The sequence below is a fragment of the Pygocentrus nattereri genome, chromosome 19 (genome assembly GCF_015220715.1).
Source record: "Pygocentrus nattereri isolate fPygNat1 chromosome 19, fPygNat1.pri, whole genome shotgun sequence".
Taxonomy (NCBI): Eukaryota; Metazoa; Chordata; class Actinopteri; order Characiformes; family Serrasalmidae; genus Pygocentrus; species Pygocentrus nattereri.
The window spans coordinates 25,843,119-25,915,207 of record NC_051229.1 but is presented as its reverse complement, the minus strand read 5'-3'; the positions used below and the strand labels follow the sequence as shown (position 1 = coordinate 25,915,207).

At 39.9% G+C, this 72,089-nt stretch overlaps 1 protein-coding gene across 3 annotated transcripts; it reads right to left on the bottom strand.

The window, feature by feature from the left end:
* Positions 1–12,753: 12,753 nt before the first annotated feature.
* LOC108441794 (galanin receptor type 1) lies at positions 12,754–38,651 on the bottom strand. 3 transcript variants are annotated; one of them, XM_017721506.2, is made up of 4 exons: positions 37,751–38,651; positions 36,639–36,704; positions 25,963–26,200; positions 24,372–25,872 (listed from the first exon to the last, which is right to left on the bottom strand). In XM_017721506.2, exons 1-4 carry the CDS (start codon positions 38,390–38,392, stop codon positions 25,847–25,849), a joined length of 972 nt encoding a protein of 323 aa, XP_017576995.1. In that variant the 5' UTR covers positions 38,393–38,651; the 3' UTR covers positions 24,372–25,846. The 3 variants fall into 3 exon arrangements, with proteins under 3 accessions (XP_037387094.1, XP_017576995.1, XP_017576994.1); XM_037531197.1 differs by lacking the exons at positions 24,372–25,872; positions 25,963–26,200 and adding an exon at positions 12,754–12,989; XM_017721505.2 differs by having other exon boundaries at positions 24,372–26,200.
* Between the last annotated feature and the right edge of the window lie 33,438 nt (positions 38,652–72,089).

The following is a 72,089-nucleotide window of genomic DNA, read 5'->3' as shown; positions in this document are numbered from 1 at the left end:
GATCATCTGCCTCCATCTTGCCCTATCCATTGCCTCCTCTACTTTCACACCAACCATCTCCATGTCCACCTTCACGACATCCATAAACCTTCTCTGAGGTCTACCTCTTCTCCTTCTGCCCGGCAGCTCCATCTCCAACATTCTTTGCCCAATATATCCACTATTCCTCCTCAACACATGTCAAAACCATCTCAACCTGGCCTCTCTGGCTTTATCTCCAAACTGCTCCACCTTCACTGTCCCTCTGATCTGCTCATTTCTAATCTTGTCCAGCCTTGTCACTCCCAACAAAAATCTCAGCATCTTCATCTCCACCACCTCCAGCTCATCCTCCTGTCTTTTAGACAGAGCCACAGTCTCCAAACCATACATCATAGCAGGCCTCTACTGACCTTCAATCCTCTCCTCTCCAGTGCAAACCTCCACCTCTCCAGATTCTCTTCCACCTGCTCTCTACTCTCACCACAGATTACAATGTCATCTGCAAACATCATGGTCCATGGAGCCTCCTGCCTGACCTCATCTGTCAACCTGTCCATCACCATTGCAAACAAGAAGGGGCTCAAAGCTGATCCCTGATGTAACCCTACCTTCACCTTAAACCATTATTTCACCTTGAGACCATTAGCTCTGTCTATTATATTGTCCCTATTTCACACTCACTCTTACTTTGTCTCACTCTCTCTTTCCTCCCTCTTTCACTCTTTGTTCTTTTACGCTCTCTATTGCTTGCTATTTCATACATTTCCTCTCTCTCTCTCTCTCTCTCTCTCTCTCTCTCTCTCTCTCTCTCTCTCTCTCTCTCTCTCTCGCACTCACTGTCTTTCTCATTTAATCTTTTCATCTTCTCTTTCACTCCCTTATTTCACTCCCTCTCTTGCTACCTTTCGTCTTCTCACTCTTCACTCCTCACTCTTTATATATCTGTATGTATATATATATATATATATATATATATATATATATATATATCTCACAAAAGTGGGTACACTCCTCACATTTCTGCAAATATTTTATTATACCTTTCCATGTCATAGATATAACAAAGTAGTCAGTGTGCAGCTTGTATAGCAGTACAGATTTACTGTCCTCTGAAAAGAATTCAACACACAGCCACTAATGACCAAATAGCTGGCAACACAAGTGAGTCCACCTCACAGTGAACATGTCCAAACTGTGCTCAGAGGGTCAATATTTTGTGTGACCACCATTATAATCTAGCACTGCCTGAACCCTCTTGGGCATGGAATTCACCAGAGCTGCACAGGTTGCTACTGGAATCCTCTTCCACTCTTCCATGATGACATCACGGAGCTGGTGGATGTTAGAAACATTGAGCTCCTCCTCCATCCACGTCCTTGGAGACATACTTGGCCAGTGCCATCACCTTTACCTTCAGCAAGGCATTTGTCAGCTTGGAGGTGTGTTTGGGGTCGTTATTGGGTTGGAAAACTGTCATGTGCTGCAGTTTCCGAAGGGAGGGGATCAGGCTTCAGAATGTCACAGTACATGGTGGAATTCATGTTTCCCTCAATGAACCACAGCTCCGCAGTGCCGCCAGTACCCATGCAGCTCCAGACCCTGATTCTACCACCACCATGCTTGACTGTAGGCAAGAGACAGTTGTCTTGGTACTCCTCACCCAGGTGCCACCACACATTCTGGACCATCTGAGCCAAAAAAGTTTATCATGGTCTCGTCAGACCACAGGTGTTCTTCTGTGTCTGCTTCAGAAGAAGCTTCCTTCTGGGATGACGGCCATGCAGACAGAATTTAGGCATTGTGCGGCATATGGTCTGAGCACTGACAGGCTGACCTCCCACTTCTTCAACCTCTGCAGCAAAGCTAGCAGCACTCACGCATCTATTTTTTTAAGCCAACCTCTGGAGATGACGCTGAACACATGGATTCAACTTCTTTGGTTGACCCTGGCGAGGCCTGTTTGGAGTGGAGCCTGTCCTGGAAAACCATTGTATGACCTTGGCCTCCATGCTATAGCTCAGTTTCAGGGTGTTAGTAGTCTTCCTATAGCCTAGGCCATCTTTGTGGAGAACAACAATTCTATTTCTCACATCCTCTGAGAGTTCTTTGCCATGAGGTGGCATGTTGAATATCCAGTGGCCAGTATGAGTGAATTGTACCCAAAACACCAAATTTAACAGCCCTGCTCCCCATTCATACCTGGAACCCAGTAACTCAAACGAGTCACATGACACCAGGGAGGGACAATGACACAACTGGGCACTATTTGGACATGTTTACTGTGAGGTGGATTCACTTGTGCTGCCAGCTATTTAGACATTAGTGGCTGTGTGTTGAGTTATTTTCAGAGGACAGTAAATCTGCTCTGCTATACAGGCTGCACACTGACAGGTGTACTCACTTTTATGAGGTATTATACACAATAGCAAGATTACTACATTAATGAAAGCACAACATATACCCAACAAGCAATGCAACTCCTTTAAAGCATCTGACTGCTACACTCTATTAGACACACTTACCTTCTTGGCCCACCTTGTAGATGTAAAGTTAGAGACTAATGTGTTGCTTCATGGTTTTTGTGGGTCATCCTCTTGTCCTTTATCAGCAGTCACAAGATGTCACTTGCAGGTGCCTGTTGGCTGGACTGTGCTGGAGGGGATTATGATCAGCTCTGTTCATTGTGTTTTTGCTTTTTCTTTCTGGCACCATTTCACTCTTTTTCTCACACTTGCTCTCTCTCTCTCTCTCTCTCTCTCTCTCTCTCTCACTCTCTCACTCCCTCTCTCCCTCTCTCTCTCCCCCTCTCTTGCACTCTGTCTATCTCTTTCTCCTCATCTCTCTTTCTCTCCTTATCCCTCTTTCTCTACTTCACTCTCTCTTCCTATCTTTCTCTCTCTTTCGCCCTGACATCTCAGCAGCCTGTCTAGCTTGCATTAAATATCCTACTGAGACATATAATGATCCTCCTGGAAGTGCAGGCTAAAAAAAGAAAATGCCATGAAAGAAAGAATTCAAAAGAACACTAACATTTAAAGCCCTCACTTTTCTGCAACTGCTTCATTCTCTGTAGTGTGTAATTTGCCAGAATTTACCCGAATTTGTCCAGAACCCCTAATTAACAATGGAATATAATTCTTCTAACAACTCTGAGCAACTGAACACCATAGCATGGAGACCCTGGCAAACTATATTCATATCAAAGCAATACATAGTAGCCAGCTTTATTGCTGCAGTATATCTGATACATGTTTCAAAATACAAAACGCTCCAATCAAATGTCTGCATAATCACTCCATGACATGGCTGCAAATACAGGACTGTATACGAAAGCCACAGCTGTATGTAGCTGTTAATTCCAAGTCACATTAGTATTTGCTAGAAAAATTCAGATTCATTTCAAAGGAATTTGCTGTAATGATATATTTTGTGTCCCAAATTTCTGGGGCAAATTAATTTGCCATTAAGTTTAACTTTAATGTTTGGTCTTAATTATCCACAGTATCATTGACTGTGTAATTGCTGTGAATTAGAATGCTAGTTTTGGTGTACTAAGGATTACATTTTGCAAGATGCTCAGGGTCCCATGATGCAATGGGCCTCATTCTTCAATATATTTCTAAGTTTTTTTCTTAAATGTCTTCTTGAGAATGGTCCCAAGAAAAAGTCTACTTCAGATTCATGATGTGTTGTCTCTGTCTGAATCTTCTGGCCAATTGTTTACGATTAGACATTCCACTCTAGAGAGTTTATATTGACTCCTAGCCATTGTAACCTGCAGTAATATTCTTCCTGATCTCCCTGTTCTTGTTGCGTCTTGGAATGTGAAAGGACTATGGAAAGAAATAACTCCATCTGAAGGCAGAATGGATTAACACATTTGCAACAAGTAAAAGTCAATGTAGCTTTCATACAGGTAGCTATTCAGTGACACCTGCTCTTATAAAAAGGAAATGGGTTGGGCAAGAATTTCACTCCAAATTCAATACAAATTATGGAATCACAGCAATCCTTATTCATAGAGGTATATCTTTTCACCCAGAGAAGTTTATCTCACGTCCTAAAGGGTGGTGTCTTGTCGTCGTGCAGCTTTTCTCTACGTCAGTGATCATGGTTAATCTAAATGCCCTTAACTGGACAAACATAATCTTAAACTGATGGGGAGTTGTGGAGTCATTTAGATAAATCTGCTAATAAGCCTCAAAACCCAGAGAAATCTGCTATATTTGTCAATGATTTCACACTTTAAAATGGTCTCTCACATATTTGGAGATTCAAAAAGCTATAAGAAACAATATGTCACATACTGTTTTTGTCAACAGTATGTCACACCTGTTCCCACCTATTTTTTCTAGACAACAGACTTTTACAAAGTGATTGAATCTCACAAAATGTCCAGGCAGATGAGGATTTATGGCACAGCAGAAGGAGTGGATCTGCAGTTCGTTCTGCGATGGTCAAACTGGTCTGGACAACAAGCAAGCAGAAACACTTGATCAAGGTACACCTTGTGATAGCCTGCACTGGCCTCAACAGAAAGGTGTCATGCAGGGACATGCAAGTGGCTCCCCGGTGGTTGAGCTGGAATGAAGGGCATGCAAGCAGCAGCACTCAATCAAGGTATACGTACTTTGTAACTGCATCAAAGTGGACAGGATGGGCAGTTGTTCATCTCAGCAAAGAAAGTCACAGACATGTAGTGTTGATTTAGTGAAAGATGTGACTCCAGCATGCCTAGCTGTTACAGCCTAACTCAAATGGAAGAGCCAGAAAGTAATACAGACAGGAAGTCTCCCGGAGATGTCAGCTGAGTGATCATGTGAGAGTGGCAGTACAACAGTACCAACATCTCATTTATCTGTGTTGTAGTACAGGAACAGCAGTTGATGAGGCCTCTAACTTTCTGACTAGGTTCTAATGAGGCTCCTGAGAGATTCTGGTGTAATGTGTGTAGCCTTTAAATGTATAGTAGAGTTTTTTGTATAATCCTTTCTGAAAAGAGAAAGAGAGAAATTTCACTCTTGAAACAATTTGAATTTCCATTTTAGATCAAGTCAAGTCAAGTCAAGTCAGGCTTTATTGTTATTTCAGCTATACACAAGTACATAGTGAACCGAAACAACATTCCTGCAAGGCCATGGTGCAACACTGGAACACAAGTATGAGGCAATACAATAAACACACTTCAGTAAAGCAATAATGGGGTCCCTGAGTTACTTTGAGGTGTTTTAAATATTGAGCAAAACGTACCATGTGACCCCATATACAGTTTTATTTAACAGTATGTAGGTGTTCCAAATAACTAATGTCAATAAAAGACAGAAATACAAACCTTACAAATGATTTCCTAAAAAGAACTGTAAAAAGCTCAAATTCTATGAGGCACTGAAGCCACAAAGCCATGAGTTTTGCTCAAATTCAAGTTTCTATTTTGTTTTCAAGTTGCCAGTGTTTGACCGTGTTTATTTTCACAAATACTATTTTGATAAACATATTTTATAACATATATAAGTTACTCAAGAACAATCATACCTTCAAAGACTGTAACTCAGATGAAGGGAAAACAGTTGATAGAGTTCTCTTGTTAGTGCTCTGTCATGAATTGATCGCTGCAGACCCTCAATTATTATTTATTACCTCAATATCTTTGTCAGTTCCATATTAAGGGTGCTGTACCTCACATAGCCATAATTTGCACTAATATCTGGCTCTCAATGGAAATGAGAGGAAATGAACATTGATTTGTGCTTTTGATGGAGCATTTCCACAGCCAACAACAAAATACCTAATCTTTCTAATTGTTGAGCAAACTTATAGCTACTGCAACCAAAATAAAGCTGGCTGCAGGCATGTTCTGCTGACACGATTTAGTTTGAAATCAATCAGAAACTGGAAAGGTTTGTCCCAGTTCCAGCACCCCTAACTATAAATCGAGGAAAAAGAGAATGAATGAAGAAAATAAATTAATCACAATGGGAACACACTTAAAAGTTTGTTTTTTTAATACCCTATGTGCGTAAAAATTATGTTTAAATAAATCTTGAAAGTGCATATATTTACATATGAACTGTGTGGTGCATCTATAAAAACCTGCCAAACCACATCTAATATTAAATTGTATGTCCTCATCAGAAGAATAACATTTTGATGAAAAAAGAATGATTTTAATGCACTTTTTCAGGAGTTCAAAAAATTCAAGAGGTGGAGAAAGCCTCACTCTCATGCTCCAACACTTTCCCAGCGTACTGATCTGTATCACCTGTTCTTCTCCAATTGGTTTAGTTTAAAGCTTGTTTATAGTTTCATTGCTAGGTATTGCTTCTTTCCACAAAGCTACTAAGTGTTATTTCTCACTGTTTATTCCTGAACTGACCTGTTTTGCCCTGTTTGTTGACCTGCCTTGCCCTGTTTGTTGACCTGCCTTTTGCTTGATCCCTTTTGGACTGTTTGCCTGGTGATGTTTTTTGCATTTTGCCCTCTCTGGATTTGACCATTGCTTGGGACCTGACTACGATTGTGAACTCTGTTTCTAATAGTAAACCCTCTTTTTACCCATGAGCGTCTGCATCATTCTGTCGCCTTGCAGACGAACAATTTACTACATACACTGCAGATTTATACTGGATTTTTAGCACCACTAATGTTTTGTTCGACCCTTTGAACCATTTATAGAACGTCCCTACCCTGAAACCCTGCTTGCACATGTGTGTAGCTGTGGCTGACTTCTCAATTGCAAACTTCAAATACAGCTTTTAAATGGATCTCTTGATAAATCCAGCTATTTTCACCTACCACAATACACTCTCAGAAAAAAAGGTATGACACTGTCACTGGGGCAGTTCCCCTCTTGTCACTGGGGCAGCTCCCTTCTTGTCACTGGAGTGGTACCCTCAGGGGTACATCCCAGTACCTTTAATCTGACAACATAACTGAACCATAATCCACTGAAATGGAAATCCACTGAAAAGCTGTACGGACTCCACCCCATCTCATCTCCAGGCTTTTTACTTTAATGTTCTGATTTAAAACATTCGTTCATAAAAAGGAAAACTAGGAAAACTTATTTAAGGTACACAGTTGGTCCTTAAAACAAAAAAGGGTCTGATTTTGTTAGCAAATAAAGTTTCTTTAATTGCCCAGATGTGGCATGCACCCTATTTGTAAGCCTGCAATTGAGCTGAGGGACATAAAAGTTTATCACCTGGTCTGGTTTTATGTACTGCAGCTTCACTAACTTTTCAATGGAATACTAGTCAGATGTCTGTTCCTAGCAGCTCTCTTTTGTGGAGAAATTCCAGATTGCCAATTATGTGGGAGTAAATGAATACATTTCAAAGCCATGTCCATATTTTTGGAAAAAAAAAATTTCTTCAAATCATGCTAAATGAGGCTGTGTGTAAAATATTTAGCTACCTGATTAGATTTATCTAACATTTGAAGAGTTTCTATTGATTCAGATTGCTGTGTAGTCCAGGACTAGCCTTAATTTCCACCAGAGAAACTGATCCTTGGTCTTCAGACAACAGTAAGTGGGGAGTTTGGAGGTGCTGGAGCCCAGCTGTCATCAGGCGGAAGGCAGGATAGCAAGGGAATAGAAAAAAAATCAATCCATGTAACAAATCATGTAACCATGTAACAATGTTTTCATCAGTGAAAGGAATTAGTAAATTAGCATTCTTGTACCTAAAAATGAGACATTGTTTTAAAAGCATTCATCCAACCAGTGCAACCTCCAGCCATTTCACATTCTACACATCACCCTTAGGCAGTTTGATCCATGAAACTTTCTCTAGAGTTTTATTTACCACATTACTGGTCAGTGGTGAGAGGAGAAGACTTCAGAGTTCCATCTGCTGAGGCACATCAAAAGATTTGGTAGCCAAGTCACGGACATCTCTAATGGAGTGCTTGGATTGGGTTTCTTGGAGTAAATTGAAACTATATGCCCACCTTCAACGAGTTCCACTATCAGTTCCCATTCACACAGTGAATCCCAACATCACAGTGTCAAGAAAAACCTTACCAACTCCATCGCTGATCATCTGCTCTGACAGTGATGGCATTATCTTATCTTATGACTGTGTGTGTGTATGTGTGTGTGTGTGTGTGTCTGAGTGCGTGATGGTAGGAATGCAGGTTTTATTTTATTTTATTTTATCTTGTTGATTCAATATTTATTTTATCGTATTCCCTATATGTGAATGTTTGTCTGATACTGTGCACCATGAGCTCCTGTAACCAAAACCAAATTCCTTGTATCCGTAGCAGACCTGGCCAATAAAGCTTGATTCAGATTCTGATTCTGATTCTGAGATCTACCACTACTCCATCACTTTTAATTTCTAAAGTGAAGCAGAATTACTCCTTGTAGACTGTTTAAATTTTATTGTCATTTGGAATGTTATGTGAGCAGAGTCTCTCTCTCACACACACACACACACACACACACACACACACATAAAAACACACACATTTTCTAAGCCGCTTCTCCCTCAGGGTGGCGGGGGGTGCTGGAGCATAACCCAGCAGTCATCGGGTGGAAGGTAGGATACACCCTGGACAGGTTGCCAAAGGGTTGAGGGTTAACAAAACTGTTGTTAATAAACATCATTCTCTACTGCATCCATAAATGCGAATTAAGACTGTACTATGCACAGTGGATGCTTTATGTCAACAACATCCAGTTAAAGCTCATCTGAAATGGACCGATGATTTATTTTAGACATTGGGACACATTTACTTCAAAACAATAGGGTCTAACTGCTCACCATGTGGCCATGAGGGACAGGGATGCAGCCTCACTACCTGTTCTAAAACAGGGTTGTGGCTAAAATAAGGTTTTGATAAATCGAAATTGTTCAACTTCCAAAGAATTAAAAAAAGATATTTAAAAACCACAATAAAGAATAAAAGGTAACACTTTCTTTGAATGTCATGTTTGTAAGCATTTATAAACACATTCATAACATGTTATAAAGGCATAAATATTATAACATTATTTGTTATAGCCATGCTTATTATGCATTATGCTTTGCTCACATAATTTATTATAAGTAATGTTCATAACAAATTCTAAGAGCTCATAAGCTGTATTTGTCCGTGTCACGTTTGGCCCCTCCCAGTCCTGTCCATGTGTTCGTGTTTTGGTTTAGCCCATGTGTATTTGTTTTGATTTTTTAGTCCTGCCCCCTCGTTTCATGACTCCACCCCTGATTGTTTTCACCTATTCCTCGTTGTCCCTTTGCCTTAAGCCCTGTGTTTGCACTTTGTCTTTGCTGGTCTTTGTATCGGTCTTTGTTGTATGTTTGGGTCTTTGTAGTTGTATGTACTGTTGTTTGAATCCCTGTCTGTGTCTAAGTTGGATTCTGGTTTATGTCATGTCTACCCCACGTTCTCTACGTATTGGCTCTTTGACCCTGGACCGTTATGACCCTGATTCTGGATTTGCCCTCAATAAAAGTCGCTCCGCGTCACAGTCCGCTCTAAGTAAAGTGAAGCGTACTGTACTAAACCCTCCTCCAGTGTTAAGAGTGAGGCTTCAAGTTGAAGTATTTACTGAAGGATTTACTGAAACACTAAAACACACAAAATAAAGCTCATTACAGGCTTCAAATGTCAGAGTATAAACTAGTGCTGCCATCAGTGTTTTACCCAATGTAGGAAAGTCAATGTACACCACTGTTAATGTACACCACTTTTAGCCTGGCACAGACTTAACATTGCATATCCAATTGCAATGGGAGGCGGTCATGGATACTTGGTTTGCTGTCATGTAGTGTAACATTTAAAATGAGGCGCTGTGTAAGAAAAGCACATTGCAGCAATAATTCTTGGCTGGACGGCCTGTTTGGAGCATCTGAATATTCAGGACTGAAGCCCTGAAGATGCAGCTCTAACAGCACCAGCAGGGAGAAATACATTACTGGAAATTTCAGGGGCTGAATAAACTTTGTGTACTTGTTTTTATTTTACATTCTCCAAGATGGGCTTGATTTCCCAGTTATTAACATGTTATTAATACTACTTAACAAACATGGCTATGAAGTGTAATTCAGTGTAATTCATTTTTATAAATATTTACTGTCATATTTATAATGCCTTATGAATGCATTATAACATGTTATAAATGTGTTCATAGACACCTACAAATATGACATTCATAGAAAGTGTTACAGAATTTTTAAAATTTATAAAGAAAATTCTTATTTTCACAAGTTGAATTTTATGGCTAAGTGTTAGGACACACACTTGCTAATAGAAAATACCAATAAATTATTATTTTTCAGATGCCGAAGTATTTTGACAGTAATTGTGCCTCTGTTAATCACCACAACAGATCTGTAATGAAGCAATCAACATGTGATTTAAGTATAGACCTTCAGCTTTATCTGAAGGGCTTTGACAAAAAATATTGCATTAACCATTTAAGAATAAAATACTTTTTTCATAGTCCCTCTATTTTCACAGGCTCAAAAGTAACTGGGCAGTTGACTGTAAAGCAGTTTCATGGCCAGTTGTGGCCTGCTCAATTATTATTTCATGACAAATTAAGGAGATAAAAGGTCCCGAGTTGATTCCAAATGTTGAATATGCATTTGGTTCATGGTAACTGTCATTATGTGGCCAAGAGAAGTGTCAGTGCAAGTGAAGGGGCCATCATTAAGTTGACAAAACACAACAAGTCAGGGAGATTGCAGAAACAGACAATTTGGTACATTCTTAAAAGAGAAGGAATGTACAGCTGATCTCTGCAACACCAAAATGGCTGGAAGACAGCAGAAGATAACTAAAGCAGGTGATTGCAGAATTCTTTCTGTGGTGAAAAAAACCCTTCACAATGTCTAGTCTAGTCAAGGGCATTCTAGAGGAGTTTGGTGGATTGCTGTCAAGGTCAACAATAACAAGGTGCCTTCATGAATGTAAATGCAGATTTACCTGAAGATGCAAAAGAGTTTTTGCTTAAAATGGTATTGGTATCAGACAGGTGTTTAGATTTAACTGATATTTTAAAGTGATAATTGATGTGTTTATTTAACTCCAGAAGAACAGAATGTTTGAGCTACTGTGCTCAATAAAATATTTGTGCTTATTCAATTTTCTGCATTTGTAACTCAACAAAAACAAATGTTCTCTGATTTCTTCATCACTCTAATCCAGGTGGATCTAGTAGAGACATAGCCAGGGGTAAGTAGTACCACCATAACATGAAGCATGACCACCCCAGTTAAACAACAGTGAGCCATCATCAATAAAGCAGAAAAAGCAGCTGATGACTCAATCTGTATTGCTTGCAGATGAAAGAGAACACTGGTCAAAACCCTAACACTGGTCTTGTTCATCCTGCTTAATGAAGTAACAAACATTGATTTTATATGTGGGAAAAAAAAACACAATTAAAAGCACCTAAATAAATTTCTACATTGATATAGTGCAATACTTTTATGTTGCCATGACATGTGTGGATCACATGACAGAAGATTTTAATCAAAATAATAAGCACTGCTCAGCAGTAAAAAAATTATCCAAGAAATTAGACATACAATTTTTTCACAAAACCTTATGAAATATGAGGACTAAATTTCTGGAGTAAAGTCTTTTCCAGTTGTCAGTGAAGAGGATACATGAGGACCTCCTGTGTACTCATTCTGCCAGTAAACCAAAGCTCTGCTCTTTACATAATGCAAAAAAACATCTTTTACATTTTTTGTCATTTTTTTCACACTGATTCAAAGTACTTTATTGATCCCAGAGGGAAATTGCAGTTATTACAGTTGCAACCATGTATGTAAAAGAATAAACACTTTAATAATTTTAAATAAAAAAGAAAAAATTGCAATTTGCAACACACAAACTTGTCAATGCAGAACGTAAGTTATCTGAATAGGGCAGCAAACAACAGTAATAACTCCAACACAGCACAAGACAGATTATTTCTGGGTTTGTTAACTTCTTCATCAGAAGAAGATCATTATTAATGCCTACATGAGCTGAGACAAACATGGGAACATGGGCTCTTTATTACCTCACCCACACGTTGATTGGAAATTGGAGCTATATAAGAGAATGAGCTTTACGTGAAACTTGGAATTTGTAGTAAAGGTGGTCTGAAATGGCTGTAACAGATTCAATAGATTCATATATATGAGATGGGTCATTACGGCCTTTAATTGTCATATGCAAGACTGTGTAAGTTGGCTTCTGTTAGGCTCTTGGGCTGCCGTATTTCAAACTTGTTTAGAGAGCCAGCAGGGCAATCAGTCAGCAAAATGTTACAGTAGTCTAATCTAGAAGTCATGAAAGCATGAATTAATTTCTCAAGTTAGTAATTAATATTTAGGTAGTCATTACAGTTATACTCGAAGGCTCTCTCTTCCTCTTCTAGATGCCCTGCTTCAGTTATGGTGTATGTAGCTACAGCTCAAATTACTTTGGGCAGTGACAGCTGGAAAAAATATACAAAGATGTTCAAATGTTGCAAATATGAAACAACACCTTGGGGATTACAACATAGTGAAAATAAAATTGTCAAAATATGTGAACTGGTTATTTAACTAATGTGTTGCATCCATCTTTGTTTTTGAAGCACTTACAAGTTGCATGGAAATTCTATTGCACACAACTAACAGTGTAACTTACAGTGTTCTTGTATGTTTCAAACATCTCAAAGTTACATCGTAGTTTCACCATGTAAAGTCAGCTTTACATATGAAACATTCTAATAACAGCAGAGTAGTTTTCTAGAAGTTCTTGAGTGAATTGAGCTTTCATATAGAAGCAATATAATCAAGCTGTTTGCTTAAGCCCATTTTGCTAGATAAACAAGTAAAAGATGACAGACACTGAGGGAAGGACATAGCCAATTTTAGGGCAGCACTGTGTGATGTTTCCTGTGATGAGCTTCTGTATCTCCATACCAGACAGAGATCAAGAGTGCCAATTTACTCTTGATGATGCCTGATGGTCTCCTGAACTTCGTAACCTGACCTTCTTCAGATGTTGCAAAAAATCTGATGAAAGTTAGAAATAATTATGATTAAATTACAACATGTTTTAGTTTTCACTGACAATAGGTTTATTGACAATAAGGGTTATTCAGTATCTATCCTGCCCTCCACCCGATGACAGCTGGGATAGGCTCTAGCTCCCTCCACAACCCTGAGGGAGAAGCCGCTTAGAAGATATGTGTGTGTGTGTGTGTGTGTGTGTGTGTGTGTGTGTATTCAGTCTCTAGGCTATCACTCGCTCTCATTATCCACATAGATACATGACTAAATAGCCTTAGCGCTGAAGCGTTAAGAGGCTCTGGGAAATAAAGATAAGAATCTTTCAAGATATGAAATTTGTCAAAACATTCATGGTAGAAATTCCAGGTTGTTCTTTATAAAAAACATCGAGAGCTTTAGTCCTTGAATGAAGTCTGGCTGAAGTGTGATTCTCATCTCTGCTAATGCTGATCTATTCTTTCTTCATATGAACAAGAAGAGTAAAGTGCACTTGCTTAGTAAAAATAAAGTGTGTCTGATTTCGTGCATAATTGTCTTTCATTTTTGATAATTGCTCAGTACCGTCTGTGCTGCACTAATAGAAATGTAGGTTACAGCATCTTGTTCCTGGTCTCCTGCACAGAGTGGGTCTCATTCAGTAGCTGCTGTATTTAAACTGATTTACAACTAAACAGGTACTGTACTGTATATGTTCACATTAGGACTGTCTGACAATTAAAATAGTAAATTGTAATTAATTATGAGTTTGTGTACTTAACCACACTTTACTGCATTAATCCCTAACTTTGTTCCTAAACACTGCTTAAAAACAGTGCATTTCATTGTAGTTACATGAGTGCACAACATTAGCTTAAATAAAGTGTATGTTACTTGAAATAATTTAACTTAACAATTAACATGAAAGTAATTTGAGCACAATGTGAACATAAAAATAAGGTGAAGTTTTCAATATTCATTACCGGTGTCCAGCAGTGGTTCCAACCACAAAGCCAGTACATTTAAGGGAGTTCCTTCTACTTAACTGTAGTGTAGTGCAGTGTAGTGTAGTGGATACGCTGTAGACTGGGGTTCAATCCCCACCTGGGTAAGCACCCTACACTACACCAATAAGAGTCCTTGGGCAAGACTCCTAACACTGCCTTCGCCTACCTGTGTAACAATAATCAAATTGTGATAAGAGCGTCTGCCAAAATACCATAAATGTAAATGTAAGTGTAACTGAATTCACTTTGAATCTTGAAACACCGCCAGACTGTCAGCTTAATTGTTCATAGCAAGGTTGCAGTGAACAGCATAGTCTGACAATACTTATTGCCCGTTTTGTACTGGACTATAATTAAGAGATGGACATTAATGCCACTGTTAATTTGCTTGTAAAACCTTTATAAACTTTTCACCACTACGGAATATTGTGAGACTCAGGACCTCTCTCACTGAGAAGCTAATTCATATGTTTGTGAGCTTAGTGTTAGATTACTGTAATGCCCTTTTGGCTGGACTTCCAAATAAGAGTATACAAAGACTGCAGTATGCTCAGAATTGTGATGCATTTATATTTTAACTAAAATAGAACACATCCCTTCTCACATCCCTCCAATTTTAAAGTCTTTGCACTAGTTACCCATTAGAGACTTTTGAAAAGTTTTACTTTTCATTTATAAATGTTTATATGCCCAAGCTTTGGTCTGGATCCTCAGATCTGCCGGCAGTTCCATGTTCAAAGATATGCTCCATGGGTGACCGTGCTTTTAGTGTATTGGGTCCACGATTATGGAATGAGCTTCCTGAGTCTCTAAGCAATTCTGGATTTTCATCTCTTTTTAAAAAAAGAATCGTAAGACTTTTCTTTTTCAACATGCTTTTGTAAATTATTTTTTAAGTAATACTGAAGTGAAACACCACATACACACTAGTGAACACACACACACTAGGGGGCAGTGAGCACACTTGCCTGGAGCAGTGGGCAGCCCTATCCATGGCGCCCGGAGAGCAGTTGGGGGTTAGGTGTCTTGCTCAAGGACACCTTAGTCATGGACTGTCGGCCCTGGGGATCGAACCGGCGACCTTCTGGTCACAGGGCCTAACCTCCAGCCCACGACTGCCCCACTCCAGCCCACGACTGCCCCACTTAAACAACAGGCAAATCTACCTAGGTGCACTCAACCCCCTGGAGGTAGCTGCCCCATAGGGGATGGGTGATACTCATGTATTAGCATCCATCATTACTCAATTCTAAAAACCAGCATATGGAAATATGAACTACCTTGCCTAAGCCTGGAACACCATAGAGCAGGTCTTTGTTATGATGAAGACCAGGTTGAGAAGGATCTTCTTTAAGTCAGCACCCTCTGTTTGCAAAATGATGGCCTCCTTTGCCATCCTGCAAATTTGCCTGTCAGCTGGTAACATTCTAAAACCAGAGGAAAGAGATGAGCAGATGAATGTCCTACCATCCCATCCAGTCCATTCCAATCAAACATTTCAGTTTGGCTGGTGTGATCTGGCCTTTAGAACTTAACGATCACTGTTCCCTGTCAGTTAACTGTTGATTTGTGCATTGGGACAATGTTGATGCAATAATTGCTTATATTACTGAAATTTGAGTCATTAGACCTTTCATTAATTTCTGGATAAGACAGATGGAAGTATTTTATTGACAGCCATGGGGAAATCTGGACACAAATAATCAATTGTCAATTGTTGCCTCATGATATTTTAATATTAAGTATTAGGCTAAATAGAGTGTATTTGGTGGTCAATTAATTATTCATTTTGCCTTTTGATCCAAAATCTCTTCTTTACAATATGAGATATTTCCATCCTTTTGTGAAATCTGGACTCACACCAATAGGGATATTTCACATATGCATTACAACATAGTAACATTTGTTATCTATTTTATGTGTATTAGCTCTCCGTATTCGCAACCGGCATCACATAAGTGACGGCTATGCCAAGAAAACTGCAACAATGTCTATAACAGGAGCATCCATGAATTGTAGTTACAGAGGTATTTATCTACTGAGAATGAGGCCAAAGTACAGATAGTTTTCTTCAACAGGGATGACTGGTGACTTATTTTCAGCTGCCTCTAGACAGGAGCTTGTGCTCACTGAAGCCATATCAGTTTGGTAGCATTGGTAGTGGAGCACTTGCAATCCTCCTAGGAGGAATTATTGAAGGCTTCTCCCCACAGGATAGCCAGCATAGTTCCAAACCCGCACAACGTAGCTTCCGCAGCCTCACCCCTGTTGGTGCCTGTTACTGTATCGGAACTTCTTAGCTCCTAAAGGATGTTGTTAATGCTACATTAGTTTAAAAAGAAAAGACAACTTGTGAACTGTAAGAGCTGTTTAAATGAAAAATTCCACATTATTCCATGCACATTTATTGCCCTGCAACACTGAGAAGCTGGCATACTTTACCATTCATTGTAGACCCTGTTGACGGCAGAAAAACTGGGCAGAAAGACATTTGGAGAACTAATTGAGAATTATTGGTGTGACACATAAAACATTCTTGTGTGCATAGAAATGCCATGAAAATAATGTGTTATTCATATATTTACACTTTACAAGCAGAAGTATGTGGACAACTCTCCTAATTACATTTGGCAGATGTTCTTATCCAGAGTGACTTACAATTTGATCCTTTTACACAGAAAGGCAAAGGTGGTGTTAGGAGTCTTGCCCAAGGACACTTATTGGTATAAGACAGTGTGTTTCCTCGAGCGAGGACTGAACAATAGTCTACAACATAGAAGGCAGAGGTGTTAACCACTACTCTATACCAACCAATTATGAGTGTTTCAACCACAGCTTTGGTTAACAATTGTATTAAATGAAGTACATAGCCATGCAATCTCCATAGGACCAATATATGTGAAATTTCTGCCCTGCTAGATCTGCTCCAGTCAACTACAAGTGCTAATATTGTAAAATGGAAGCATCTAGGAGCAACAACAGCTCAGCCACAAAGCAATAGACCATACAAACTCACAGAGCAGGGCCACTGAGTGCTGAAGTGCATAAAAATCACCAGTCCTCTGTTGAATCACTCATTATAGAGTTCCAGACTGCTTCTGGAAGCAACATGTCACAAGTGTCCACATACTTTTGGGCCATATATTGGTCCATAAGTGTGTTGAAATATTAAACACATAACATAAACAGTGACATAATGCAAAATAATTTGCCTTTTTTCATTTCCATCATTAAATGTCATTCTGTGCTATAAATTTCATAATAACTTGCACACAGTGCTCACTTAGCTCTATGTCATGGACATCTCTGGATAAACATAATGCAAATGAGCAGAGTGGCAACCAATCAGGTTGTTGATATGTGGCAAAGAAACTGATTGGGTCAGAGCCATGGTTACATGCTGAGATTGCTCAGTGCACACCCAGCAGAAGATTCATTGTCCAGAATGTGTGCTGTGTCGGTGCTGCACTGTCCTGTCTGTTTACTGTGTCTAATGTCTGTTTAATTTACCATATTTATTGTTTTTAGTTTAATTTTTTGTTTGCACACTATGTCTGCATGTTCGCACTTTGTACTCTTTGTTCCTTGTTGCACCGTGTTGTTCCTGTCGGAACGTAATTTCACTCCACTTGTACATAAATAAAACACACAATAAAAGCCTCTTGACTCTTGAGATACAACAGTTAATAGAAACAATGATATCCATAATAGTGTAAAAACAATATTATGCTACAGTGGGGTGCAGAATTCAGTGGGGTGTAGAACCTACAGCTGGCTTTCTTTCTCTCTTTGCACCTCAGCCTGCTTGTGTTGTAGTGACATGCACCCAGAGTGGCCAACAGCTGGCGAGGAAATGATTCAGTTACAGTTAAGTGTAGTGTCTTACTTAGTGTCTTACTTACTTAGTGTCATTACAGCTAAGTAATTAGATCTTCATCTGGTCCCACTTTAGATTAAGTGTCATTAATAACTGTGTAGTTACATGTGAACAACATGTGCAACAACAATGTAACTACTAATGATTTAGTCACTGTTACAGACGGAATACAGAAGCACAGCTTATGTAATTCCACATGTGTATCAACTTCAGTTTTGCCTTATGTAATTGCACAAGTGTATCTTAATAGTTGTAACAGCCTATTCTCTAATTGTAATTACATTCTCTAAATGTAATTACATTAGTAATCAGACTGTAATTTTTTTTTCCAGAAGCAGTAAAGGGAAGTCTGTAATAAATACATTAACACAATATTTACCCTGTATCTACCGGCTTTCCTAACATTTAGCTAGCATTTATGTAGCTAGTGCTGTGACACTGTAACCACTTTCAGCTTTAAACCAGTCTGTAATGTCACACAACAGCAGACACCCCTTATATTAACATGTAACTGTTAAAACGTTAATTATATGTGTTGTTGTAACACCCAAAGCAATGTCTATATTACCACTCCTTTATTACACAGTAACTACATAACAACTACATAGGAACTGTCCACTTATTATAAGGTGTAACTATCACTGCATTACAGGAAAGTCACTGTGTAGAAGATACACTTATGTAATTACATGAAAACTGAAGTTACATAGGCTGTACTTCTGTAATCCATCTGTAATACTGACTAAAGTAGTTACAGTGTTGTTGCATATGTTATTCATGTGTAACTGCACAGTTATTAGAGACACTTAATATAAAGTGGGACCCTTCATCTTTTTTTTCTTTTTTTTTACAAAAAGTGCAGTGAATATCTTAATCTCTATCTTTAGCTTGAAATGGGGAGAGCTGTTCGATAGACTGCCTAATTAGTGTTTGACTCTTGGAGGACAACAGCATTGCAGAGTTTATCTCATTTAGCACAGCTAATTAAGCTCATCAGCTAATTACACATTGAAGCCTGTCTCTCAAATAGGGGTCTGCATGGACATAATATTGAAGTCTGACCCAATACATGGGACTTTGCGACTCCATCTGACCAGGCTCGACTGGTACAGCTACATTTGAAACCCAAGCTTGACCTGAACCTGCTTGCATGGACTAACTAAGATTAAGGATTATTACAGACAGTTTTACATTACTGTGCTTTGTTACTAAGTTCTTGATTTGTCAGACAGTAAAAAAATGTAAATTTATCTGCAACTGAGCATTTCCTGTAGCTGACACTGACATAACTGCTCAGAGGAAGAATTGTGACATCGATGATTATTTCTGATTAGTAACTGCTGCAGAACAGCTGCAGGGGCAATTAATCTGACACTAGAGATCTGATGCTCTGGTCCTCCATTTATCATAACATAAAAACTGTCACAAGCTCTGTACATGACCTTGGAGCTTATTATCTGAAATAATGACCAGATCAAAATGATTCCTAAATGAAAACGTTCATGAATCATTCAGAATTTTAAACAGTTATGCTATCTTTTTATTTTGTCCTCTATAGGACACATATTGGACTACAATAGAGAGACACAGTGTGTAAGAGATAAAATGCATGACAGCAAATACAATTTATGTCCTTCAAATAAGAAATTAATGTACTCCATTAAAAATGACTCAATAGAAAACAAAACCTGTCACATTTGCTATCAACCCTTCCCCTCCCAGCCACCAGAGACCACATTTACCTGAGAAGGGCTTTGCCTTAGCTGTGAAGTCTTGTCTGGTTTACCTTGCATTACTGAGCCTTGTGCTCTTAATTCCTTGCCTGGTTTTGACTTTATTTTGATTGCAACCAACATCATCTTGGTTTTTTGTTTTGTTTTGACTTTTGTTTTGATATTTTTTGCTTTATTACCATCTCTAGACCTTGTTTTGCTGTTACTTTGCTTCTATTGACATTAAAGTTCTACTTGATTCCTACACCTCATGTGAAGACCCTTCTGATAGACACTGTACAAATGGGATCAGCAAACATAGAACAATAGATGTCAAAATGTTTATTGCTACAGCCTTGATTGACTCCAGAGCCTTAGGTCACTTCATCAATCGGACAGTGGTGGAACAATGGAACATTTCTTTGGAGCCGGAGAACACCCCGATCTAAAGACTGCAATTGACCTGCTTACCAAGAATAGAACAGATTCTCTTTCTCAACCAAAAACCAAAGCTTTAAACAGTCTCTCTACTTCTCCTAATGCTGCCAATTTCTTCTGAGTTTTTTGGGGGTTTTTGGAGTTCACAGTTTTTACTGCAGATGAATCTGGGGTTTCAGATCTATAGCTGCACCATTACCATGCTGAAAGGTACAGAAAGGAGAACTCTTAAATGAGATAACAAAGCTTTTGAGTCATTAAAAGCTGGCTCATCTCAGCTCCTGTTCTGAGGCCCCATCTCTGCCTTTCATTATGGAGGTGGGTGCTTAACTGACTGCAGAAATCTAGAATCCATTAGAGCAGCCAAATGCCTGAGCATAAGAAAAGCACACTGGGCATTATTCTTTACACAATTTAATTTTACTGTCACTTATTGTTCAGGGTCCAGGAATCCTAAAGCAGATGCCCAATCCTAACTGTAGGAAGTAGAATTGAATTTGCTTCTATTGACATTTTTGCATTTGATTGCTACACCTTGTGTGAAGAATCTTCTGACACCAGCACAAACCTCATTATTTGGTCAGGCCCTGTTGGGCTTGGGTCAGGGCTCTTTTTAGGCACTACAGACCAGGGGTGTTCAAACTTTTTCTAAAGGGCTCATACTTTGGACCCCCATTCTAAAGACTAAATATATTGCTGTTTTAATTTTCTATGGTGGTTTTAATTTAAATCAAATGCTAATGTTTGCATTAAATTAAAAGAGAGAATTGCCACACAGGGCCTGTCATCAATTAATTGCCTAGGTTAGCAGTTATCTAAGGTTCCCAGTCCAGCCCCCTTGTTTTCTGACTCTGCCCCTGATTGTTACCAACTGTGTTTTCCACCCGTGTCCTGTTATCCCTTGTTAGCCCTGTTGTACTTATGCCCTGTGTCTTTCCTGGTTGTTTGTTGGTCTTTGTATTGTTTGCATTGTTTGCACTGTATTTGGTGTTACCTCTGCAAGCCTCTGTTTTATTTTCTGTACTCCGTTGTTTGTTTACCCTATGTTTTCTTTGCATTATGTCTGCCCACTGTTCTCTTCGTCTTGGCTCGTTGACCTTGGACTGACCATGACCTGGATTTGCCCTGAATAAATCTTACTTTTCTCCGCATATGCATCTGCCTCCTCATCACTCCTCGTTATACTGCATCTACATCTAAATACACACACATTTGCATTTAAATTGCTTAGTTTCGCATTTATATGTTGTCTTGCTGTTAATGACATACTAAAGAGCATTATGGCTGGAAGTAAAGAGTCAGTAATGATGGAAAAGATCATACTAGGTGATTTCACTGATGCTACTGACTGGAAAGTTTCCCAACAAGGTGTTGAACATTTAATTTAATATAGCTTGTGGATTCATTTGTCATTTGTTTCTGTAATGATGCATTGTTGTCTGGGAGGAGTTAAGATTACATACATTTCTTGAAGAAACAAAAAATTTACACTTGGTTCAATTCTATTTAAACTTAGTAAGAAATCTCCATAATTACCAGGGTTTAGGTTTTAGATCTAATAGTTCAACTAGTAAGAACATTTTTCAGATAACCACAATGGAAGTAAGACTATTGGCCTATTGACAAATTACATTCTCCATATTCAATTGAAAATAGTACAAAGATATTATATCTAATGTTGAAACTGAGAAGTCATATTGTTTTTTTTGGAAAATGTATGGTCATTTTTAATTTGATGGCAGCAACACATGCCTAAAAGGTTGGGATGGGGGCACCAAAAGGCTGGTAAAGTTGTGTAATGCTAAAAACACTTGGTTAATTGGCAAAAGGTCAGTAACATGATTGGGTATAAAAAGAGCATCCCAGAGAGGCGGAGTCTTTCAAAAGTAAAAATGGGGAGGGCTTCACCACTCTGTGAAAGACTGCACCATCAAATAGTGCAACAATACAAGAATAATGTTTCTTAAGGTAAAATAGCAACGTACATAATAACATTAAAAGATTCAGAGAATCTGGAGAAATCTCTGTGTGCAAGGCCAAAAACCAGTATTCGCTTCGGGCCCTCAGACAGCATTGCATAAAAAACAGAAATTATTCTGTAGTGGAATCACTGTGGGCTACTTATGAAAACACAATACCTGTGAACACCATTTGTTGCTGCATGCACAAACTCTAAAACGCAAAGAGGAAACCATATGTAAACGGGATCCAGAAACGCTGCCACCTTCTCTGGGCCCAGGCTCCTTTAAAATTGACTGAGGTGAGCTGCCATCCAGATGGCATATTTTACAGGGAAGGCCTTGCTAATTTCAGCAAGACAATGTAAACTATTCTGTATCAGTATTGCTCATTGCTCTTCATTAAAAGAGTCTGGGTGCTAAACTGGCCTGCCCTGAAGTTCAGATCTGTAACCGACTGAAAACATTTGGTTCATTATGAAAAGAAATATATGAGCAAGGAGATCCCGAACTGCAGCTGAAATCCTGTATCAAACAAGAATGGGAAAACATTTCACTTCCAAAACTACAGCAATTGTTCTCCTCAGTTCCCAAACACTTACAGAGTGCTGTTAAGAAGAGGTGGTGGAAAACAGCGGTAAACAGTTTTTTTTAACATGTTACTGGCATCAAATTCAAAATGGGCCAATATTTTTCAAAAACAATACAATTTTAAACATTTGATTTGTTGTCTTTGTACTATTTTCAATGAAATATAGGGTTTAAATTATTTGCACAGCAGATCATGTTTTTATGTACATTTCGCACAGCATCCCAACTTTTTTGGAAATAGGGTTGTTTATCATATTTTATTATATTATTTATATTATATTAAATTATTGATGTATCTCAAACCTCCTCTTGAAGTAGTATTAGTGACTTGATAGTGATGAGCCTTGTTTGCATTCACTCTGAACCTTTTGATGTTTTGATTTGAAAACTACTTCATAAGTCCAAGATGCACAAAGACAGACTCATTGTGAAATCTGTTGTTTAAATGATTAACTAGAGTTGCACTGATATGGAATTTCTGGGCCAAAACAATAAAGAGTACTTAGTACCTTATTGTGACCAATTCTGATATCAACCAGAGACTTTAATTAATTCATTTTCAATAATTTGCATTCATTTAAATATTCTACATTTGATACTCTTACCATTTACCATGCTCTCAAACTAGCCCTCAGGACCCAAGCAGCTAGTCTTTTTTTCATGTAATGTTGCTTCTAGCATACTTATACCGGGATTAAAGCCTTGGTTCAGGTTAAAACAAAAAAATCTGCGTTTGGTGTATCTTTACTCTTGCGTTGATCTTGTGGTCTTGGAATGAGAACATTTTTTTTATTTATTCATATCATTTATTGATTGATATCTAACAATGTCACATTACTAATTAGCTTGTTTGCTTATGTTATTAATTATATTCCCAATGTTAGGTAGAACTGGAATTTAGTGGCAGGTTTTAGAGGACTGACAGATGGCAACAGCAAGTTAGCTAGCTAGCTTTTAATAAGAACATTAGGTGAGTGTAGAGAGTTGCCAGAATGTACCTAGTTCACACACACATGGTGCTAAAAGTGTAAATATCTTCAGTAATTCCAGTATTTGAACAATAATAATAATAATAATAATAATAATAATAATAATAGCAATACATATATAAGCTGAGTGAACATCATTATGTTGTTTGATTCTTTTTGTTTTCTTTGTTTTCTTCTTATGCAGTTGTTTCCTTGATTTTTAATGAATACATTTTTTTGCTTATTCTAATAATCATTTTTTGCTTTAAACTGCCTAAAGCTCCATAGTTTTAATTATATCCTCAATGCTCTACATCAGTTTCTATGTTAAACTCTGGGTCACCCTCAATGTACCCCAGATTTAAAAAAAGGCTGATTGATTGTTTGACTGATTCATTGATTGAGTGATCATGCACCCCTAATAAAACTCTATTGGTTTGTAGTGTCAGGCCTTAAAAAACAATATTGTTGAATGACTCCTCCCTCTACCACAGAGCCAAATGCACTCCTGCTTTAGGGTCTTGTGAGCCTCCATGATCACCGTTCTGCCACCAATGCTGTGGTTTCCGTAAGCTGCATGGCAGTGTATGTTAGTTCCTGATTCTCTGGTTCTCTGTAAGATTTCCTAATGCAATCACAGTCCATTTGGTCCAATTTCATTATGGCGAGGCAGACAGGAAACTTTGAGGGGGTGATTCCAGTCTCTGGTCTGGTTTCCCCATTTCTGGGGCAGATTTAACAGACCACTGCTGTTGTTACAGCGGTAATTGCTGAACAGAACCAACAACAACCAAGACCATATATCTTCATAGTGCATGCCCACACAGGAAAAGGCAATCAGCGACCAGCAAAATTAGCTTATAATAAAATACAAAGAAGCAGTTTATGTGTCATTACAATGGCTGAATACACATTCAAATGAGGTTATACATGAGCATGTCCCATTTCTTTCTAATGAGGCTTAACATAAATAAAGGCACAATAAACACACCTGACACATACAGTGTTGTCTACATGCAAATAAATAAACACAGTCATTTACAAAAGTTGGTGCATCCTTGGTCAAATTACATATTGATGCTCTACACAGCTATGCAACATACTGTGGGCACATTTTACACTGTACATTTTATGTTCATCCAAATGTTAAACTCAATAAATAAAATAAAAAAAGTGTGCAAAAACAATTGCACAAATATGCCATATTTAAGTCTTTAGATGTGCTGACTTATTTTCACATAGAACCTCAACCGGGGGTCACTGGGGGCGTTCAACCTTTTGAATGCAGCTTCTTTGTATGCAGAGGCGTACTACACCAGTGAATAGAAGAAAAACTTGCTGCAGAAGGATGTGCTGGTCTCACACTTTTAGTGCTGAGTGAAATGCTTAAAAAACCATGTCATTTGTCTGTGTAATTCCAGCATTTGTCTGCACTCTACCACCTTGCGCTTCTGTACTTTTTTATTGTGCACTGCTATGTGTACCATGCATTGTGTGCACCAGTGAGAAGACTTTTCATTGTGCTACACAGAACAATCTTCCTATTGAAAGGTATGTTCTGAACTCACATTAATCCCATTACTCACATTTAAATACATTTAACCTGCTCCAGAGCCTACTGCTAATACTGTTATAAACCTTTAATGGTAATGACATTATCATTAATGCTGACCATTCCTGACATTACATTCTAAGGCTCAAATGGACCATATTCCAAATGTAGTAGTTCAGCCAAGACATGTTTGTTGCCTAAAGTTTGCTTCATTAGTTTTGCCCTGAAAATAAAACCCATCCATGCAGTGAAACACCCATATACACACTAGTGGGCAGTGAGCACACTTGCCGGGAGCGGTGAGCAGCCATATCTACGGCATCTGGGGAGCAACTGAGAGTTAGGTGTCTTGCTCAAGGACACCTCAGTCACGGACTGTCAGCCGAGAAGATCAAATTGGCAACCTTCCGGCCCACCACGGTGTTACCATGCTTTAATCCTCACACACACCTAAGTAGATTTGCTTAAGTGGATTCTCTGACTTAAGTGCATGACACACTTTTTTTTTTTCAAGTGCATGACACATTTTAGTTATAGCCTCCATTATTGTCAGTTTTACAGATCAAATACCAAACATATCCTGCAGACTGACTACATTTACGGGCTATTTGGGAAAATCTGATTTTTTCCACCACTAACTCCAAAGAAGCTGAAAGAATGAGAGAAATGTTTGTGGAATAATGTCAACAGCATCACACTGGCAGGGTCAAGCACAGAGTTTATACTATAAGGATCAGCCCCAGTATTATGCAGCTTTAATTTTCAGGCTTTGTAGACAGTCCTAATCCTCCAGTCTGCTCCAAAACCCTGAAACACATCAGACATTAGTGCAGTTAGTGGAGGGAGGGGTTTCAGCTTTACTGCGGACCTCCTTGATGTCATTTAGTGGCGACTCACTGGTGATTTGGCACTTGAACACCTGCTTGTAGGCCTTTCTGAAGTTTTCAGAGAGGAAGGCATAGATGATGGGGTTGACGGAGGAGTTGCTGTAGGCGAGGCAGTGGGCAACCACCCGAAAAATGAAGGAGGCCTGGTTTAGGGGGAAGGAGCCAAACTCCACCCACAGGTGCACCACATGGTGGGGAAGCCAGGAGAGACAAAAAACCACCACTACCACTAACACCGTCTGCGCCGTCTGTGGAGAAATGTGGTATGACAGAGTTACAGACCAGTTTAACTTTATTGGTCAATGCCTAATTCTGTACATGCTACTTAATAGTTCTTATGTTCACTATTGTCCTAAAATAATAGATGAAAAAAATAAATAATTCGGAAAAATAGTAAAAATAAGTAGGACAATATAGTAGATGTGTGCAAACTTTTCACAGGTACTGTATCAAATCAGTATCTAACTTACTGTATCTAACTTACTTAAACTTTTTCATATGCTGCCTTAGTTGGTGATTACTTTGACTCATATTTTCATATTAAATATCTTGTCTTTGTAGTGTATTCAATTGAATATAGGTTGAAAAGGATTTGCAAATCATCATATTCTGTTTTTATTTATGTTTTACACAACATCCCAATTTCATTGGAATTGGGGTTGTAGTTAATTACATTATTAATATGAAAAAATCCATTTAAACTTGTGAAAGTTATTGGTACCAGTAAAAGTGTTCAAAATGTCAACATTTAGGTCAGAATATCTGTTTTCTCTAGTAAGAGCTTGACTGGCTTTTCTTAAATCATTTTAATGGGAGGAATAACAGTTACTATTGTGAATTCAAAAAAAAAGAAAAGCTTTCTATTCTTACATGTAAGAACTGAATTTGTACATGAATTTGATTATTTTAACACAATTCAGAAATTTGGCTACAATGGTTCCTTCTTCTGAAATGAATTAGCAATTTTCCCTAGTCAGAACTGAAACTTTACATGTTAAAATAAATGTATAATTTTGAGTCTGAACCAATTTTCATTTTTAACATCAATAATAATTGGAAATCAAAAGAAGGTGTGCACATTGGAGGAAAGACTTGTGAGCGTGCTCCTCAGACTGCTTTTAATTAGCTGAAACTATGAACCATGAAGTGAAGGATCCTTTGCAGGCTTTGCTTATCTTAGAAATACGGCTCCACCTTTATCGTGTTCAGGTTTTTCTTTTTAATAAAACAGGAGCAGAGCCAAGGTTTTGGTTTTCTAAGCACGCTGTATGTGTAGCTAAGATCAGGAAGGAGCTGCCATTTCATGAGCACAGCTGACCCCGACAGGTCTGTTCTCAGTGGAGGACCAGAGTGAGTAATGTTCGTCCGAACAGCCTGTCCATAATCTGCTTGTTTTTCTGTTATTTCTTTCTTTCTTTCTTTCTTTCTTTCTTTCTTTCTTTCTTTCTTTCTTTCTTTCTTTCTTTCTTTCCATCCGTCCACTTCACTGCACTCAACCTGGGCTGCCATTAATCACAGCGATAAGAGACACTTTGACTTCAGCTCGGCTCGGCAACTGCACTCATGCCATTTTAGCAAAATCAATCCAGCTAATGCCTTGAAGACAAACATAGTCCACGGACACTCTTTATCACTCTGTCTTTGACCCTTTAAAGTGACAGTTTGACTAAAAATCTTTTTTTACACTTATTTTCTCTCCTTGTTTTAAATGTTTGGTGTCTGAAGTTTGTTTAGCCACCTTATTTTTCAGATGATCACTGCATAGATTATGGCTGAAATATTCAGTTGGAGAATGGAAGTGTTGTTCAGTATTGTTTTAGCTAAAATAAAGAAAGTGTGCTTATTTTTTAAATTGTCATTTCATGCCCCATTAAATGTCTCTGAGGTATTTTGGAGGCAGTGTGCAGTTTTGCAGTGGCCATTACAGCTGACTGAAGTGAAATTTAATGCCAAGGAGCGACAAGGCAGCCGCACGTGCTGAGTAAAGCGAGTTTTATTATGGGCAAATCCAAAATCAGGGTCGAGACAGTCCAGGGTCCTAGAGCCAACATGTACAGATCGGGATGCTGACGTGACGAAACCACAAAACAGACAAACAGTATAAACATACAATCAATCAAGCATACAAATCAAACAAAGACTAGCAAGTCAAACAAAGACCAACACAGACCAGGGCAAACACGGCGCTTAAAAAGCACAGGGATAACGAAGGACAGGCGGAAAACAGGTAACAACAATCAGTGGCAGAGTCACAAAACAAAGGGGCTGGACTGTGAAAACCAAAACAAAGAAGCACGTGGATGATCAAAAAGTAAACAAAAAGTACAATCAAACAATACATCCGAACAGCACATGAGGAGACTGGGAGGGGCCAATCGTGACATTAAAAGTATAGCAAGAACAGGAATCTTACGTGCATAAACCTCTCAAGAAAGCGCAGTGCTTTAGAAGGCATATTAGTGTTGCTTCTTAATCACTTCTTGAAAAAGCAGTTATTGTTCAAATCTGTGCCCATGAAACCCAACCAGACAACAAAATCAGTTTATTTACATGTTGTATTTTTTACAGCTGCCCTCACTGGAGCAACTATCTAGCAGGCAAGCGTTCCAATAAGAAAAGGCATACTTTGGGTTCAAGCCTTTAAAGAAGGAGTTTAACAGCTTAACCTATCTTTATGTTAAGCTGTTAGAACTGATATCAAAATAGACTCTACTTTTCACGCTGAATGTTATGCCAACAATATGATTTGTAATGAAAAGCCTTTATCCGTTAAATTAGAAAGGAATGCAAATGGAAGCATTTTCACTAACAGTCTCAGGCTCTTGGACCCCACTTTTGCTTGTCATTATGGTCCCATATCAGTGAGCATTTAAAAATGTTTAAAAGCTTTCTGTCACTTGCTTATTGTTTCTCAAGTTTATATTAGTACTATGCTGGCAACCCTTCCACCATCAGGTGAAACCGAAACAGCCCTACCTTGGTAATGCATTACGTAGAAAATGAAATTATTAAATGTACACCGCAAATAATGCAATATTTAATTTAAAGCCATTTGTGTATCAGCTATAGGGTGCACAGCTTTCTATACACATGTAATGCATTTATTATGTGTAGAAGTGAAACTAGTACCTTATATGGAGGGGTATAGGGTGAATTTAAACAGATTAAAACAGAGCTGTTTGCTGTTAGAGACTACTGTTTATGCACATTCAGATGGTTGTCATGATGAATGTTTACTCATGCTAAAGCTACATTTATTAACCAAATGATTCACACACCAAAAGTTTAAAAAAATAGTCTGAGATTTCAAAAGTTTTTCTTTATTCTTTATTCCTTTATGTGAGCACATAGGCGCTCAAGTGTAAAGTGCACAGGTGAGATAAAAGGGTAAAGGGAATTAAGGGTCGCTTACAAAAAATTTACATTAAGCTAATATTGCATGGAAAAATGCAGTTTAGGTTGCAAGGCAAGTTTGCTTTAGGTTGGGACTGACATTGAAAATATCCAAGTGCCTAACAACGTCTCTCACAAGCTAGCTTCCATCAACAGTACACTGACAGACCTGATGTCTGTTTATCTCCCTCTTATTCATACGCATCTCGTCCATGGTTTTCAAACACATCCTTCACAACCTGCAAAATAAAATTCTGATATCTCAGGTGGTCTAAAGAAAAAAATTAGGTTAACATCAGATGCTGGTGTTTTTTTTGGCATTCTCAGCCAAGTCACACTGAGTTGTTTCTGATCCACTTGTACCGGCACAACACACTGTCACAACCATGTCAGTGTCACTGCAGTGCTGAAAATAAGCTACTACTAAGATAACAACAGCTCAGGTGGTTCAATGAGGGGCCATTTCAGGAGGCTGATAAACTATGCAGCAAAGGCTACAGTCAGTCATTTTAAACCTACAAAATGCATCTGTATGGTATTTTTCACTGGTGCTTCAGGAACATCAGGGGGTCATATACTGTGCTAATGGCCAGCCAACCAATCTTTATGCAAATTTGTCAAAGACACTGAATAATTTAGTAATTTTTTCATTTATTTGAAGATGAGTGATGAATGCCTGCGGAGAACAGAAGTAAAAAAGTGATCACAGCGATTCAAATTTTGATAGATTTAAGCCAAACTATTCTTTAAAAAGAAAAACACATACACATTCTTTTATGCTTTACATATTATATATAATAAACTGTTTAATCCATAGCATTTTCATGGCAGTTTCTTTCTTAATGGCTTAATTAGGTCAGCTAATTTACTTGGCTGTTCTTAGTATTACTGTTGACATCAAGAGAAGCTGCAATAACAGAATGTTTGGCAATATTCTGACAAACTGAGGTTGTTCACCAACAGCTAAATTACCATCGAAGAAAAAACTTATGCATTGTTTAAGCCTGCCTGTTTACACTACAGTAAGTAACAAGCAATACCTTAAAGTAAGTGAAATAATAAAACAACACATAGATTAACATTACAGGTCACAAGTATCTAGATATTGATGTAAATTAAAGATTCCCAAAATTAAAATATCTTGTATTATGTAGGATAAAACATAAATAAAGTACAATATGGCCTAGCATATTGGAAAAAGTGCCTTAAAACAAGGTTCCTTAGTAGGGTGTAAGAGGGAAGAAAAACACTTTTTAGGAGGCAAGTGAACTTATGAACTTCTCAAGGCCGAACGGCCAAGATGGAAAAACACCAGCAATCGTGTTAGGGTGTGCTAGGATGTGCCTGGTACATTGTCTTTTTTTAAAAATGACACAGATCTGACAAGATGTCAAGCGACGACAACATACTTTGGACAGATTGCATTTACACTTTTCATTCATTTGCACCCCCAGTTTGACCAGACAAGTTATAGCTCAGCTTGCTTTAATTGGTCTGGTATGCAGCTGGTTTGGGGCTAACCATGTTTCTGTACACTTAATTGTACACAAACACACACACACACCTTCTAAGCCGCTTCTCCCGATGCTGGAGTCTATCTCAGCTGTCATTGGGCAAAAGGCAGGATACACCCTGGGCAAGTCACCAGTCCATCACAGGGCAGATACATTCACTCACACAGGGGCAATGTAGCATGTCCAATTGACCACTGACTGCATGTCTTTGGGAGGAAACCGGAGAACCTGGAGGAAACCCACGCAGACACAGGCAGAACATGCAAACTCGAACCCAGGCCCTCCTTGCTGTGAGATGACAGCGCTACCCACCATGCCACCATGCCACCCTTGTGCACAGCTAATGAAAACACATTCCTTTTAGGGACCGTGTGCTTTTTTTTTTAATGAAACGTGACTCAGTGAGAGATTTCAGTGCTTGTTTCCATAATATGATAAGGCACTATTTATTGCTTTTATTGTTATTATTTTTAGTAAAGTTTTCATTTTATCAGCTGCCACTGCAGCAGTTTGGTATGCATAAAGCTTCAGAGAGCAAAGTGGGGACCTAATTATCCATCCATCCATCCATCCATCCATCCATCCATCCATCCATCCATCCATCCATCCATCATCTTCCACTTCTCCGGGGTTCGGGTCACGGGGGCAGCATCCTAAGCAATGAGGCCCAGACCCTCCTTTCCCCAGCCACTTCCACTAGCTCTCCGGGGGGGGATTCTGAGGCGCTCCCAGGCCAGCTGGGCAATATAGTCTCACCAGCGTGTCCTGGGTCTTCCCGGGGTTTCCTCCCTGATGGACTTGCCTGTGACACCTCACGAGGGATGCGTCCAGGAGGCATCCTAACCAGATGCCTGAACCACCTCAACTGGCTCCAGACACCCTGCGGAGGAAACTCATTTCGGCCGCTTGTATTCGGGATCTTATTCTTTCGGTCATTACCCAAAGCTCATGACCATAGGTAAGGGTGCGAACGTAGATCGACCAGTAAATCGAGAGCTTTGCCTTGTGGCTCAGCTCTTTCTTTACCACAACAGACCGGTAAAGAGCCCGCATCACTGCTGGCCCAGCACCAATCCACCTGTCAATCTCCCGCTCCCTTGTACCATCACTTGTGAACAAGACACCAAGATACTTAAACTCCTCCACTTGAGGCAAGAGCTTATCCCCGACCCAGAGAGGGCTCTCCACCCTTTTCCCCCTGAGAACCATGGTCTCGGATTTAATGGTACTGATTCTCATCCCGGCCGCTTCACACTCAGCTGCAAACCGATCCAGCGAAAGCTGAAGTTCACAGCCTGATGTCCCCAATAGGACCACATCATCTGCAAACAGCAGTGATGTAACCTTGAGGTCACCAAACTGGACACCCCCTGTCCCCTGACTGTGCCTAGAAATTCTATCCATAAAAATTATGAATAGAATCTGTGACAAAGGGCAGCACTGATGGAGTCCAACTCTCACTGAGAACGAATACGCCGGGATACACAGTCGAATGCTTTCTCCAGATCCACAAAACACATGTGGACAGGTTGGGCAAACTCCCATGAGCCCTCTAGGATCCTGGAGAGGGTGAAGAGTTGGTCCAGTGTTCCACGACCAGGGCGGAACCCACACTGTTCCTCCTGAATCCGAAGTTCGACTATAAGCCGGACTCCCTTCTCCAGGATCCCCTGCATAGACCTTACCAGGGAGGCTGAGGAGTGTGATTCCCCTGTAGTTGGAACACACCCTCCGGTCCCCTTTTTTAAAAAGAGGCACCACCCCCCCAGTCTGTCAATCCAGTGGCACTGCCCCCGATGTCCACGCAATGTTGAAAAGGTGTGTCAGCCAAGACAGCCCCACAACATCCAGAGCTTTGAGGAACTCAGGACGGATCTCATCCACCCCTGGAGCCTTGCCACCAAGAAGCTTTTTAGCTACCTTAGCGACTTCGGCCTCAGTAATGGACAAGCCTATTCCCGTGTCTCCAGACTCTGCCTCCTCACTGGAGAACATGTCAGTGGGATTGAGAAGGTCCTCAAATTATTCGTTCCACCGCCCAATGACGTCTTCATTTGAAGTCAGCAGCACACCATCTCCACTATATACAGTGCAAGTGGCACACTGCTTTCCCCTTCTGAGTCACCTGACGGTTTGCCAGAATCTTTTCGGAGCTGACTTAAAGTCACTTTCCAAGTCCTCACCAAACTCCTCCCACACCCGGGTTTTTGCCTTGGCGACGACTGAAGCCACAGATCGCTTGGCGTGTCGATACCTGCCAGCTGCCTCTGGTGTCCCACACGCCAACCATGCCCAATAGGACTCCTTTTTCAGCTTGATTGCGTCTCTCACCTGGGGTGTCCACCACCGGGTTCGAGGGTTACCGCCCTGACAGGCACCAACTACCTTGCGGCCACAGCTACAGTCAGCTGCTTCAACAATGGAGGAGCGGAACATGGCCCATTCTGAGTCAATGTCCCCCACCTCCCCCGATATCTGGTCAAAGTTCTGACGGAGGTGTAAGTTGAAGATCAATCTGACAGGTTCTTCTGCCAGATGTTCCCAGCAAATCCTCACTATACATTTGGGTTTGCCCGGTCTTACCGGCATCTTCCCCCACCACCTGATCCAACTCACCACCAGGTGGTGATCAGTTGACAGCTCAGCTCATCTCTTTACCTGAGTGTCCAAGACACATGACCGCAGGGCCGATGACACGACTACAAAGTCAATCATTGAACTGCGGCCTAGGGTGTCCTGGTGCGATGTGCACTTATGGACATCCTTCTGTTCAAACATGGTGTTCGTGATGGATAAACAGTGGTTTGCACAGAAGTCCAAAAACTGAACAACATTCGGGTTCAGATTAGAGAGGCCATTCCTGCCAATCACACCCCTCCAGGTCACACTGTCATTGCCCACGTGAGCGTTGAAGTCCCCCAGTAGGACAATAGAGTCTCCAGGAGGAGCACTTTCAAGCGTCCTTCCCAAGGACTCTAAGAAGTCCTGAAGTCCTGGTACTCTGAACTGTTGTTCAGTGCCTAAGCACAGACAGCAGTCAGGACCCGTTCCCCAACCCGAAGGCGTAGGGAAGCTACCCTATCGTCCACCGGAGAAAACCCCAACATACAGGCGCCGAGTCGAGGGGCTATGAGAAAGCCCACACCTGCCCGCCGCCTCTCAACATGGGCAACCCCAGAAAAGAATAAAGTCCAGCCACTCTCAAGGAGATTGGACTCAGAGCCCAAGCTGTGTGTTGAAGTGAGCCCGACTATATCTAGCAGGTATCTCTCAACCTCGCGCACCAACTCAGGCTCCTTTCCCACCAGTGAGGTAACGTTCCATGTTCCAAAAGCCAGTTTCAGGGGGACCCCGATAACGCTGTTCCGGGCAGGGTACACAAGTCGTGTTTTTTATTATTTTTCATAGGGGAAATTTTGGATCACACTTTGTCTGACCTGTCACCTAGCACCAGTTTGCCATGGGAGACCCTACCAGGAGTTTTTTTTCCAGACAACATAGCTCCTAGGATCATTCAAGCACGCAAACCCCTCCACCACAATAAGGTGGTGATCCATGGAGAGGATCTAATTAAGCATGCACAAAATCTTGAAATGACAATTTTCTTTACAAAAGTAAATAAAGAAATGTGTTTGCAATTTCTGAATGATAACATTTCTGTTATTCTGTCAGTGTTCTGATGTAATAAGCACATCCAACAACAAAAATCTTATCCTAGGGCTTATGTTGGGAAATAAACAGACCCACACATTCACACACACACACACACACACACACACACACACACCAAGACTGCTAAGCCTGAAAAATCAGCCTTGAGGCTCAAGGAATTAGCCATGGCCTCCTGGAATTACAAACATTCCTTTTTTATCTTAGCCTTGAGATTTTAATGGATCTATTTATAAAAACAAAAACACTACAATAAAAAAGCAAATAAAGAAGCAAATATCAAATCTGGATTGCAGTTAGGATGGAGTTTGAACTCTAATACATATGTGAGCACATAGAGATAAACCACCAGCCCATTGACTAGTTCAGTTCCATTTAAACAGAAAGTTTCACTGCTCAGTCTGTCCAGTCCATATATCCTCAAACTAAACTGTAAAATCTTCACCTTCTGAATTCACTGTGTTTGTGATGTCACAAAAATTGACACATTTACATAAATCTGCCTGTTCAGCCTGCAGTGAGGTGTATGTAGCTACAGTGCTGTGTGAACATTTTAGGCATCTAAGCAAATTTTTAAGTGATTGACCGCAACAGTGAGTTTATGACAATATACATTAGAAGTCATATTCATAATTCAAATAAACATAAAAACAATAAAAAATAGCAAGAATTTCTTGGGTCCATATTTTCCTTGACACCTTCACAGCCGCCACAGAGACTTGTTAACATCATCAATTACATCATGAAATCAAGATCAAGAAATGTATTCTTGTGTGCATCAAGAAATTGATAAAAGAAAAAGAGTTCTTTTTGTGTTTAGGAAATACTGCAGTATTTCAGACTGTATCATCTGTAGAATTTCTCTCAACACATGCTAGTGTACAGCTTTTTTGGCAAAGTGCCTGGTTGTTAATATCAGAAACAGCACCTGTGCTAACTCCCACAGTGCTGGACTTTCTCCTAATGAGTGCACGGAGAAAAGGATGCATTAAACTGACTTGATTCAATTGTGTCAGTCAGACCCTCATAAACTAAATATATCACTTATACACAACTACTCTATTTAAGTTTACTTACTTTTGGCTATACTTGTATTGGAGTAAAAAGCTTTTTTATTCATGTGGAAATTATGGACAACGATGGAATTAATGAATAGAGTATGATTTAGATTCAGTTCTTGTCATTGGCACTGTGACCTATTTTGATTTGGGAATCTGTAATTATTTCATACACTGGGTTAGAAATGCATTATATTGTGTAGAAAAGAAGAAAGTGTAACGTACCATCAGTTTCAATTTACAGCAGTGAAATATTCAGCTGAAAATGACAGCGCTGTGTAAATCTGATTAGTGTTTGTTTCCCAAAGCCTCCAGCAGATAAATCTGCCTTGGGGTTTTTGGCTATAACACCTGGACATGTGTTTAATCCAGCGTGTCGGTGCCTGCCCTTCATTTATTTCATTTCCAGTCAATTAAATGTGGTGCTATTTGGTGTTAAATTTGAGGCTTATAAGTACATGTGATAAATTTTTTTTTAGTGTCAGGAAAAAAGAAGACTGTATTGTTTATATTTAACAGAATTAAATTACACAGAAGCCTCAACAAAGACATATAATACCAGAGTTTTCAGAATTCAGTGTATTCACCCTTTGCCTTTAATACAGTTTAAAATCTTTTCAGGAGGCTTGCTTTTAGTTTTCCAAAGAAACCTGCACGTGGATTTTTCCACATCTCCAAAGTTTAATCTTAGAAGTTGATTGCATTTTATTGCCACTCACGATTGTTCAGTGAACACCAGCAGCATCACCATCCTTTAAATCCATAGCGCTACCAGGGTCTACCAGGTCTTGCACACTTATTAAAAGTCCAATTTTCTTAAAACTCCAGTTTTAGAAACTCCTGTTTTTTCACTTTAGCACTTCTCGTTGGATTATTTTATATCTAATCTCCTCAGAAGAATCTCCTAAAAATGAATAGCTAGTGCCTAATGGCTGTTTCGTATGGAAAATAAATAAAGGAATGGTGGTATTTCACTTTTGTACAGTACTGAATGTGATAAGCAGTGCAACATAAAACATATTTTGATATGAATAGAAGAGAAGAAAACATACCTTCCTTTTAGAAGCCTCAGATTTTTTGGACATGTTTTTGAGCTTTTTGCTCAAGTGATTTAAAACCTGCAAACAGAAGAAAAACATGTCTGTGTAAAATGCGACGAGGTTGCATTCACACATCGACATTTACACTCACTGGCCTCTTTATCTGTGGCTCAAGCAAAGAAAAGGTGCCACATTGTGCTCTTTGAGTGATGCCCTAAAGCACTGTGTCTGAAAAAGAGATTTTTGAGTTTGACGAACCGATTAAAGGTTTTAAAATCTTCCACATGCTGTGAATGTTGTAGACCAATTTAAGGGCTCTTCCTAAAACTGTTACATTTCTGTCCACTTTCAAAGACTCTTCACACTTCACACACGTTCAGTTCAATTCAGCATAATCATACATACATAATCAACCATGTTCACTCAGACATGGTCATTCATTCATTCATTCATTCATTTTTTATTGTTTCACAAGCAGACAGTATTACTTGCATGTGCACACAGATACATTGCATGCACAAAGGAAAAGCTAAATAAAAAAAAAATTCAGTAAAAAGACATTTTCTAAAAAGAACAAGGTCACACTGAGGACTCATGAGCGTGAAGAACCTTTTAAAGAATCCTCATATAATGTAAATGCCCTGGACCAATTTAGGGACCCTTCCTAGAAGGTCCTAAAACCTTTCCAATGTGTAAAGTGGATGATCTTTTGATCTCTACAAAGGTTCTTCAGCCTCATATATCTCACTTCAAGGATTTTAAGGAACCAAAAGTGGTTCTTCTATAGCAAAGAACCCTTTTTATTTTTAAAACTGTGCCACTAGTGCATCAGTGTCACTTCTGGTCCAGCACACAGACAATATCTGGTCAACAGTGGTAGTTAGAAACTGACCAGTAATGGATGGGGTGAGAGGGCTAATAAATTGCAACTGATGGACTACAGTCTAATTTTATACCTATACACCAGACCTATAAGATAGATGGACCTGATAAAATGGCCAGTGAGAGCAACCAAAAGGAAAGTGGACAGTGAGCACATTTGCATGTGGCATTATTTATCTGACCCAAATAACTAACCAATTAACATGCATCACTTCATGGGAACGTGCAGTTGATGTACTCACCCTGGCATAGCAGAATGAGATAAGCAGCAGTGGCAACACGTATCCGAACACGAAGGTGCACACCACGTAGATCTTCTTGTGATGCGCCTGTGGCCACAGCTCCCAGCAGTAGGTGGCATTGTCTGCTCGTTCGATGATACGTTGGTAATAGGCAACTGGTCCCGCCATGGCCAGAGACAACAGCCAGATGACCAGGACAGCCAGCAGGGCATTCCGGGCCACGCGCACAGACGAGGAGCTGCGTGCGCGTACGATGGCCACGTAGCGGTCCACAGACATGGCAGACAGCGTGAAGATGCTGACCAGCATGGAGACGGTGAAAAAGTAGTGGACAAACTTGCAGGCGAAGGCGCCCAGCACCCAAGTGGGCAAAACATAGACGGTGGCCTGGAAGGGCACGCAGAAGAGCAGGTAGGACAGGTCGGCCACGCTCAGATTCAGGATGAAGATGTTGGTGGTGCTGCGGGCTCGGCCCGGCCGGCTGCGGGCCAGCACCGTGATGACCACAGCGTTGCCCAGCAGGCCCAATGCAAAGATCAGCGCAAACACCAACAGAGTGGCCACGTTTTCAGCTCCAATCTCCAGGGCGAGCTGCGCGCCGGAGCCTTCCGTGCCGTTCCCTTCAGTGGAGTTCATCATCATCGTCCTCGCGCTGCCACTTCCGAGAGCGCGCGCTCAGGAGCACGGCTGAGCGCTGAGAGGTGAGCCACAAGTGCGCCTCTAGCACGAGCATGCAGCGCGCCAGCGAGTGCGTGCGCGTGTGTGGAGGAGAGCGCGAGGTGGACGGAGAGCGGGTCCTCGTGCGTCTGTGGAGATCGACGAGCTGTGTTTGCGCGTGTGATCTGTCCGCGCGCGTTAGTTATAGTCCCGGCAGCGTGGCACGTCACCACTAAACCACACACACACACACACACACACACACACACACACACACACACACACACAGAGATACGCCCGCTCAGGTACAGACTCACAATCACGCTTGAACACATAGAGACAGGGGGAGAGAGAGAGAGAGAGAGAGAGAGAGAGAGAGAGAGAGAGAGAGAGAGAGAGGGAGAGAGAGAGAAAGAGAAAAAGAGAAAGAGAGAAAGAGAGAGTGAGAGAGAGAAAGAGAGAGAGAGAAAGAGAGAGAAGACTAAAGATAAACAATAAACAGAAGAAAAGGAAGAGAGAAGGGTGGTCAAGAAAAAGAAAAAAAATGAGAGCAAAAGAAAGAAAACAGAGAAAGAGGGGGAAACAGAGAGATAAAAAAACAGAAAGAGTGAAAAACGAGAAAGAGACAGAGAACAGATGGGAAAACAAAAGAGAGAAAAGAAAGAGAAAGAAAGAAAAAGGAAAGTGAATGAAAGATGGTAGACAAGATGGAAAAAGAGAAGTTAGAACAATAACTGGAGAAACTGGAAAAGTTAAAGACGAGGAGAAAGAGGGAGAGTTGAGACCAAAGAGGAAAGAATAAAGAGGGAGGGAGAAAAGAACAAAGGAGAGGAAGAAACGGATGTTAGACAAGGTAAATCTACTTGTTAGTAGCAGTAAAGTTCTCTCACACTAGATTCAGCTCAGTTAGCTTTGATTCAGTTTCGCTCAGTTCAGTTCAATTCAACTCCTCAATTATGTTCACTCCTCAACTGCTGGAGTTTTTAAACATCTCAGTGTCACTGCTGGACTGAGAATAGCCCACCACACAATATCCAGCCAACAGGGTCTTGTGGCCAGCGTCAGGATTCCTTTTCATCGCCATAGAATACTCAATTCTGAACAGTTTCATCAACACATCACTATAAAGCCTTCTTCTTCACTATCATCTAAGTTCTGATTTTCATTTGGATCATCTCTATCTTCATCAACACCACCATCTTATCATCATAATCTTCTTAATGGGGCAGTAAAGATCGTTCGATCCCCAGAGCTAACAGTACGTGACCAAGTACGTTGATCCTTGGCAGTTTGCACAAACAACTTGCTCCTCTTATCGGGACAACCTTCTGTCCAGAACCATTTGTTTTCTTTCATAGGTAAGATTATCATACACAGAGCAGAAGCCCCCCTCCTTTGGGCAGTTCCGGTGGTCCGTGAGTGTCAGCTTAGCATTTCATGACTGTTAGACAACTTATTTGTGTCCACCCTGTTTGCTTGTACGCAACAGGGCAGGACGTGTTTGTATGAAAGAAGGAGTGCCCTTCTTTCTTTGTGCAGAAGACTTAATAAACTCTTTGATTGATTAAGAGAGTCGTTCTGTCTTCCTGCACCGAGCGCTCCCGCTGCGACTGAGGCTTTCCACAGGACAGGTGATCCACTCTCTGGTTCCTCTTCATGAACGGACCAAAAACGGCCGGTCCTTTCAATCATCATCTTCATATTCAAATTCTTCACATTCTTATTATTCTTCTTATTCATCATCATCATTGTCAGTCATCATTTTCATAATCTTTATAGTCATTTTCATCATCACCTTTTTCTTCATTATCACCTTATTCCTGTTTTTCATCTTCACCTTCATATTCTGCTTCATTATTATCACCTTCTTCTTTTTGTGCTTCATCATCTACTTTCTCTTCTTCATCGCATCATCAATTACTCTTTTTTCTTCTTGTCTTCCTCATCTTTCTTATCCTTGTTTTCTTTTCCTCCTCATCCTCTTCCTCCTTCCTTGTTTCTTATTTATCATCTGCTTCTTCTTTAATTCTATATCTAACATCATTAGCAAATGTGTTCATCTCAGCGTATCAAACCACAGAGGCACTGTCGAACCCTTTGTGTAGATGTTAGTGATCTTCATTAGTGATCTGCTCGTTAGCCACCATGTCAGTTGTCAGGAGCTATACTCAGCTAATCTGATGAGTGCTGGGATTTGGGGATCACACTGTGTGAGCAGAGAGAAAGAGCGGTTTGATGAAGCAGTACATTCACCCATATGTGACTGACTGTGGAAATTAAAGACCCTTTTTACCTTCGGAAGACTTGTTTTTCTTCTTCTGGCCCATAAAAGAGACTAACTCTATTATGATTTCTTTACCTTAGCAGTCAGAAGTTCTAATCTAATTGATGACAATACTTTGTAGAACTCTTATGATAAAGTGATTATGTAAAGCCATTTATCTGGGCAGTAATTGTCTGTTTGCTTAAAAAACACTAATAAATACAAAATCAAATAAACAATACCATCCAAATCCTAGTTTATACATGATGAGTCAAAAATCACAGGACAGGTTTTATTTTATTTTAGCTCTGAATATTTTTTTCTTTTATCCACATTTTTTCCTACAGTCCAAATGGCTGGGTCACCAGCAACAGATCCCCGCCCTGGTCCCGGAGCCACACCCACAATCTCCTCCAAACATCAGAACAGTCCAAAGACCCAACGACTCAGCCTCCAAGCTCCCTTTCCAAACCATAGTCACCACTCCCAAGGATTACGCAGTAGACAATGGCCCCATGAGCCCAAGCTCAGACTAAATGTTTATTCCAAGCCTAAAAGTCTGGGCCAAGGCCACTAGGCTGTCCCTGAACAACCCCAATTCCCCCTGTAATGCAGCTGATTAGAGGTGTCCGGGCCCATGTGCAAGAGTTCTGAATATTTTAAATAGCTCTGGACTCAGCCTTGATACATAAACAATGAAAAAAAGAAAATACTATTGCACTCAGTGCAATACTGAAGCCCCATCAGCTTTTCCTGCTGGGAGGTATTTATAAAAGCAGGACTGCTTGGTTAGCCTGATTTAAAAAAACCTGTTCAACAGTAGATAAGGTAAGGAACATTCCTACATTCTAATTTCATTCTACAGGGCGAGTCAAAAGTCACAGGACAGGTTTTATTTTATTTTATTTTTTATTTTATTATCGACTTTTATCTCTGGGGGTCATCTCAAACAAATTGTGTATGCTGAGAAAATCCACAACAAGCACCACCTTCAGCACTGCATCGTGGAGGCTTGTGACAGCATATAAAATATAATAAAATGAAACGGTGTCCTGTGACTTGACTCACCCTGTATAATCAATCCTTCATGAAATGAAATCAGGTGTGCTGCTGATGGAACCAAATTTGTGTTCTCCTACTGTACTCTTCGATGAGAAATGACAACAAAACAGTAATACTTGTAACTGGTAGAAAAATGAAGATAAAAGGTGCAAGACAGATGATTTACAGACACAGGCTGAAACTGGAAATCTGGGTGTAATTCTAGAATCTAACTGAACTTATCAACTGCACATTAATGGCACTACCAAACCTGTGTTCTATCTTCTAATGACTGTTGTATGAGCAAGACCCCACCTGTGCTTACATGATGTCAAGAAATTGATCCATCCTCATTATTATTATTATTATTATTATTATTATTATTTTATCTCTCTGTCACTTTCATTAGTTTTATTACTATATTTCTTGACTGTTTACTTTTTCTTTCATTTTTTTCATTAAATTACATTGTAAAGCACTTTTTAAAAATATGAAATATGGTATAAAAGTGTATTATTTGTATTATTAACTGTATGCTGGGTTAAGGTTTGGGTTTCATGCAAAAACCTGTCTGTAAAAGTAAGCAGTAAGAAAGTTTTACTGTTTGTCTGGATAACATTGGCTTAACTGTTTATTTCTGCAGAGTGACTTTGTTTACCCTGTAAATATTCTGCACTGCAATTTTTTCTGCAGAGACCTTACTTCCAGCTGTGTCAAATATTTATAAAAGTATTCTCAAATAGACTTGCTTGTGTGCTTTCTGGCACAATATTCCATACAATTATCTTATATTATCATTTAAACTAGTGATGCACAGTGATATTAGAATCATATGAGTATTGGAAGATAATTGTTTTAAAAATTATTTGGCCACTGCAAACCATTTTGTATTTTCTGAAGTTCACAAACATTGATGATGCAGCCAACTTGGCCCTGCGCTTCATGCTACAGCATCTCGACAGTCACAAACATATGCTGGTTTGTGGCTATTCTGTTTGAGGACTCTGTTTATTGCCTCAGGTCAATCTGTCAAACTGTCTGTGCCAGATCCCGTCTGCCAGTGGATCATGAATTTTCTGACAAACAGGAGACAGAGGTGTGACTTGAAAAACATGCGTCAGACCACTCAACCCTCAGGCTGTCTATTCTCACCCCTTCTCTTCCGTCTCTACACCCACAGCTGTGTCTCCAAGAAACGAGCTGTGAAGATCCTCAAATTTGCACCACCGCAGTGGACCTCATAGCCAACGTTGCTGAATCTGCCTACAGAAAGGAAGCCACCTGCTGCTCAACACTCAAAAGACTGTAGAAATGGTGGTGGACATCAGGGGACATCTCTCACTTTAATTTTACATGTAACCCAACAAACATCCCTCACTGTATTACAGTATAACTCATCTACAACATAGTGCTTATTTGCACAACTGTACATTTTTTACAAATGTTTATTTCACTCTGTAATGTTGTGCACTGGAACGTTTGGAAGCAATGAGGAGGTGGACGCATATGCAGAGATAAGCAAGATTTATTTGGGGCAAATCCAGATTCGGGGTCAGAGCAGTCCAGGGTCAGAGAGTCAATACAGAGAGAGATCAGGGTACAGACATAATAAACGGAAACACTGAACTACACATTAAACAATACAAAGACCAGCAAACAACTAGGGAAAACACAGGTCTTAAATACAGAGACAACGAAGGGCTTAATAAGACACAGGTGATGAACACAGTTGGATACAATCAAGGGCAGGATCTGAAAACAAGGGGGCAGGACCAGGAAGAAAAACAAAGAAACACATGGACCAGACCAAAACCAAAACAAAAGCACATCACAGGACTAAAAGGTAAACAAAAGCACATGGAGGTGTGGGAGGGGCCAATCATGCACAATCGTGACATGTACTAGTTATCATGTAGTGAAGAATATATATCTCTTTAGCTCATTTCACACTGGTTCTTTATTATTCTTTCTTATTTCTAATTTTATTTATTCTATTTTTATTTTATTTGTCCCTTAGTTAAATATTTGGTAATAATCCGTATGCTTGTCTGATCTGTTCAGTATGTTGCATGTCACACATGTGTGCACTGATCGAGATGCATTCCTTGTATGTATAACTTACTTTGCAAAATAAAGCAATTCTGATTCTGATCAAACAAACTTGAGATTCTGAACATGTCATGGCTGATTGACTGCAGTTAGGGGAAGGGAAAAAATTGATCATTCACTTTGCTAAGAGGGAACAGAGCAGTGTGTATGTGTGCGTATACTAATATCGACTCTATGGCAACAGAGACCTCATGTTCAGTGGTCCTGTGTAACTGGCCATGGTCAAACAGCTACACAGAGACACTGTACGACAGCATTAGTGGAAACAGTGAAGGTGCTTCAGAGCTCAGATATGCTGGAGTCAAAGCTACAAATAGCAGGCTACTGTGTGGAAATCAACTGTGTGCATAAGGCAAGACTACTTACTGTTCATGTCACTCATCATCTTTAGGTTTGTTTGCTTATTTGTTTGATTTTAATCTACATTTATTTGATTTTTCCATGGTAGGCCTTACTTGCTGATGTAGATAAATTGAGCAGCTTCCATTTGTAGCTGTTTCATGTTATTTACCTCTAAATTCCTCTCTGATTGACCCTCTAATCAGCTATATACACTCAGTCTAGACTTCACATCATCAGTGTAGAGAACTATGACATTGATGTAATTATTTTATCGCATTGCACTTTCAGAAGCAAATGAAAACAAATCAGTCACAGTGAAAAGTTCCACTGCAGGAAATTACAGTGCAATCACGCGCACACAAGACAAAAGCTCAGTGTTTGGCTCATAAAAGCAAAAATGATTGATATGTTTCTTCGCTCTGTGTGGTTCATCACTTCGGGCTAATTTCAGTGTGTCACTGTAGTGAGGATAATGCAGACAGCAACAGAAAACACATATTTAATAGCTTTCAGCTCACCACTCAGGATAGTATTTGTCCATACTCAAAGAAACAATCCAGCAGATTAGTTTTACCCTATTTTAGCCATAATAATCAACAAAGTTTTGTTTTATAGCTAACAACACCAGCAGCAGCAACTATCTTTAACTCTAAATCGGAGATGTAATTTGTTTATTTGTATAGACAACTGTATATACTGCCATACAGTGTCAGAAATCCCATAAATAGGTAAGATGTACAGACGTTTGAACATCCCCAGTCAAAAACAACCCCAATTCCAATGAAGTTGGGACATTGTGTAAAACATAAACAAAAACAGAATACGATGATTTGCAAATCCTTTTCAACCTGTATTCAATTGAATACACTACAAAGACAAGATATTTAATGTTTAGATGGATAAACTTTATTGTTTTTCACAAATTATCACTCATTTTGAATTTGATGCCTGCAACACATTCCAAAGAAGTTGGGACAGGGGCAACAAAAGACTGGGAAAGTTGAGAAATGCTCAAAAAACACCTTTTTTGGAACATTCCACAGGTGAACAGATTAATTGGAAACAGGTGAGTGTCATGATTGGGTATAAAAAGAGCATCCCTGAAAGGCTCAGTGGTTCACAAGCAAGGATGTGGCAATTGTAAGGAATTTAGGGATTTCATCATCTACAGTCCATAATATCATCAAAAGATTTAGAGAATCTGGTGCAATCTTTGCAAGTAAGCCGCAAGGCAGAAAACCAACATTGAATGTCCCTGACCTTCGATCCCTCAGGCAGCACTGCATTAAAAACCGACATCATTCTGTAACGGATTTTAACACATGGGCTCAGGAACACTTCAGAAAACCATTTTCAGTGAACACAGTTTGTCACTCCATCTACAAGTGCAAGTTAAAACTCTACCATGCAAAGCGAAAGCCATATATCAACAACACTAAGAAACGCCGCCGGCTTCTCTGGGCCCGAGCTCATCTGAGATGGACTGACGCAAAGTGGAAAAGTGTCCTGTGGTGTGACGAGTCCACATTTCAAATTGTTTTTGGAAATCATGGACGTCGTGTCCTCCAGGCCAAAGAGGAAAAGGAATGTCTGGACTGTTATTAGCGCAAAGTTCAAATGCCAGCAACTCTGATAGTATGGGGGGGGGGGGGGGGGGGGGGGGGTGTTAGTGCCCATGGCATGGGTAACTTGCACATCTGTGAAGGCACCATCAATGCTGAAAGGTACATACATTCTGCTGTGTTACAACAGCGTGGCTTCGTAGTAAAAGAGTGCGGGTACTAGACTGGCCTGCCTGAAGTTCAGACCTGTCTCCCTTTGAAAATGTGTGGCGCATTATGAAGCACAAAATATGACAACGGAGACCCCGGACTGTTGAGCAACTGAAATTGTACATCAAGCAAGAATGGAAAAGAATTCCACCTACAAAGCTTCAACAATTAGTGTCCTCAGTTCCCAAACGCTTATTGAGTGTCGTTAAAAAGAAAGGTGATGTAACACAGTGGTAAACACGCCCCTGTCCCAACTTCTTTGTAATGTGTTACAGACATCAAATTCAAAATGAGTGAATATTTCCAAAAAACAATAGTTTATCTGTTTGAACATTAAATATCTTGTAGTGTATTCAATTGAATATTGTTTGAAAAGGATTTGCAAACCATCGTATTTAGTTTTTATTTATGTTTTACATAATGTCCCAACTTGGAGTTGTAACATCTTGTGTTGATTTTCTAAGTAAAAATATGTTAAGTCATGCTAAACAGTAAACACTTTATTTATTTTCACTCACAAATTTACTAAACATGTCATTTAACCAGGGGCAGCCAAACATTTACCTGAGACTTTATGTAATAACATTCAGCTTAAAACAACAAAAAAAAGAATTTGTCATCATATTTTAAGACATAAAACAGCAAATTACTTTTTTTGTTCCTTTTGCCTCTCCTAGGTAAATTCAACACTAGATGGCGCAGATATTATCTAAACTGATACTACTACATTAATTGTATCACAAGGGTAGGAGACTATAGAAACAATAGGAAAATCTATAGATCTTTATTGTGACCATACTGTATATTAATTTGTAGGTAGTTTCCAGCTCCATTCAGTTAGTTTCATCTACTAAATTAAAAAGTAATAGATTTGTAGTTTTTATAATGAAACTTTTTTGAAATAACTACTTTTTTACTCAAAAATATTTGTGTGATCTGCTTTTTTACTTAGTTCACTTCAGCTCTTCACATTCAATGTGTTTTTCCAATGTGCAAAGTCCTAGAGGCTTTAGCACTATAACATGTCTTATAACCCACTAGAGGCTTTAGCACTATAACATGTTATAACCCACTAGAGGCTTTAGCACTATAACATGCATTATAGCACACTAGAGGCTTTAGCACTGTAAATTGTGTTATAACCCACTAGAGGCTTTAGCACTATAACATGTGTTATAACCCACTAGAGGCTTTAGCACTTTAACACATGTGTTATAACCCACTAGAGGCTGATAGAAGACTGATGCGTTATCTGGGATAGTTTATCCTCCTGCACTGCTCTCATTTTCAGTGAGTTACTGAGTTAAAGTGTTAATATTTGAATAAACAAAATTGATAGAATATTAATTAATAATTACACACACACACACACACACACACACACACACACACACACACACACACACACACACACACCTCTCCTCGAGGAAGCCCAGTACTATATGTAGATATGTAGTTAAAAAGCAACTCCTGGTTTGACAAATCAATGCTTCAGTATCTTGTGCTCATGATGTAATTGATGACGTTAACAAGTCTCTGTGGCGGTTGTGAAGGTGTCAAGGAAAAATATGGACCCAAGAAATTCTTGTTACTTTTTATTGTGTTTATGTTTTTTTCAAATTCATATTTGAATTATGAATATGACTTTATTCTAATGTATATTGTGATAAACTCACTGCTGAGGTAAATTGTTTAAAAATGTTCTTAGATGCCTAAATCTTTCACACAGTACTGTATATTTAAATTCTGCTCATGACTAATAATCTGGCTTTATACTCAGCTGTTATGATCTGTCTGTGTGGCATTTATACTGTTGTTGTTCTGAAGGTGAATGGGAATGAGGTGTGGCACGCTACCCACTCCGACACACACGCACACACACACACAAAGCTCTTCACGCGGTTGCTGCATACTAGACATGTTAAAGGTTGTTTTTTCTTCCACAATTACAAAGCCAAAAATGTGTGTATTCTGTAATCTCTTAAAATTTACAAATAAGCACAACAGTGCTTTTCAACCCAATTTCTATCTGCTACATCTGTACCATCTTCTGAGTTACCATAGACTCAAAGATCATTTAAATGTTTCCCTGCACTTGGAAAAGAACAGAAAACCCAGTGGCTAACTTAGAAGCAAACGGCCAGTTCCCAAATTCCATTACAATTACTCTATAAAGGGAATTTGAAAGAAACAATTATATAGATTTGCAGTTTAATTTACAATACTTCTGATTTAAGAATTCTTAAACGCGTTCTACAAAAATACTATTTCTAATGTTTACAAATGAAACTGTCCATTGGCTCCTATTATAAATGTCTTTTGAGTCAATAGGTTTTCTGACTAAGTTCAGAGAAGCATATTGAAATTCATGTTTGTGGTAATCTACTGTATGCTACAGATGCAGCATGTCAAGGTTAGATTGAAAAAAGTGTCTCTTCATTCCTAAGGTGTATTATTCAATAACTACGGAAAAACTAACATGTAAGTTATATGTAAGTAGTAAAACTAACATGTAAGTAGTATAGTTATGAGAGTGAGGACCTGAAATGTGGACATGGAGTATTTAATGTTAAACAGTCTAATATCTAGAATTCCAAGCCTTAGGAAGAAACTGTTCCTAAACAATGAACATTACATTTGTGTGGTTTTAGGGTCAGGATATTGCTGAATTGTTTTGCAAAGCTGTTTTCTGTAGAGGCATTTTACAAAGAAAAGAAAAGCATGCAGCTCTAGAGCTAGAGTATTGGACTGGTTGATTATTAAACCAAGGAGGCCAGTTCAGGCTTCCATCATTTGATGTCCTCAGGCAAAGTATTTCTAAAGAAAAAGTTTGCCATCAAACGCACCTGATGCTCTCACTACTGATGCTTCTGGCTGTGCCATTAGAACATGTGGCAGCAGCTTGCCTTCTTCAGCTGGCAACTCACTTAAAATGCCATCAGTCATGAACTGCTTGGCCTCTACCTCACTGTCCATCACTTTTGAGGGCTGACCATACATAGTATTTACTAATCACAAGCCACTGGTCTTTGCAGTGTCCAAAGTTTCAGAGGGATGGTAATAGCAGAATCTTGGAATTCATGACTGATATCCAGCATGTCGAAAGTGAAAACATTACTGTAGCAGACTATCTTTCTTGGGCAGTTGTCCATATATGTTTGGATTACACTAAGATAGCTGCTGACCAGTTTTCTGACCCAGAGGGCAGACTATGTTCTATGTATGCCACCTCGAGAGACAGCCTGAAAGAACAAAGCTGGTATAACTGTCTTCTGTGGATGCTATTGGGGTTCAGAACAAAGGAGGATTAAATTTTCATTTTAGATGCTACTGACTATTGGGCTGCATCCTGCTGGCATGCTGCTGTTACTGGATAACGCCAGCAGCTTTGCCTGTTCACTCAATTTCCAACATGTCTCACTCAAGTCCTGGGGGGCAGAGTTTGTATTTATATACCATGATGGACAACAAAGCCTACATAAGCCACTCTATGCTGCTATATCATGGACCACCATAAATCTGCACATGTGACTTGTGACTTGGACTGGTCTATCACCCTGGCTACAGTTCTATGGCATAGCCAACACCCATCACACTACTGCCAAACAAGCCTACGGTCCTCCTTAAGGATGCCTGACCTTACTCTTAGCTTGAACAGGCTTGAGATAAACTTTGAATCATGACAAGCATAAGTACTGATGATATAGTATATGCACGAGTATACTGTCAGGTTATGCTATGTCATGCTGTTGATAACAAGAGAGAATCCACTGTTTATATTTGCCAAGACAGAAAAGGTTTCTTTGGCATCTTTGTTTGCTCTTTAAACACCCACTGCAGTGTGTCTTATCTCGGCTCCATTCAAAGGCAATTAAATCTTTTTCTTTGTCCTTTTCTGTCTCTGTATTTTAAGACTTTAAAAGCTCATCATTGATCTTACAAGTTCTTTGAGCTACCTTTACTAAAGAGGATTTGAGAGATGAAATCAAATGTTGATCACAACTTCCACCTGGAGTCACCTGCTCAACAAATTAAGGATTTAATAGTTTTCTTCATCAATCAGACTGATCTTCAACTCACACCTCCGTCAGAACTTTGACCAGATATCGGGGAAGATGAGGGACATTGACTCAGAAAGGGCCATGTTCCGCTCCTCCATTGTTGAAGCGGCTGTAGCTGTGGCCGCAAGTAAGTTGGTGCCTGTTGGGGCGGTAATCCTTGAACCCGGTGGTGGACACCCCAGGTGAGAGACGCCGTCAAGCTGAAGAAGGAGTCCTACCAGAGGCACCAGAGGCAGCTGGCAGGTATCGACAGGCCAAGTGATATGTGGCTTCAGTCATCGCCATGGCAAAAAACCGGGTGTAGGATGAGTTTGGTAAGGCCTTGGAAAGTGGCTTTAAGTCAGCTCCGTAAAGATTCTGGCAAACCGTCAGGCGACTCAGAAGGGGAAAGCAGTGTGCCACTAGCACTGTATATAGTGGAGATGGTGTGCTGCTGACTTCAACTGAAGACGTCATTGGGCAGTGGAAGGAATACTTTGAGGACCTTCTCAATCCCACTGACACGTTCTCCAGTGAGGAGGCAGAGTATGGGGACACGGGAATAGGCTTACTGAGGCCGATGTCTCTAAGGTAGTTAAAAAGCTTCTTGGTGGCAAGGCTCCAGGGGTGGATGAGATCCGTCCTGAGTTCCTCAAGGCTCTGGATGTTGTGGGGCTGTCTTGGCTGACACACCTTTTCAACATTGCGTGGACATCGGGGGCGGTGCCACTGTATTGGCAGACTGGGGTGGTGGTGCCTCTTTTTAAAAAGGGGGTGTGTTCCAACTTTTAGTTCCGAGTTAAGCATCTCGGGTTTTTGTTCACGAATTATGGTAAAATTGAGCGGGAGATTGACAGGCGGATTGGTGCTGGGTCAGCAGTGATGCGGGCTCTGTTGTGGTAAAGAAAGAGATGAGCCATAAGGCAAGGCTCTCGATTTACCGGTCGATCTACGTTCCCACCCTCACCTATGGTCATGAGCTTTGGGTAATGACCGAAAGAATGAGATTGCGAATACAAGCGGCCGAAATGAATTTCCTCCACAGGGTGTCTGGACTCTCCCTTAGAGATAGGGTGAGAAGTTCGGTCATCTGGGAGGGACTGGGAGAGCCGCTGCTTCTCCACGTCGAGAGGAGCCACTTGAGGTCGTTCGGGCATCTGGTTAGGATGCCTCCTGGACGCCTTCCTCGGGAGGTGTCACAGGCAAGACCACCAGGACCAACTGGCCTGGGAGCGCCTCAGAATCCCCCCCAGGGAGCTAGTGGAAGTGGCTGGGGAAAGGGAGGTGTGGGCCTCTTTGCTTAGGATGCTGCCCCCGTGACCCGAACCCCAGTGAAGCGGAAGATGATGGATGGATGGATGGATGGATGGATGGATGGATGGATGGATGGATGGATAGTTTTCTTCATTAGTTGTGCAGTGGAGCTAATCTACCGAACAAGTAAAGGAAGCCCATTTTCACGATTGGCCCCTCCCAGTCCTGTCCATGTGTTCTGTTGTCTGTTGGTTTAGCACACGTGTTCTTTGTTTTGGTTTTGTAGTCCTGCCCCCTTGTTTAGTGACTCTGCCCCTGATTGTTCCCACCTGTTTTTCCACCTGTGTCTTGTGATCCCTTGTTGGCCCTTTTGTATTTAAGCCCTGTGTTTGCCCTTTTGTCTTGGCTGGTCTGGGTTGTTGTTTTTACTGGTCTACAACTCCAATTCCAATGAAGTTTGGACGTTGTGTAAAACATAAATAAAAACAGAATACAACTATTTGCAAATCCTTTTCCACCTATATTCAATTGAATACACTACAATGACAAGATATTTAATGTTCAAATGGATAAACTTTATTGTGTTTTGCAAATATTCACTCATTTTGAATTTGATTTGCTTGAACTTCAGCAGTCTGGGGTCTCCATTGTCATGTTTTTCGCTTCATAATGCACTACTTTTCAATGTGAGACAGATCTAGACTGCAGGCAGGCACCCGCACTCTTTTACTACGAAGCCACGCTGTTGTGACACGTGTAGAATGTGGTTTGGCATTTTCTTACTGAAATATGCAGGGACGTCCCTGAAAAAGACGTTGCTTGGGTGGCAGCATATGTTGCTCCAAAACCTATATGTACCTTTCAGCATTAATGGTGCCTTCACAGTTGTGCAAGTTACCCATGCCATGAGCACTAACATACCCCCATACCATCAGAGATGCTGGCTTTTGAACTTTGCGCTGATAACAATCAAGACAGTCCTTTTCCTCTTTGGCCTGGAGGACACTATGTTCATGATTTCCAAAAACAATTTGAAATGTGGTCTCATCAGACCACAGGACACTTTTCCACTTTGCGTCAGTCCATTTCAGATGAGCTCGGGCCCAGAGAAGCCAACGGTGTTTCTGGGTGTTGTTGATATATGGCTTTCTCTTTGCATGGCAGAGTTTTAACTTGCACTTGTTGATGGAGCAAAGAACTGTGTTCACTGACAATGGTTTTCTGAAGTGTTCCTGAACCCATGTAGTAAAATACATTACAGAATGATGTTTTAATGCAGTGCCGCCTGAGGGATCGAAGGTCACGGGCATTCAATGTTGGTTTTCTGCCTTGCCGCTTATTTGCAGAGATTTCTCCAGATTCTCTGAATCTTTTGATGATATTATGGACTGTAGATGATGAAATCCCTAAATTCCTTGCAATTGCACGTTGAGAAACATTGTTCTTAAACTGTTGGACTATTTGCTCATGCAGTTGTTCACAAAGTGGTGAACCTCACCCTGTCCTTGCTTGTGAACAACTGAGCCTTTCAGGGATGCTCCTTTTATACCCAATCATTACACTCACCTGTTTCCAATGAACCTGTTCACCTGTGGAATGTCCCAAACAGGTGTTTTTTGAGCATTCCTCAACTTTCCCAGTCTTTTGTTGCCCCTGTCCCAACTTCTTTGGAATGTGTTGCAGGCATCAAATTCAAAATGAGTGAATATTTGCAAAAGACAAAGTTTATCCGTTTGAATGTTAAATATCTTGCCTTTGTAGTATATTCAATTGAATATAGGTTGAAAAGGATTTGCTAATCATCGTGTTCTGGTTTTATTTATGTTTTACACAACGTCCCAACTTCACTGGAATTGGGGTTGTATGTACAGTTGTTTGTTCTGTTTGATTCTGGTTTGTCATGTCTGTCCCCCGATCAATTCGTGTTGGATCTATGACCCTGGATTTGCCCACTATAAAAGTCGCTTATCTCTGCATATGCGTCCGCCTGCTCGCTCCCCGTTACACCCATTAGCAATTAAATACCAGTCAGCATAGTGTAAATTAAATGGCTAAATTATTACACACTCAAACCACATTAGGTTGTTAAGTGATCTCTATTAGACTTGCTTCTATAGTTTATGTTATTGTACGACATAGTATTATCAATTAAAAAAATATAAAAGTACTGTATATGTTGCATGGCCAAAAACAGCAGGAGAAGCTATATTGAAGCCAGAACTTGTGTGTACTTTATTCCATTTTCTTTTCTATCCATACATTGTGTTGTGTCTGACCAGCTAATAGTGATCACTATTTAACCATATTAAAATCACTGACAGGCACAGCTTTAACAAAAACAAGCATGCCTACTTTAAAAAGATCAATTCCCTCAATTGTGTCACACAAACACGTTCCTTATAATGTCACACAAACAAGTTCCTTCTACACATTTTGTTGGCTCGTCTAAATTAAGTGACAAATGCTCATGCTCCTTGAATGATTTGGTGTTCATCAAATATAAAGAAAATAAAAGGTTTTAACAGTTGGGCTGTTTATGTTGCGATTACTGACGGTGTGAATCACTGCACAGGTTTTCCAAGTTTAACTCCATTGGAATTTTGGATTAGGATTATTTTTTAAATCTGACTTTGATTAATGACCATCAAATCTCATATCTTCAAGATTTAACTGAGTTTCTTTAATATTTGCATTGAAGTTATAGCCACTGAGCCACAAAGGATGTGACTTCAGGTGGAAACTGTGATCAATATTTGACACTATCAGATAGACAGATCAAAGAGGACAGGGACAGGAACAGGGAAGAATAAAGCATGTAAGTACCTTGGAATGGGGCAGTGGTCAGTAATACAGTCTCAGTATAGTGAATGGTTTGAGGCACATGTGAAATGATTTATGCAGATTGTATGAGGCTAATTGTTATTTAATTGCAAATAAGCCTCCATAGCTCAAATAGAAAAATGGGGAAAAAGCTAACTTCATCAAGAATGATTAGGCCACATTTTAAATTAGAGAAAATTGGTTTTTGAAATTGACTTTCGGCTGAACTATTAGGTTAAAACATCTTCTTTGATGTGCATCCTTGCTGAAACTATTGTGACTGGAGTGGATTAAATTGAGGAAATCAAACACTGGTCTCAGCTTTCACCTGGAGTCACCTGTTCAGGTAACTGATCAGGTCAGATTTTTGTCTCTGTGCATTTTCCTCTACCCTACTACATAATGTTCTCTCAGATGACCCTTGGGTACCACTCACCTTAATTAAATGGTGAAGTAAGCAGGACCAGCAGGAGCACCTGTATGCTAGGCATCATGGAGGTGATGGAACAGACAAGCAGCTAATGTCATCTCACTGGAGCAACAGGAATGGGAGATTCAGCTGTATAGTGTATTTTATTGGCTTTGAATTTTACCCATCAGATTTGAGAACTGAACCATTCTAGAACCATTCAGAACAATAAAAGTAACAGTGAGTGCATTTATAAGTACCTACTAAAGCAAAAACTCCAGAAAATCAGATTTTGTCAGTAGTCTGATCAATGCGTTTACATGCACTTGAGTAATCAGATAATGTTAAAACTCCAGGTCTACATGAATCATGCAGCAATCGGATTTCTGCTTTGCAACCAGATAAAAAAACTGATGTGAGGTGAATGTAATGTAATGCAAGACTTTTTGCTGTGGCTTTAAAAAAAAACAAAAAAAAAAAAACATTGCACCCCTTTACCTGAAAGAATGAACGCACTTCATCTATTTCAATGAGAATGTAGTTGGTTGGTGTTGCTCCCAAAGTGTTTTACTGCTGTCTCACTACAATGGTACTTGCTTATTTCTGGTCCAGCTCTCTATCAAGTTTCTTAATCAGATTTCTAGATCAGAGTATGGTGTTTACATAAACACCACATTGAGAGTCTTTGGGCAATATTTTAGAACTAGACTCTCTATGAGTGCATTTACATGCTCTCAGTAATCCGATTATGATTGGAGTTTGTGTCTGTTCTTAATGCAGTCACCTGATGGCCCAAAGATCACAGCCAGACAATATTGTCCCTTGCACACAGAGAGTTCTCTGGGTTCTCTAAATCTTTTAATGATGTTTTGTACTGTAGATGATGAAAGTTCTTTGCTGGTTCACATTGAGAAACGTCATTTTTTTGTTGTTTCACTATTTGCTTGTGCAGTCTTTCACAGACAGACATCATCTTTACTTCTGAAAGACTCCACCTCACTGAGATGCTCTTTTTATACCCAATCATGTTACTGACCTGTTGCCAATTAACCTAATTAGTTTTGAGATGCTCCATTAAGTATTGTTTTAGCATTACCAGTTTTCTGTTGTCCAAGTCCCAACTTTTTGAAATGTGTAGCTGGCATCAAATTCAAAATGAACATACATTTTTTTCAAAAAGTTAATTTTTTTTAGTTTTACCATTCAGTATGTTGTCTTTATACTTCAATTAAATATAGGGTTTAAATGGTTTGTATATCATCCTTCAATTTGTGTCGTGCCCCTAGTTAGAACTCTAAGTCGGTAAGAAAAGATTTTTAGATTTGACTTCCATTCACAAGAACATTAATGAGGTCTTGCCTTGATGTTAGGCGATAAACTGGTTCGCAATGGGAATTCCAGTTCACCCCAAAGGTGTCCAGTTGGATTAATGTCAGGGCTCTGTGCAGGCCACTGAAGTTCCCTCACACCAAACTCAGCAATCAATGTCTTTATGGATTTCACTTTGTACACAGGGGTACAGTCATGCTGGACCCTGAAAAACAGCCCTACACCATTATCTTTCCTCCACCACTGTGGCCTACTACTTCTACTTATCAGCTCTACCAATAAATCTGCTAATGCTCAGTTACCTACGCTGTACACTTTGTGAATGTAACGTGTGAGGCTGTTTATTAACACTAATTTAATTGAACACATTTTGTTAATCTGTTTTTATCATTGCACCAGAGAAGTAGTTTGACAGAGTTTCATTATACTGTATATTCCCACATTGGTATAAAAACAATAAAGTTGAATTGAATTGAATTGAATTGAATTGAACTGAATATCAGTTGAATGGAACACTTCTGGCTTGGCAGAATTTTGATGAACTGACTGTTTGGAATGGATGCATCCTATGACACTGAGACATTAAAGGTCACTGAGCCCTTCAGTTTGACTTAATCTACTGCCAGTGTTCGTGCAGAGACTGCAGGCCTGTGTACTTGATTTTTTGCACCTAATAAAAGGAAATAGACAATCCAGTAATTAGAGGGGTCAACATATATTTGGACATGGGTTCTTCTTCTTCTTCTTCTTTCAGCTGCTCCCTTTAGGGGTCGCCACAGCGGATCATCTGCCTCCATCTTGCCCTATCCATTGCCTCCTATACTTTCACACCAACCATCTCCATGTCCACCTTCAATACATCCATAAACCTTCTCTGAGGTCTACCTCTTCTCCTTCTACCCGGCAGCTCCATCTCCAACATTCTTTGCCCAATATATCCACTATTCCTCCTCAACATGTCCAAACCATCTCAACCTGGCCTCTCTGGCTTTATCTCCAATCTGCTCCACCTTCACTGTCCCTCTGATCTGCTCATTTCTAATCTTGTCCAGCCTTGTCACTCCCAATGAAAATCTCAGCATCTTCATCTCCGCCACCTCCAGCTCAGCCTCCTGTCTTTTAGACAGAGCCAAAGTCTCCAAACCATACATCATAGCAGGACGCACTACTGTCTTGTAAACCTTCCCTTTCTCTCTTGCTGCTATCCTTCCATCACACATCAGCCCTGACATCCGTCTCCACCCACTCCATCCTACCTGCACCCTCTTCTTCACCTCTTTTCTACACTGTCCATTGCTCTGGATGATTGACCCAAGATATTTGAAGTCATCCACCTTTACGACATCTACTCCTTGCATCTTCACCTTTCCACCTGCCTCCCTCTCATTCACACACATGTATTCCGTCTTGTCTCTACTGACCTTCATTCCTCTCCTCTCCAGTGCAAACCTCCACCTCTCCAGATTCTCTTCCACCTGCTCTCTACTCTCACCACAGATTACAATGTCATCTGCAAACATCATGGTCCATGGAGCCTCCTGCCTGACCTCATCTGTCAACCTGTCCATCACCATTGCAAACAAGAAGGGGCTCAATGCTGATCCCTGATGTAACCCTACCTTCACCTTGAAACCATTTGTCACTCCAACTGCACACCTCACCACTGTCTCACTATCCTCATACATGTCCTGCACCACCCTAACATACTTTTCAGCTACACCTGACTTCCTCATACAGTACCACAGTTCCTCTCTTGGCACCCTATCATATGCCTTCTCTAGATCAACAAAGACACAATGTAGCTCCTTCTGACCTTCTCTGTACTTCTCTACCAACACTCTCAATGCAAAAATTGCATCTGTGGTACTCTTTCTGGGCATGAAACCAAACTGCTGCTCACTGATCTGAACCTCTCGCCTTAGCCTTGCTTCAACAACTCTTTCCCATACCTTCAGGGTGTGGCTCATCAACTTAATACCTCTGTAGTTACTGCAGCTCTGCACATCACCCTTGTTCTTAAAAATGGGGACCAATACACTGCTTCTCCACTTATCAGGCATCCTCTCACTCTCCAGGATTTTGTTAAACAACCTGGTTAAAAAGTCCACTGCCTTCTCTCCTAAACATCTCCATACCTCCACAGGTATGTCATCTGGACCAACTGCCTTTCCATTCTTCATCCTTTTTAAAGCTGCCCTCACTTCCACCTTACTAATTCTCTGCACTTCCTGATCCACTATCTCTCCCCCCCGTTGTCCTCCTCTCTCTCTCGTTTTCCTCATTCATTAGTTCTTCAAAGTACTCCTTCCATCTACTCAACACTCTCTGTTCACTCACTAGTACATTTCCCTCTCTATTCTTTATCAGCCTAACCTGCTGTACATCCTTTCCAGCTCTATCTGTCTGTTTAGCCAAGCGATACAAGTTCTTTACTCCTTCTTTACTGTCATACAGCTCATCATAGGCCTGAGCCTTTGCCTTTTCCACCATTCGTTTTGCTATGCGACTAGCCTCACAGTACTCCTGCCTACTTCCTTCATCTCTCTGGTTATCCCACTTTTTCTTAGCTGCCTTCTTCTTCTGAATACTCTCCTGGACTTCCTCATTCCACCACCAACTTTCCTTGTCTTCTTTCCTCTGACCAGACGAAACACCCAACACATTCTTGCCAGTTTCTCTCACCACCTTAGCTGTAGTTTCCCAGTCCTCAGGTAGCTCCTCACTGCCCCCAAGGGCCTGTTGCAATTTTTCCCTGAACTGCCTGCAACCATTCTCCTCCTTCAGCTTCCACCATCTAATCTTTGGCTCTGTCTTCACTCTCTTCCTCTTCTTTGTTTCTAATCTCATTCAACAGACAACCACCCTATGCTGCCTTGCTACACTTTCCCCTGGTACCACTTTACAATCTCCAATCTCCTTCAGGTGGCATCTCCTGCTAAGGATATAATCCACCTGTGTGCACCTCCCTCCACTCTTGTATGTCACCCTATGTTCTTCCCTCTTCTGACAATATGTGTTCACCACAGCCATTTCCATTCTCTTTGCAAAATCTCCAACCATCTGACCTTCCGCATTTCTGTCTTTCACACCATACATACCCAGCACCTCTTCATCCCCTCTGTTCCCTTCACCAACATGTCCATTGAAGTCTCCTCTCTGATGGTCTTCGACCTACAGTAGTCCAATTTCCACCAGCACCCTGCTGGTCAACAGCACCGGAGGCGGTCGTTGTTAACCCGTGTAATCGACCGATCCGGTATGGCAATCATATTTGTGATCCGCATGATAGTTTTGCCACAAGTTTTATGCCGGATGCCCTTCCTGACGCAACCCTCAGCATTTATCCGGGCTTGGGACCGGCACCAGAAGTACACAAAGTACACCCCTAATGGCTGGTTTATATTTGGCCATGGGTTCAATTGTAATAAAAAATTTTCATTTATTCAAAATATTGGTTTGGTTATGAACTTAACTTTTTACTTTTTTAGTGTGTAACATCTCCCATCTTACACTATAATTGTCACGGTTGGCTCCTCCCAGTCCTGTCCATGTGCTCTTGTTTTGGTTTTGTAACTCCGCCCCTGATTGTTTTCACCTGTCCCTCATTGTTACGTGTATTTAAGCCCTGTGTTTGCCCCTTGTGTTTGCCAGTCTTTGTATCTTTGTACCTTTGTATCGTGTCTTTGTACCTGGTCTTCGTTTGTGTTGATTCTTGAGATGTCTTACCCTAAGTCTGTACGTGTCGGCTCACTGACCCTGGAATGTTCTGACTACGACCCTGGATTTGCCCCTAATAAATCTCGCTTATCTCAGCGTGTGCGTCCGCCTCCTCGCTCCCCGTTACAGAAAGACTGGCACCCACAGGACGCAGCAGGTAAGCGAGACTCCGGCATATGGTTGTTCCGTTGGGACGAAACTCCGGCTGTTTTAAAGCAGCCCGAGTTCGCGGTGTCCCAACGCCACCAAGCCGGAGACAGCAAATCCCCTGGCGCTGAGGGAACACGAGCGTCTCGTCGGTCCCGCAAGAAAGCGGAGGACCTTCCCGCCTTGTGTCCGGGCGACGAGAGCTCAGGTAAGCGCCTTGGGTCTGCCCGTCTTGAGCGCCACTGCAGGGAGGAGCCAACCGTGACAATAATTAGAGCTCATTTGCTTATTTTTAGCCCTAATTATCACTAAATTTATAAGTAAGTGATACTTTTTTGATCCCACAACTGGGGAAATTCCACCTCCGCATTTAACCCATCCGTGAAGTGAAACACCACATACACACTAGTGGACACACACACTAGGGGGCAGTGAGCACACTTGCCCGGAGCGGTGGGCAGCCCTATCCACGGCGCACGGAGAGCAGTTGGGGGTTAGGTGTCTTGCTCAAGGACACCTCAGTCATGGACTGTCGGCCCTGGGGATTGAACCAGCAACCTTCCAGTCACAGGGCCAGATCCCTAACCTCCAGCCCACGACTGCCCCAAATTTGGCATGAAGTCTTAATATTTCCATCACAAGTATAGATAGATTTAAAATATCACTAAAAGGGATGGAAAAGAGGATGGAAGTTAGGCTCGGATGAGGTTCAAATTTCTCATCCTGTATTCCTTTCTGCTTTAGTTTTCCTTCTTACTTTATTCTTCCACCCTTTCATTGCTTTTAAACAGTTTTCAATTTGGCAACACTCATGCTGTCAATACTTGTGAAAAAATGGATGCATGGGAAAGAAAAACATGAGTGGGTTCAGTGAGGTACAGTTTAATGCAGCAAAAAAGACTTTTATATTTAACTTGTTTGACCAAAAATATTTTTACGTTACAATTGTGTGCAAATGTTTGCATACCCCTAAATCAAATTACATGTTCTGTTGAAAATAAGTCATTATTAAATAAATAATAAATAAATAAATATTAAAATAAAACATAATGCATGCACATAATGAATGCAACATAGGGCATATTTTTACATTTTTTTGGAAATGCAGCAAATAAAAAGAAATATGCATCAAAATGTGCATATTTGAGTTTGTTCTCTCTAAAGAATATGACCAATTAGAAAATCAACAAAACATGTAGTTTGACTGGGAGCACGCAAATGACCAAATTTAAGATTCGCTCTGTAATAAGTAACACCGCAGGTTTTAGACACTGACATTGCTTCTTCCATTTTATTAAGGATGGACATATCGGTAAGTAGCTTGAAACGATTGTAATGTTCCTTCGGTGTGAAAAGATAAGGCCAGTCACTTCTCAGCTACACTATTGATGGTGCTGCGCTTGCATTGATGGCTTTACCCTGCGGGTAGTATGTTGTCTCCATGAGGTGCTCTCTGTCTGCTTCTGCTGGACCCTCGCAAGCATCAAGCTGTTTCATTTCCTTCTCTTCTTCACTGGTTTCAGTTACCCCTTGAGGACAATCAGGTCATACTGGTCAGACAGCCTTTTTGACCCTTCTGTGTCTTGATATCATGTTTTTCAGATGGTTTACAAGAGAAGCAAAAGCCCAATTCTGGTGCCATCCTTCAGCATGTCTGAAGAGCTTTTGGGATACTGCTTTACAATAATCTTGACAACAGTGAGGGAATCTAATATTGTTAGATTAAGCTGTAAAGATGCATTTCATCCACAAAAATTTGAGCCATCTCCCAGCGAACTCAAGCAGAAGGGCGCTGTTTCTGGCTTTAGCTTTTCTCATTCCATATTTATATTTATTTATGCATATGTGGCTTTGTAAAACTTTCATCCCTCCATTTCTATTGCCTTTGGGTGTATAGTGCCTACATTTTAATCGTATGCAAATTTGTGATGGATATACTGAGATGTCATGTCAAACTAAGCTACAATTTTGTCCTATGAAGCTTTTGTACTGAAGCCGATAATTTGCACTTTAACCTCAAAGTTTCATTTCAAACCCAATGTGCTAGACCAGAGAGGAAGCCAAGCAGAGTGCTGGAGTGTGCTGTTCTCTTTGAGCATTCAAAACAGGAAGGCAAGAGAAATTTTTGAGCAGCATTCTATCAAACGCATTACTGATACAGAACTAAGTATGCAGAGTCTGACTAATGATCATTATACTTCTGTGTGAGTAATAGCACATGGGTGTTAGTAAGACCAGTGCTGCTCAGCGAGAAGACTCTGTGATGTGATACCCAGCAAGTTTAGATTTTGCAAACCCAATTTCAGCTTCCCACAAAGCCTCTGGGTGCTCCAGGCACCATAGCAACCAGCTAGTTTAAAACATATCATCTGTTTATTAGAGAGAGGGAGAGAGAGGGAGAGAGAGGGAGAGAGAGGGAGAGAGAGGGAGAGAGAGGGAGAGAGAGGGAGAGAGAGGGAGAGAGAGAGAGAGATTTCTCTCTGTCATTTCCCATAATTGATGTTTTTGTTCCTACCTACAATGCCCTTGTGTCACATTTAGTATTATCCAAAAAGCACCCAAACATGGCGTTATAATGGTGCAATTATGGGGTTTCACTTTCAGAAGATTTCTCACATTGCAAATGAAAGTAGACTGACCTCACAAGCAGTGAGGCTTTCATGAAAGTTGCATGAGTGTTGTCATGGCTCATTTCTTGCAGCTGTTATTTTTAATTATTATTTCTTTACCCAAAGTCCACATCTAACTTTTGTGTAGTTTTATGTAACAAAACCATCCATAATTCGTGTTTACGAGCTCATTTTCCAACTTTTCTGTATCTCTTAAGGGGGCCATATAAAGGAAAACCTAATTTTCCTTGCTTTTTTAAAATGATGTGACCACAGTACACAGTATATACTAGTGTAGTATGCGGTGTACACTACACAGTATGCTATTTTAAACATAGCCATTCTCATTTTAATCAAATAGTCAGAGATTTTTTGTACTGAACTGTACAATTTATTGAGAGATATTAGTGGAATTATGTATCTACAGTGAATTGCAGCTTTACCTAACATGAAAAAACCAGCTTGAACAAAGCAAGTAATGAACACAGTAAAACTTGATGCACAAAATTTATTTAAAAAGAAGTGAACTAAAATGGAAGAGAAAGAGGCCAAAAATTCTGGTAGGAAAAATCCAAATAATTTAAAAATAAGAAATAGTGATTGTTCTCTTCACAACAACTTCACAAAACATCAGCAGAAGCAGGAAAGTTTCTGTTAGCATGCTGAGGCCATCTGCAGACACAGGTTTTGAAATGACAAAAATTCACAAGCGTCACGTTTTGACCCTGAGTATGGATTTGCCCCTAATAAATCTTGCTTCTCTCAGCACATGCGTCCACCTCATCGTCGCTTCCCACGATAAAACAAGTAACAATGCCAATGTGCAAAACATATCTAAAAAATACAGAAATTCATTGGCTTGAATGACCAAATATTCTCTGTTGTTGAGGAAGCTTTATTTTATTCTATAACCTGCATACTTACCAAATAACTAACTAAATCTGAACTACAGTTTTGCTTTGCTTCATTCTGATTATCATTCTAAATTAGCCTATGTTGCAGTAAACCAATTACAAGATAAAATACATTTATGAATTAAGCTTTTTGAGACAAAAAAATAAGCTGCCCAAGCACAAACAAATCACTTGCATGAATCTAATACTTGGTTAATGCTGCCACACCAAAATGAAAATTCCTAGTCTAAACCACAATTTAAGGTACACTTCGCTGAAAACCAAGATTCAACGCTGAAAGATTTTTTTCCCTATTTTAATATTTCATTTTGTAAGTTACTTAGTAAGTCATTTAGTATGTCATGAGCTGAAGTATGTGGACACAATGTGTTATGTGAGAACTCCTAATTATTGAGGTACCTGCTTCAGCCATACTCATTGCTAGCAGTATAAAATCAAACACATAGCCATGTGATCTCCATAGACAGACACTCAGAGTAGAATGATTTGTACTGAAGAGCTCAGTGACTTTAGACGTGGCACTGTCATAAGATGCCACCTTTCCCAAAAGTCAGTTTGTAAAATATCTGCCCTGCTAGATCTTCCCAGTTCAACTGTAAGTGCTATTTTTGTGAAATTAAAGCAACAACAGCTCAGCCACAAAGCGGAATACCACACAATCTCACAGCTCAGGGCTGAGGAAGGCTCACAACTAGGCTCACGTATCAGTGGCTTCCAAACAAGACTTTCTCAGTCTCTATCTGTCTCTTCTCCCTCTCTGAACCTTTTTTTGCTCCTTTTAAAAGTGCACATGCTGCCAACGCCAGATCAGCATTAATTGGCTTTCACTGAGTGCAATGTGAGAACCTGAGCCATGAAGGAAAGAGTTCACTGGCCCCAGCCTAACACCGTCGGCTCCTGGGATCAAACATTGGTGCCTGACCTCACAAATAAATCTTTATTTCAGTGTTTGTTGTCAGTTTTCCACCAGGCATGTCCTAAATTTCTGTTTTGGCCAGGAATTTTCATTTTGGTGAACAAATATTAACTAAGTTTAAGTGAAGAAACAACATAATTAACCATTTTCAAGGAGCTTATTGTTGTTTGAAAATACACACTTTGTTTTATGTGGTAATAAGTAATTTCAATGGTTTTATTCAGATAAAAGAGGTAGAAACATTTCAGATAAGTGAAAGCAAAATTCTTTGAAACACTTCAAATCAACATCTACCCTGTTCCATTTATTTATTCATTTATTTATTCTTTGTCACAGTGAATTAAAAGCATTTCCACCGATGGGCTCTGTGTATCCTCTTAAACTTGTAACCAGTTTCCACCTGTTTCTACCCCAGTTTTTCTCAAGTTATTCGAGTTTGACATCACTGCTGTTTGCAGATGATGTGGTCCTACTGGGGACATCAGGCCGTGAACTTTAGCTTTCGCTGGATCGATTTGCAGCCGAGTGTGAAGTGGCCGGGATGAGAATCTGTACCTCCAAATCCGAGGCCATGGTTCTCAGGCAGAAAAGCGTGGAGAGCCCTCTATGGGTCGGGGATAAGCTCTTGCCTCAAGGAGGATGGATGGATGGATGGATGGATGGATGGATGGATGGATGGATGGATGGATGGATGGATGGATATTTAAATCTTCCAAAGGCTTTTGTAGCATAAACCACCTGTTTGCTTAATCCTTTGAATAAATTTGGCTTCTATGCTGACTGCTGACCTTTTCTATAATGATTTTAACTTTGAGCAGCTGCAGTGACATCACAGCAAAGAGATAAAAGGTTTGGCCTTTTGCATAATTCCCAAGGTAGATCTGTCATTAGCATTGGCACATGTGTGATATTCTTTTTCTCTATTGTTTACCATTTTAAAGACTAAGCACAAAGCTGTTTTATATAACTAAATAATAGTCACATAAAAACATTTTTAAAAGCTTGACTGCCCCTGTTTTACTCCATTACCATTAACCTCAGTATTCTCCACCGTAACTCCTGAGCAGGTAAACATCAGCTCTGTTCATCCACTCCTGATTCACTGCTGCCTTATTAATGCTGGAGTGCCTTGCAGGATTGTGTGTGTGTTTATTGTGTTTTGTTTATTATTATCATCCGAAGTCCAGTTTTAATGAGCTCCATTCTTCTCTCACAGGTCAGAGTAAAGCAACACAATGCTGGAACCAGTGGAAACAATGCTGAGGCCACCCTACAACCCAATGTTTTACCACCTTTAGGTGACCTGTAGTAGCATTTCTATGGCTTTTTTAACATGCACTTTGATACAGTAACAGCCATTGATATATACTGTGCCCTGTGCAAATTTGGCACCTTGGAAAACATAAGCAAAATGGCCTGTAAAAAAATTCTTTATTCCTCTCATTCAAAGTATATACAGAAATCTAACCTTTATTTTTTTAAGGTCTACATAACCACAAGTTGTGAGGGTTTCTGTTGTTTCTGGAGTTTTCATTGGAACTGTGTTCTATGGCCAGATGAGACCAAAATAGAGCTTTCTGGCAACAAACAGGTGGGCTTGGCATAGACACAAAGATACATCATGATGGTGAATCTGTGATGGTGTGGGGCTGTTTTTTCATCCAAAGACACTGGACAGCTTAGCTGAGTATGTGGTCCCATGGACTCCATCAAGTACCAGCAGATCCATCCATCCATCCATCCATCCATCCATCCATCCATCCATCATTCCATCCATCATCTTCCGCTTCTCCGGGGTTCGGATCACGGGGGTAGCATCCTAAGCAATGAGGCCCACACCTCCCTTTCCCCAGCCACTTCCACTAGCTCTCCGGGGGGGGGGATTCCGAGGCGCTCCCAGGCCAGCTGGGCAATATAGTCATGCCAGCATGTCCTGGGTCTTCCCCGGGGTCTCCTCCCTGGTGGACTTGCCTGTGACACCTCACGAGGGAGGCATCCAGGAGGCATCCTAACCAGATGCCCAAACCACCTCAACTGGCTCCTCTCGACATAAAGAAGTGGATGACCGAACTTCTCACCCTATCTCTAAGGGATAGTCAAGACACCCTGCAGAGGAAACTCATTTCGGCCACTTCTATTCGCGATCTCATTCTTTCGGTCATTACCCAAAGCTCATGACCATAGGTGAGGGTGGGAACATAGATCAACCGGTAAATCGCCTGAGAACCATGGCCTCAGATTTGGAGGTACTGATCCTTATCCCGGTCGCTTCACACTCTGCTGCAAACCGATCCAGCAAAAGCTGAAGTTCACGGCCTGATGTCCCCAATAGGACCACATCATCTGCAAACAGCAGCGATGTGACCTTGAGGTCACCAAACCAGGTACCCTCCATCCCCTGACTTCGCCTAGAAATTCTATCCATAAAAATTATGAATAGAATAGGTGACAAAGGGCAGCCCTGACAGAGTCCAACTCTCACTGGGAACGAGTCTGACCAACCAAGTCTGGCGAACCAAGCTCCTGCTTTGTTTGTTTGTTTTGGTCCAGCCCCCTCATTTCATGACTCCACCCCGATTGTCTCCACCTGTTTCCCGCCTGTCCCTCGTTTACCCTGTGTATTTAAGCCCTGTGTTTGCCCCTTGTGTTTGCTGGTCTTTGTTGTTTTGAAGTGGTGTTTGCATTATTGTCCTGGATGTACTCTTTGTATGTTTGATTCTAGTTTGTCTGTCATGTCTGCCCCCAATCAATCTGTGTTGGCTCTTTGACCCTCCCCGTTACATACAGTTACATATACAGTACTGTGCAATCAACCCTTCACTGAATTTACACTAAAAAATGTACCATAAAGAACTATTCATTAATTAGAGAAAATAGAAGAAAAACTGCACCATAACACCAAAACTGGACATCTAATATATGGAGTAAGGTCTTACTTTGTTGGTCAAAAGCAGTGTATTTATTTATTTGCATTTATTGCTATTAAAATGGTTTTATATACATGCTTCTTGGTAATAAATGGTTTAAACAATGTGTTTATGTGTTGCACGGTACTGTAGGTACATACATACATACATGTTGTAGTGTATCTGAGAAATGATTTGTTCTCCAGCATTTTTTCATTGGGTATATTTTGCTAAGGACTCTTATTTGAGAAGCTGAACTCCTGGGGGGAGTATATGAGTGTGGAGTAGTGCAGTAAGATTAAAAAAAAAAAAAAAATATATATATATATATATATATCATTGTATATATGTCAATGATCATTCCATATATTGATCAGATTGGATAACTAATTAATAACTAGACTATATTGTTGCTGGATAGTCAGTTAATCCAGTTTATTACTGTATTGATCCCGAATAGGGAGTTAATCCCTTTTATGATTGTACTGATTCTTGATAGTCAATAAATGTAGTTCATAACTATTGATTAGCCAATTGGTTATACAATTAATCCATTTTATAACTTTATTGATCTTAGATGTCTATTAATTTAGTTCATGAATGTCCAAGACGCCTATTTGGTTTGACCATTATGTAAGCATTACCTATAAAATTCCAGAAGATGTGTTCACTGGTTTGGATTGTAAATGATATGACTATATTTTACCTTGTAGACCGTGTGACCCCAGTTCCTGTCACCACAGCTGTAAAGAAAAGTCTGTAAGTTTCTATATGATGAACAATATTACATCAAACCACTCTGAATCCACTGAAATATGCATTTTAATGAGTCACATTTCTCTATTGTAAACTTAAAGTCTGTTAATTATTATTTTTCATTTTATAAAGATATTTGTCAGTGCATGGTTCGTCACCATATTCTGTGTAGTGATTTGTCTATAATTATTAATCATTCAATTTCATCAAGTTGTAAATCCATTAATCATTCAATAATATCAAACTGTAATTCACTGTGCACTTTTTATATTGAATCATTAATTTAAAGGTTTTGAATTTAATTTTTTTTCAGTTGATCAAGTGATTACTGAGTGGAATAAATGGTGACTCATTGATTTAGGTGAATGACACTGATTTAGTATCATAATGAAACAATGAGTTGAAACAATGAGTTGAGTAAGAGCAGAAAAAATGCAAAACTATGCAGAGCCCTGCCCTCCAGGATCTGACTTTGAGATTATGGTTTATGATAACATGTGATATGTGAAATATTAATAAAAACAGAAAGCAGTGATTTGAAAATTATGTTTGACATGTATTAAATAAAATTGGTAAAAAAAACAGTGTTGTACTTGATAAACTCCATTGTTTTTTGTAAATAAATGCTTTTTACAAATGTGATGCATGCAATACATTTCAAAACAGTTGTGACAGGAGCATGTTTATCACTGTGTTAAATCACCTTTACCTTTAAACACACTTAATCATTTGGGGACTGAATACACAAATTGTTCCAGTTGTGAAAGTGTAATCCTGTTTTACAAGTCTTCAGCTGTGCAACTGTACAGGGATTTATTGTCATATTTAGAGCTTAATATTGCAACACATTTTCCATAGTTACTAAGTAACTGATTCACTCATATTAGTTACTGTAACATTCATAGTATTTACTAAACAACTCACAATAGATACTGAATCATTCTTAGCAGGTATTGAGTTATTCAGAGTAGTCACAAAATAATTCATAATAGTCACTGAATAACTTATTTTTATTTACCATTATGATTCATAATAGGTTCTAAATGCAAAGTAGCTACTGAAAAATTCATACTATAATGCAAAAGTTTGGGTGCACGTACAGTAAACTCAGCAAATAAATAGTGCTAAAACATGGAGAAAAAAATTCCCTGTATTTTTGTTGCCTGTAGATGTTTTATTGTGTCTTATTTTCACTTACCAAATCAACAAAACCTCATCTGAACAGGAGTATTCAAACTTTCTCACAGCTCCTGAACGATGTTATCATGTAATAATGCATAATATGCATTGAAATGCCAAATATTAATTATAACACTGTGTCCATTAAAGAGCACCTAGGAACATGCAAAAGACACTAGATTATGTATTATTTTATTGCTCTTAGCATATGTTACACTGTGATCTCTTACTATACTCTCAGTGTCTAAAGCATATACAGTGGGGCAAAAAAGTATTTAGTCAGCCATTGATTGTGTTCTCCTACTTAGAAAGATGGGAAGTCTGTAATTTTCATCATAGGTACACTTCAACAATGAGAGACAAAATGAGAAAAAAAATCCAGGAAATCACATTGTAGGATTTTTAAAGAATTTATTTGTAAATTATGGTGGAAAATAAGTATTTGGTCAATAACAAAAGTTCAACTCAATACTTTGTAACATAACCTTTGTTGGCAATGACAGAAGTCAAACATTTCCTGTAAGTCTTCAGCAGGTTTGCATACACTGTAGCTGGTATTTTGGCCCATTCCTCCATGGAGATCTCCTCTAGAGCAGTGATGTTTTGGGGCTGTCGCCGGGCAACACAGACTTTCAGCTCCCTCCACAAATTTTCTACGGGGTTGAGATCTGGAGACTGGCTAGGCCACTCCAGGACCCTGAAATGCTTTTTATGGAGCCACTCCTTCGTTGCCCGAGCGGTGTGTTTGGGATCATTGTCATGCTGGAAGACCCAGCCATGTTCCATCTTCAATGCTCTCACTGATGGAAGGAGGCTTTGGCTTAAAATCTCATGATACATGGCCCTGTTCATTCTTCCCTTAACACGGATCAGTCATCCTGTCCCCTTTGCAGAAAAACAATGATTGAACAATGAAACAATGAAAAAAATCAATGCTCTCCTTTGTTGGTACTATGTTCTTCAGGTATGTTTAATTTTATGAGATACACACATGAAAGTTTTTCACAGCATGTGCAGATTATTGTAATATTTTATAAAAAGAAATGCTGACATAGCTTTCTCCTTTACGTTGTTCTCCAGTACGTTGACTGATGAAGTCCAAATCAGGACCAGGGTCAGTGGACCCTTCAGTGCAGGCTCTGAAAAAGCAACAATAGAGAAGAATTCAGAAGAATATAAGCCTACTTTACACAGAATACATGTGTTAGCCATCCTCTAGCTATACATAACTATTCTTTTTTTCTGTTTTTTTTTTTTTTTATTAATAATTTTGAATGATTTTTTTTTTTTTTGCATGGTGGACTATTCTCAACAGCAGCAGTCATACTAGTTGGTATGAGCGACTCAACATTATATATCCACACTATCTGTCAGTTGATGAAATAACTTCAGTAAAATTTTGTACCCATTAGTTTTATCCTTATATATCCTTTATCCTTTACAGCTTCATAGATCAATCCAGCCCAAGGGCTCCCAGCTTCACAGAGCCACTGGTTTAGGCTGCCATCCAGGATTGGCCATTTAAAGTATCCCATGACTCTAATAGGATTTAATACAGGCTGCCTTTCTGAAAATTCTTAATTTTAATTCAAACTTTTTATTTCAAAGTAAAGGTTAGGTTTATAACCTTATTGCAACTTCTACGGTCATTTTGTTTTCATTACGAGCCTTGACCAAGTCCCACATTGCTCGGTGTCTGACATGAGACAAAGAGCAAGGGTTCTCATAGACTTGCATACACTAGCTGAAGCTCAAAGCCTATACAGGTCTTCTAAAGTAATGCAGTAGACTGTATGATCAAGTAAATGCAGAATTCCTGTTGGCTGTCTTAGGCCTTCTGCTTAGTCCCAAAGTATGAACTTCTGTATCCTAGTTCAGTTTCTAAATAAAGGTCTGGTTGAAAAGCTTCTAACTATTGGCAAATAGTTGCCCAAAATATTGCAAAATGCTCCCAACTCCACAGATCCACTGGTTGAGAGTGGCTTCCAGTTTTGGCCATTTAACGTATCCAACTACTCTACTAGTACCTAATAGAGGCTGACTTTCTGAAAATTCTTAATTTTAATTCAAACTTATTTTTATTTCAAAGTTAAGATTAGGTTTAAAACCTTATTGCAACTTATAAAGTCATTTAGTTTTCAGTACAAGCCTTGACCAAGTCTTACATTGCTTGGTGTCTGACCAAGACCAAGGGTTCTCATATATTTTAATACACTGGCTGAAGCTAGAAACATATACAGGTCTTCAAAAGTAATGCAGTGGACTGTATGAGCAAGTAAATGCAGAATTCCTGTTGGCTGCCTTAGGCCTTCTGCTTAGTCCCACATTGTGAACTTCTTTTCACTATATCCTAGTTCAGTATCTAAATAAAGGTCTGAACTATTGGCAAAGCAGCATGGTCTCGCATCCAATTTCTATCCTGGACCAGCCCTGCTTAGCTTCATGTATCAATCCAACCCAAGGGTTCACATCTCCACAGAGCCGCTGGCTGAGATTGGCTTCCAGTATTGGAAATTTAACATATCCTACTACTCTATTAGGACTTTGTAATAAATATTAAGTCCTTATAGAGTGGTGGGATACTTTAAATTGCCAAAACAGGAAAGCCACCTCAACGAGAGGCTCTGTGGAGCTGGGAACCCTTGTAGTTGGTTTGATCTGAAATTATTTGAAAATAATTATGTATTCAAAGCTTAGGTTTTATTTACAAGGATTATGTTATGATCTATTTAATCCCACGGCATTAACTGAGATAGTAATAAGCTAAAAATATGCAAAATCATCATTTATAGTGTACTTTCTATTGAGAGGTGGCTGGTCCAACCCCTAACCAACCTGGGTAGTTAGATCCCATAGTTCTGAGGTACATCTCATAGTCTTAAAATCAGTTTGAAACCTTAAGATGCCTCATGACCAAAACAAAGCATTAATATTAACACACATTTTTTGTGCTTTAATGAGAAATATTATGATTTTATGCAACTTTATCCAAGTCAGGTAAGCATCCAAAATGTGTAGAATGGTCTGTATGCAGCCCTCGTGTGCCTCAGTGCTTTACCTGAACGAGGGATATGGAAAAAAAAGTGTTCTTGCATTGCAAGTCACCTGACACACACACACACACACACACACACACACACTCCAAAATAACCTCCACAC

Bases quoted from the DNA above. Each gene is read 5' to 3' on its own strand.
- LOC108441794 (XM_017721505.2), bottom strand. From the start codon at position 38,392: ATGATGATGAACTCCACTGAAGGGAACGGCACGGAAGGCTCCGGCGCG. The intron at 36,705-37,750 runs GTGAGTACATCA...TTCTGTTTGCAG, and splicing joins TCTCATTCTGCTATGCCAGG to GTTTTAAATCACTTGAGCAA. The intron at 26,201-36,638 runs GTATGTTTTCTT...ATTTCTCCACAG, and splicing joins CTGAGGCTTCTAAAAGGAAG to ACGGCGCAGACGGTGTTAGT.